Genomic DNA, 65,689 nt, shown 5'->3' with positions numbered 1-65,689 from the left:
ACAATTAAGAAATAGAAGGTGTGATGACATAAGGACATAAACAACTAAGTAATAACAGAAGGGGCATAACTGGAGGTTCAAAGGACAAAATAACGAGCTAAAAGGAATTTGTGTCTCTCTCTTTATTGAGGTGAAGTGGGGTAGCGTGGGGCAGAGGGCTTTTCTACATTTTTGAACTTGAACCAGACCTCAATGAAGGTTGCTTCAACTCCAAGAGAAGAATCACCATTTGGGCCTTTGGTTGGTCTTAAATTAAAGGTATGGTATCAGAACTCAAATGTCTATTGAATTCAGCAAGAAATAATCACAGAAATCAACTCCCAATCGACTGGTTATATCAGAAATCAGGAAATGAAAGTACTATAGCAACAACAATTGAAAAACCAGATTTCAATCTCTCAAGAGTGTTTTTGGATGCAGGTTGAAGCCCCCTCTGGTAGGTATATGCATGCCATAATATAAGGAGCAGCAGAAGAATATAAGGCAGAATTGAACCAGTTCGTGAGGTCCATCAGTAACGCCAGGCAAGGAATAGTAAGAAGAAGAGGGACAAGAGGAAAGAGAAACCACGGGATAATGGAAGAGCAACTGCTAGGAAGGGAACAGGATCAATAGGGATGGAAGAGGATGAAACAGAGGAGAATAAATGACCAGCAGAGCCGCAACACCCCCACAGCAGGATGGCACTCCATTAACACTATAAATTCATTATACCCTTTTTTCTTTAAGACTGCTAACTGGAATGTAAAAACCCGACTTAACTCCAATTTCCTATGTAACCTACTCAGAGCAAAATATGAACTAAAATTGCCTGAAGGAACAAAATTACCACAACAAGAAACTAAACCACTACTATCTTTCTTAGACCAAAAAGCCCAGGTTGGACCATTCCATCTAGGCATGGGTTTTCAAACCTGATGCCATTGTTGGCAATGTTAATGCCAAAGGTAACTTGAAATATGTTCAGTCTGAGCCTCCCCCGGCTCATTTAAATGACCTTCTAAGGTCAAGGCCATTGAAGATTGGACAAAGGAGAATAATACTGTTCTTAAATGGTTATGGAGCATCAAGGATCAATCTATTGCCATCAACTTATGTTCCATCCCACTGCCAAATAATATGAGATGACTCGAAGCATACCTTCTCTCATGAGAAGAAGATGTCATCTTTACACCTTATATCATTATATGATACGGTTTTCACAGTCAAGCTAGGAGCCTATTCATTACCTGAGTATTTGTGTTCTTTTATGGATATTCGTGAGGAACTCAACATTCATCAATCCCTCATCACTAATTTCGAAGAGTTGCAATTTCAGCAACAAGAGTCCCATGCAGTAAAGTTTATAACAGGAACAAACCCAACATGACAGTCAGTTAAGAGTTAGCCACTAATCAGTGAACAGGTATCCTTGCTTGATGAATCCTTTGCTTGTCTTCAGAGCCCTGATTCTACTTCATGGGCAGGCACCACTCCTGAATAGAGCTTTATTTTTTTTTTTGTTGGCAATGACAGAGGATCAAACCTCTCCGGGAAAGAACGAGGGTCATGGAACAGACATGTCCGTGGCAGCTGAGGTACACGTAATCAGCATGGTGATCTCCCATTTAATGTGTTCTGCGGCAGTTTCACCACACTATTGAAACATATTAGGCAAAACATAGCCAACCTAAGTGGCTTCCTCCTTTAGCTAATTCTGCTATCCCTATTATTAGTAATGCAAAGCAATAATATCACCTGGTGGCACCTACATACATCCTCATCTAGAGAAGCCTCCTCAAGGGTCATGTCTTGGGATGACCATGACCACTTATTGTGACACTGCTTGTCTAAGAGAGGTTCGGGCTTGTCCTTGCTAATAAGTCTGTTGTCACTCGCCTGTCTATCCATCTTGCTGATCTCTGTCACCAAGAAGCAGGTTTGCACCATAAAGTGGTACAGATCTAACTTCCCCTGGAAAAGGTCAGTGGTTTGAGGACGTTAAACACAAGCAGAAGACCAAGCAATCCGTAGAAAATTGATGATCGAGTTTACAGAGAATCTTCAGCCATCTGCCAACTCCTCTTCCACCATCACCCTCATGTATGTCAGCCTGAGTCAAATTGGGCTCCTCCACTCACGGACCATTAGTTCTAGTTAATCTACTCATAACTAGTTTGACATCCCCACCCCCCCTTTTTTTGGGGCAGGTTGTTCATGATCTTAAGCTTCTAACACTTCTCCTGTTATATTTGGCGATGGATCCTTTACCAATGTGACTGATCATGATACAATTTTCCTTACTGGATCTCCAGCCTAGTCATTTTTTTGTTCCCTATGTCCCTTAGTTACCATTAAATTTTCTAACCATTAGTCAATTGATTAAAAGCTCTTACTTGCTCAATCACCTTTTCCTTTCAATTGTAGCTTTCACAACCTTCAGATAAGGACAACGACTGATGGCTAATATAAGACAGTAAAACCCAAGTGGGAAAATTCAAGGATGAGGTCAACCTCCAGATAACTCCAACAGGCAATCCCAGTTAAGGTTTAGGCAACCAAATCTTGAGAATAGAATCAAAGTAGGGACTGGTGTTGTAGAGCAATTCAGCCACTTGAAATGGCTGAAACAGGAATGAAATGAAGATCCAAACAGCAGTGGGGAACCTCCGAATCTCAGTCCATTCCGACCATGGGTTGCTGAGATATGAGACTAGCATGAAACTAGACAGTCTGAAGGGGGAAAACCTGATGGTTCGAAGAGCATCTACGGTGGGGCTTAGTAGATAAAGGTCGATGAGGTAATTGAATAGCTGAACAGAGAAATGGATGAGTTGCAAGTAGGTGGTATGGGATGGCAGTTCTAATAATCATGGACCATTATGAATGAAGAGGAAGGAAGACTTTAGATCGTTCAGTTTATAGAGTAGCAGCAAACAGGGCGAGTAATGTCTCTTTACAGGTTCAAGATCAGCCTTCAGTTGGACCTTCTTCATAGCGGTTGTAGGACTTCAGAGATCAGAAATCAAAAGCACTTTGATGGCAGCATTGTTGGTTTCCAATTAGTCTTCTAGATGTAGTAACAGCCATCAGTAACAAAGGGGTTCCATTGCAAAGGAAGAAGATATAAAATAGAAGTAAAGGTGATGGGATCGGCTATGCTATCTCAGATCTGGGTCTCTCACTGCAGCGATCACAGTTGCTGAACATGGATTACTCCATAATAATGGCAATATGGTGTACAAATTTGATTTATTTAAGAGAATAATTTTCCATTGCAATGAAAGGGCCTATTTACTACTAAAGCTTTAAAAGTAACAGAACTTTCTTAAGTACAATTAAAAACCTAAGAAATATTAGTTTCTAAAAGTAACAGGAACTTCTACAAAATAGAAACATAACTATACTATGAGTTGGCTATAATAGAAATTAGCAACAGGAAAGCATAGTGCATGTTAGAATCTGGCATTAAAATATCCAAAACATTGAATCTAACTGAAGCACAAAAGAACCACCATATCACAAACACATTGAGATCATACATCAGGACTTTCTAACATTTAGCCAGGTAAGTTACATAACCCAGAAGATTACTTGGGACAACCTATTTAGCCCGGAAAGTTATGTAAATGAAATAAAGAATAGTATTTGGGACAAGCATATACTACGTATGTACATAACCATTACAAGAGAAACATGAAAACAATCCCTTATCTTGAGAAAATATCACAGCATAGATCTTCATAGACAGCTGAATCTAGGAAAGTTCCAGTGTCTTTGTAACATCATACAGGGGGTTGAGCTACTATGCTGCTACATTAGATAGGAAAATTTTAATTAAGTAGGTCATCCTGATCATATATCCCAAAAATGCCTAATTGTTGAAACAAACGATTGTGGTGAATGGCTTATTGATCAATGATCTCAAGCCCTCTATTTATAATTATGAGGAAAGTAGACTATTACAAGGAATAGAATTTTACATTAATACAAACTCTATTTTTAACTCCTATACAAACTCTAATTTAACTCCTAATAGAATCCAACACTCCCCCTCATGTTGAGGCATAGATATTAGTCATGCCCAACTTGCCTACAATAGGGAGGAAGTCTCTTTCTTTCAAACCCTTAGTGAAAACATCTGCTACTTGGTCTCCAGATCTTACAAAAGGCATGCAGATAAGCCATTGTTCCAACTTTCCTTTGACAAAAAACCTGTCAATTTCAATGTGCTTAGTTCGATCATGTTGCACCGGATTATTAGCAATACTAATAGCAGCCTGGTTGTCACAATATAACATCATAGGGTTTGGAACTTGGACTCCAATATCTTGCAGCAAGCTTTTCAACCATAGTAGCTCACAAACTCCACTAACCATAGCTCTATATTCAGCTTCGGTACTAGATAAAGCTACCACATTCTGTTTCTTACTTCTCCAAGTATCTAGATTATCTCCAACAAAGGTACAGTAACCTGAAATTGACTTCCTGTCGGGAGATCCAGCCCAGTTTGCATCAGTGTATACTTCTATTTTTAGATTATCAGTGGGTGAAAGCATTCCTTTTCCAAGAGTTCCCTTTAAATACTGTAGTATTCTAGTAATAGCCTTCATATGAGCTAAATATGGATCATGCATGAATTGGCTCACTATACCTACAGCATAAGCGATGTCTGGCTTGGTGTGGGACAAGTAAATAAGCTTCCCTACCAGCCTTTGGTATCTTCCTTTGTCCACTGGCTCTCCCTCTTCTTCTTTAAATTTAGCTCCAGCTTCAATAGGGGTATCAACTGCTTTACATCCCAACATTCCCACTTCTGATAATAGATCTAGGACATACTTTCTTTGGGATAGGAATATACCTTTATTTGATCGAGCTACCTCAATTCCTAAAAATTTGTAACTTCCCTAGATCTTTAATTTCAAACTCTTTGCCAAGAAAGTCCTTCAACTTTTGAATTTCTTCACCATCATTCCCTGTGATGACAATATCGTCTACATAGACAATGAGAAGTGTGATGTTAGTACCTGACTTCTTGACAAATAATGTATGATCAGCATTGCTTTGCTTGTACCCAATAGAAGTCATTGCCTTCAGGAGGCGTCCAAACCAGCATCTAGGAGACTGTTTTAACCCATAAATTAACCTCTTCAACCAACAAACTTTCCCTGCAGTATTGTCATCGGAGAAACCATGTGGGATTTCCATATAGACCTCTTTTGCTAACTCCCCATGTAAGAAGGCATTTTTTACGTCTAGTTGGTGCAAGTTCTAGTCTTTGTTCACAGCTACAGACAACAGAACTCTCAGTGTTTAGTTTCGCAACAGGGGCAAAGGTCTCCTGATAATCAATCCCATAGGTCTGGGTAAACCCCTTTACAACTAGTCTAGCTTTCAACTTGTTGACTTATCCATCCATATTTTGTTTAACCACAAATACCCATTTGCAGCCCACTGGTTTTTTTCCTGGAGGAAGTGTAACCAGCTCCCAAGTGTCATTTTTTTTCATTGTCTGCATTTCCTCTACCATAGCTGCATTCCATCTCTTATCAGCATAAGCTTCCTACCAACTTTTAGGAACAGATACAGATGACAGAGAGGATATAAAAGCACGGTAGGAATCAGACAAGGAGTTATAAGAAACATATTTAGCTATGGGATATTGAGTACAAGATCTGACCCCTTTTCTAATAGCAATAGAAAGATCAGAAGAAGATACCTTAAGGGGAACAGTAGAATCTGATTATGGAGCAGGAGACTGAAGTGGTAACATATCACCTTTCTCCACCTGCTTTAGCTGATTGTATTTCTTCCTCTGATAATTCTATACCTCCTTATTGTGGTCAATCGGGTTTTGAAAGACCTCAACAGTGTGTCTCATAGGAGTGGTCTCCCCCTGGCTAGGTTCTTCACATGGTTTAGAAATCAAAGGTGGAGGATTAGAGTCCTCAATTATACTGGCCGAAGTTTCCCCTTGGTCAGGAAACTCTTCTGGGACTCTTTAAGTTGTGTTGGTGTGTGATAGGAAGATCTATAGTTGGAAAGAACACCTCTCCTCTAGGACTCTCCCCCTGGAGAGGTGTATAGTAAGGGCAAAACTCATGAAAAATTACATCCATGGATATAATGATTTTCTTGGAAGGAGGATGATAACATTTGTACCCTTTTTGAGAAGCAGAATACCCCAAAAATATGTAGCGTAGGCCGCGGGGAGCCAGCTTACTCTGGTGGGCTGTGATTCGGGCATAACACACACATCCAAAAACCTTTGGGGGAATAACAAAAGAAGAGGCTCCCTGAAGACTCTTATTAGGGCATTTAAAACCAAGTATTCTACTGGGCATCCTATAAGGTAAGAAGCAGTGAGTATAGCATCACTCCAATATTGGTCAGGTACAATCATAGCAATCATAATGGAACGGGCTATCTCTAAGAGATGCGGATTCTTCTTTTCGGCAACCCCATTTTGGGCAGCCGTATCAACACATCTGGTCTGATGTATTATGCTAGAGTCAGAGAGATATCTTTGAAATTCACCATCAATATACTATGTGCCATTGTCACTGCGAAGAATCTTCACAGTGGCATTGAACTGAGTTTTAATCATATTATGAAAATCACGATAACATCGAAAAACCTCATTTTTTTTGTTTTAAAAGATAAATCCATGTAGAACGAAAGTGACAATCAATAAAAGTAACAAAGTACCTATGGCCAGTAATAGACACACGTCGACAGGGACCCCACACATCAGTATGAATTAGCATAAAAGGAATAGGTTTTCTATTATGAAGAGAAGGTAAATAAGTAGAACGAGTCTGCTTCGCAAAAATGCAGGCTTCACAAAAAAAATTATTCTTATTACAAGAAGAAACCAAATCAGGAAATATTTTCTTAAGAGTTCCTCGAGGGGGATGACCTAGTCTACGATGCCACTGATAAAGATTTGATATTACTGAATGAACCGGATTAGAAGATCTAGTCGAAGCAGAAGTAGATCCTCCAATCGACTCGAGCAAATAAAGTCCATTGTATAGTTTACCATGTCCAATCTCCTTCCCCGTGACCAGATCCTGAAAGACACAGGTAATATGGGGAAAAATCACTTTACAATTCAAGTAATGTATAAGACTACTGATAGAGAGCAATTTAGTGGAGAAAGAAGGAACATATAAAATTTTAGACAAAGAAAGTAATGGAGAATGCTAAATGGTCCCTTTTTCAGCAATGGAAGAATAGGAGCCATCAGCAATTCGAACTTTATCCTTTCTAGAAGTTGGAGAATATTGTAAGAAAGAGGTGGATAAACCTGTCATATGATCTGTGGCTCCTGTATCAATAATCCAAGGAGTAGAAACTGAAGAAGCTTTTCAGTCTGTAAAAGTTTTACCTGAAGTAGCAAGGTAGGAGTTGGTATGGGTAATAAAAGAAGCAGTGTTCGAAGTTGTACCGACAGTAGAAGATTGCATAATACGTCGCAGAGTAGCGAACTCCTCTTGTGAAAAAACGTCATCTGTAGAGGGTGTGTTGGAAACTGTTTCAGAGAGATTAGCCTTTGGTTTTTCCTTTCTTTGTGCACGTTTATGCTCAAAATCAGCAGGCTTCCCATGCAGTTTCCAACAATTTACCTTGGTATGATATGATTTGTGACAGTGCTCACACTTGACAATCTCCTTAGCTGGATCAAATTTAGTGTGAACAGACTGTAAGCCTGATTTCTCCATAATAGAAGTATGAAGCATGGCTAATCAACGACTTTCCTCACACTGAACAAGAGCATAAGACTGTTCTAGTGTAGGAAAGGGAAAACGACTTAAGACTTGCACTCTGATCTGATCATACTCCACATTCAAACCTGCTAAGAAGTCATATACCCAAATCTTATCAATGTGCTTCCTATAAGTAGTCACATCATTTGGGTTAGTGGGATGATAATCCCCATAATGATCCAACTCCTGCCAAAGAGAGCACAACTTAGCATAATAGTGGGCCACAGTCAGTTCCTTTTGGGTAGTCTCATGAAGCTTCTTTCGTAACTCATAAACCTGTGCATCATTCCCCAACTGTCCATAGGTTTCAGTAATAGCCTTCCAGATTTGGGCTGCAGTATCAAGTAATAGATAACCCCGGGCAATATTTGGATGCATGGAATTCTAAAGGAATGACATAATAAGGGAATCATTTGATATCCATTTATCCTGTAAAACACCTGCGGTAGTGGGTTTGATAGTGGTGCCCGTAATGTATCCAACTAGTCCTTTTCCAGCAATAGTCAAGTAAGCAGAGCGAGACCAGATCAAATAATTTGTTCCATCAAATCTCACAGAAAGAGAATGAAGAGTGGGGTAATGTTCGGCGCCAGTGGGAGCAGGAGTACCATCAATAGTTGTCATGTTGATAAAACAATTCACTTTTTTTTTTTTTTGGCTAATAGAACATAAAAATAAATATGGTCTAGTCTACTAGGTTTTTTTTTTGCTAATAGAACCAGAGACAAAAGGAAAAAAATATGGTTATGGTCTGGTCTATTTCATACGATGGGTTTTGGCTGAAAAGAATGTGTTGGACAATGAACCAAGAACTGAACCAAACAATGAACAAAAACCCGAACCAGAAGTTGAACCGGAAAACCAACCAACTAATTCAATAACCAATCGACTTATCTTCTTCCTCAAACCTGGAATGGGATGCAAGCAAACGATGGCGATGGGGATGCAAGCAGGCGACGGTAGAAGGCAACGGCGACGGCGACGGAATCAGACGATGATGGTGATGCTACCCTTGCTCTGCGATTCTATACAGAACTATTTGTGTTGCACACGATTGGAGCGATTGAGAAGATGATGTAGCAGCAGTAGTAGCAGGTCTTTGCGTCCGTTGTTTCGCCTCCTTTTTTTCTGTCGATTGTTGTTTTGCCTCCTTTTTTTTGTTCATTGCACAGGAAGCAGCGGCAATACCTCAAAGCGGTGGTGGTAACGGAAGCATTAGCAGCGAGCATTAGCAACGATGGCGTCGATAGCGACGATGGCAACAGAAGCAACGACCAAGGTAATATGAAGCGTGGCTCTTCTTCTCTTCTTTTTTTTTTTTCTTTTTTTTTTCTCTGGTCTTCGTTTGCAACAGAAAAGATAGTGCAGCGATAGTAACTGAAGAACGATGGTGACCCAATTGCAATGGGTTTGAAAGAAAGAAAAAAGAAAGAAGAGAGAAGAAGAAAAAAAATCCTAATCGAATTTAGGCTTTGATGCCATGTTGAAAGAAACGATTGTGGTGAATGGAATTTAGGCTCTGATGCCATGTTGAAAGAAACGATTGTGGTGAATGGCTTATTGATCAAAGATCTCAAGCCCTCTATTTATATTAAGAAGAAAGTATACTATACAAGGAATAGATTTTTACATGAATACAAACTCTATTTTTAACTCCTATACAAACTCTATTTTTAACTCCTATACAAACTCTAATTTAACTCCTAATAGAATCCAACACTAATTGACCTAGGTAATCTGAAGCAACATTCTAAATAACCACGTGAACCAGCAACACTACTATAATAATCCTTCAAATACAATGTACATAATTAAGAAGACTGAAGACTAGCAATAGAATTAGGCGTTTCACAACTCCAAATTCCTCCAACTACACGCTTCTATAGATAATATAGCACAATACTCTTTCCTAGCATCCCCACAACAGTCATGAGAGCTTATATAAGAATACCAAGTTGCTTCTACACATTGCAGACATTCAAACAGCTGAAGCACTACAGAGTTTAGAAGGTTGATCCATTCCATCCGAAGTCTGAACCCTGCAGCATACAAGAAGGTAGTGTGTCAGTCCTCAATAGCAGCACTGAATAGCACATAATAGTCGTTAATATCAGCACAAAGATTCAACAAAAGAATATTTAACAGAACCCTAGGAACTTGCAAGCTAGTAGGAATCTTCGGCATGATTTTAAACCAGAAAAGGATTATTTACATGATCTATTGCTGATGTAAAGCATGCAAACACTGTGTATAATCTTTGCTTTCACCCTAACAAAGAGGAAAAATGCAATGAGAAGAACAGATGAACAGCAAACTCGTTGGTGGGAGAACATGAAATGTTGAAATAGCTTACCTTTGAATCATAAAATTTGAGGAAGAAACGAGACTTAGGAACAGATAACTTTGTCTCAAGAATCGTCGCAATTGCAGCACTCAATTTCTTGTTGACATCAGGGTTGAGACCACCAATCGATACCAGCTCACCGTACGCTGCTGGTTGCTCAGTCCCACCAAACGACATTGGAACTGATCCTTTCAGTACAATCATCACGTACTGCAAAATTCAGAACGAATTTGTTAAAAGGGGGAAGATACGAACAAAATGAAGTATCCGTAGAATATTAAGGAGGAAAATGCGACTTCCACCTATAATGAAAATATCAAAGAGGGAAAGAGCGTATCTGTGAGAACATTACTGAATGAAAACCCAGGCAAATTAAGGTGAAATTTGCAATCGCAGCTTTTAGTTAGAAGGATTAATAAAATTTTAGGGGGTTTTATTTGATTAATTAAAGACTTATTATAATCGAAAATTTGAAACAAACTCTGCGAATTCTCAAAGATTACTCCCCCAAGTTCCAATACACACTTGAAAAGCAATCCCTATTCAGAGCGAGGAGAAACGAAATCCACCACAGTGGTAGAATTACAGAAAAAGGTGCATTGCCCATGATACGTTCAAAGCTGAACCCAAGGAGCGAAGAAGAGTAACAGCAGCTAAGGTTTTTCAAGTGGGGCAATAGTGTGAGTGATCATCACCTGAAGAAATTCGCTACAGCTAAAGAATGTTGACGCAAATTTGAGGGGTGAAATCGCATTAAGCAGAAACGGCGATCGGAATTTCAAGAAACGGAGGGCATTAAATGCAAAAATAAAGCGAAATGCAAACAGGAAGGAAGAAGAAATGAAGAGAGAGAGAGAGAGGAGAGAGTGAAACATACAGCCTCAGGCTTTCCGATGATCTTAGCGACGTTCTTGGTAGCTTCTGATAGGATGGAAGAGGTATCAACCCCATCCAAGTTCACGTTCGTCGACAGGTTCAAGCACGGCATCCTCACTCCTTCAGTTCTCAACCTCGATTTTCTCTCTCCTTCAGTTCTCAACCTCGATTTTCTCTTAGTCTCAACTCTCAAGTCTCAACTGTGACTCTCACGGGCCTCACGATGCTCAGCTTTAAAGCTCCCCTGTCGTATATCGTATTTATATACCAATCGACCATACAATCGATGATTCCAGAGAGATTTTTTTTTTTTAATTAATTATTATTATTATTTTTTTAGTAATAGATCTGAATCCATAACAAAAATCTAATGAGAACTGAGAACTGCATCATAACAAAAATCTAATGAGAACTGCATCATAACAAAAATCTACTGAAATGAACAACCTAGAGGTAAGAAATCCACCAGCCAAGGAAATAAAACTGGTCAAACAGTCAAACTTGGCACTGATAGGGCTCTCCTAACCAAGGTGTTTGCTAAAGCATTAAGGGATAATTACTATTGTCTCCCTGTACTATAGCTTAATTACTAATATATTCCCTGTACTTTTTGAAATTGCTAATTCAACCTTCAACTTTACTTGTAATTACCATTGTCTCCTTACTGTTAAACTCCGTTAGTTAAATGATGATATGGCATATTTTATTTATTTAAAAATCCCAAATTAACCTTATAATCTTATATTATTTATTTACACTTTATATTAAATTACATTACTATCCTGTGTAATTAGGGAAAACTTAAACCTAATTAAACAATCTTCTTTCCTAGTCTAAAGAAATAGAGAAAATCAAGGGATACTCATTTTCAAATTTGATAGGTACTTTTCAATTTAGAAATAAAAAAAATAGTAATTCCTAATTTTTGGTGTTATTTTTAATTTTTTTATTTACTTTCTAATTTAATGTTATCAGTTTAAGAAGTTTCTACTTCCAATAGATTATTATTTATTTATTGTCTAATTTGACGTTAGCTATTTTAAGAAGTCCTACTACCAATAGGGTGCCTTTTTTGTTTTTAATTCAAGATGATAAATATACTCATGTAAAATTATTTCATATGATTTTTTTTTAAATGAGGATAATATTTTATTTGGCATTCTTAATTATAAAATGGCAAAATAGACATTAAACATTCAACCTTAACGGTTGCTTAACATTGTTAGAATTAATGGGGGCAACAGTAATTTCATAAAAGAGTAGGATTCTTTTAGTAATAAAGCTATAATACAGGGGGCAACAGTAATTATCCCAAGCATTAAACATTCTTGATAATAAAAAAAAATTACAAACATCAATATCCTGACATAGCCTTAAAATATCTCCTAAAATAAGACTAGCATCCAGTGAGGCCCAGGCCCAGGTGCATTTTCTAGAAATATCACGTCTATTGAATCTAAAAAATATCATATGTTGTGATTTGAGAATCTCCGCAAAAAAACCCAAATTCATTGGCAAGTGTGGAAATCGAGTCAAGATCTACTTGGTCTGGTTGCTCCTCCAAGGTAAACCCCTCTTTGTAGGGTAATACAATGTTTAAGGGCCTGTTTGGTTACATGAATCTAGAGATTTCAAATCTCTAGATTCATGAATCTGAGAATTATACCCGTTTGGTTGTAAAAATCTCTAGATTCATGAAATCTAGAGATTCACATTTTTACACTAAAAACGTTAATCTGTAGATTTATGGGTAAGGGGTGAAATTCAGAGATTTCAAAAAAAACCTATACATTTGCACATTTACAAAAATCACGTCGATCAAATAGTTTTTTAAGATGAATCCACAGATTTAATTCCACAACCAAACATCTAATTTTATAAATTATAACTCCATAGATTTGAAATCTATAAATTTGAAATCTCTAAATATTTGAAATATCCAGACTCAGGTAACCAAACAGGCCCTAAAGTGCAAATTGATTGGTTCAATTTGACTTGAATCGGTTTAATCAGTTCTTTATTTTTATTTTTAAGGTGGGGGTCACAAAGCAAAACAACCAGGGATTGAAATTGGAACCAATCAGCCTAACTATTGAATGCCCTTGGCACATTTAAAACTACAAAACTCAAAACTATTGGCAAGTTGTTGAACATCCTCAAGAACGGACTATTCAGTATTGTTTGTTTGTTCTATTTTTGGTAAAGAGAGATAATTTTGTTACAGTCATACATGGAATCAATTGCATTGAGTATTGTTTGTTAATGGGTCAATTTTTGGGGGGCTTGAAGTTAATAGATCAGCTTAAAAGATATATCTTTTAGTTCAATGGTCAATTCAACACCAAAATGTTTAAGGAATTTTCCTTTTTGGTTTGATTTGGGTGTGGTCTAATCTCACCCTGATTTTGGTTCTAATTTATGAAAATTTGTGGGGTTTTTCAACTCTGGTTTCTATTGGTATATCATCTCTCTACTCTCGGTTTTCAATTAGGTTTGAAAGGAATGCATTTCAATCCCATAAACCCTTAATTACACCAAATAAAGTCTCAAGGCCTCAATTATATTTAAATGGATAGATTTATGGCTTTGAATTGTGGTGGTCTAGGCAAGACAGGGATAACGGTCTACATGATACCTTCAAAACTGGTGCACTTATGCCCTAGAGGTGCATGTTTGACCTTAAAGTTCTTAACTTTTCCTCGACCCGACCAAGGTCCAAGCTCAAATTTCTTGCCTTGAGGATAGATCACAGTTGGAATACTCTAACCTGAAAATTAGCACCATGGTCTACTCAGAGTCTAGTCAAGTCCAATATAACCTGGTTTATGATTGTGGGGTCAATATGGACCCACCAAATTATAGTCTCGCCCCATTATTTAGATATACCAAGAGAGATGTATGGTTTGATGAGATTATTATCTAATACTTTGCTCATGGATGGAGCAAGCTCTTCTATTCTACTTCGTGATTTCTCTTAGCTACATGTTTCACCTAAGAAATAGATTTAGTTTCACGAAATTGTGAATGGTGTTAACAACTAATCCCCCCTAGAATTTCGATTGTGTATATATCATGGATGGCCTGTAAAATCAATTGGAATCTATGGCTAACTTTTAAGGTTTTTGTTTTTTTTTTTTTTGGATGAATTAATAACTTCATTAGCAAAACCCTCCAAAAGATGACCTGATTTCTATTTCACTACTCAAAGTTTGCTTGGAAAAAGCATAAGAATTGATTGGAAGAGATACATATATAGAATTATAATTATAAGAATGACAGATTAGCTTAAATTATAAGAAAGAGATGCTTTGGTTACATCAATCGGCAATGAAGCAGGGAAGGTCAGAGTTTTGAGTCAAAACGCATTGCTGTAGTGTCAAAAACATTAAAGAAGAAACGTGACTTTGGGATGGAGAGCTTTGTCTCAAGGATGGTGCCGATTGTAGCAATCAATTTTCTTTTGACATCTGTGTTGATACCTCCCATTGATATTAGCTCTGCAAATGCTGCTGGTTCTTCATTTCCATTAAAAGTTATGGGTATTGAACCCTTCATCAGTATCATCACAAACTGCATATTCACATCAAGAGACATACTTGTTAGATGTATTACAAGGGTCAAGGTGATGATGCTATAGTAATGTATAATTAATTTATAAAAATTTAAAATGAGGGTAGAGTCTAGATTCAATATTAGGGGGTCACAATGACCTTTCTATTCATTGTCTTTATACTTAAAATGTTTCTTCCTAAGGAGGGGACAAAGTGCTTATATTTCTTACATGAAAAGAAGGCTAGACGACTAGAAAACAAAAGAAAGAAGATCAAAAGGGGGAATTTAAAACAAAATGAGGGGGCGGGGAGTGGGACAACCCCTGGTCGAGTCCAAATCACCTCCCTATTGGAGGATCACACACTCCTTCCTTAATGCTTCTCCACCACATAAAAAAAAGATAAGACCTATTAAGGTCCCACTTCAGATCACTTTATTAGTACTTCGACGTGGGTCACACACCTATTGTATGGTGAAGAAGCATTAAGAAGACGGTATATGTTTTCTCAACATGAGGGTGATCTAGACTCCCTTGGCTTAGGAAGCTGGCTTAGGAAGCCCATACCCTTGTTTAAAATTAAAATGGAAATTATTGCAACTCTATCAATACAATTGAGATTTCTTGCCTCGAACCTGACCGTGCTCCTCAATGCTTTTATACTCACATGAATATGGAGTCCGCACTTTAACAAGTTGGACTATATGAACTCACCTAACCGTGCCCTCATACTTCCATATTCACATGAGTATGGGGTCCACACTATATCAAGTTGGATAGTATTAATTTTTTTTTTTCTTCTGTTTATTTGGTAAAGACAATGTGAACTTGACACTTTTGTAAAGCACGATCAGTTGAGGTAGGCTATAAGTATTATGCAATCAAACCCTTCAACTGGAAAAAGTAAAATAGTGATAACCAGATTACGTCACAGATTCCAGAAGTTCTTTTTTAGAACTATTCCACCCCCAACTTCCCTTCTTTTAAGTTCTGTCAGATTGAATGAATGCAAGAAGATCTAGCTCCAAAGATGAATATGATTCAGATCTGTAATATTGAAGCTCAAGCAAATGCACGATCAGGGCTAGCAGCCTTAGAGGAAACTACAGTTCTTGAATTCCATTAAAACAAAAGAAAAAAAAGAGGAAAATAAAATAGAAAAGCTAGAGTTTTTCTGTATCGAATTAATAAACTGATAATGGGAAAAAGAAGAAGATGAGGTATGAAGTCCTATTCTTCTTCTGGCTCAAATCGTCTTTCTCCATAACAAAACCTTTCATCGGTATTCAAAGTTGGTAAAGCTAGCTTGTAACACTCCCTATTCATCAAGATGTTTGGATTATTGATGAAGGTTTCTGGAAATCTCAAGATTATAGCTAGGATTGTTGACTATATTGGTTGTTGATGAGGAAAAATGAGAACTAAGATAATTAACTTACAGATTCAGGTCTTCCAATGATGTTAGCGATGGCCTTGATGGCTTCTGAGACTACTGGAGCGGTATCGATTCCATCCAGGTTCACGTTGGTGGAGACGTTCAGGCAAGGCATCTTCTTTCTTTCTCTCTCGCTCTCTCTCTCTCTCTCTCTTCTTCTTCTTTTGATGAATGAGTGACTTCAAAGTTCAAAGACAAGTATAAATAAGGAAAGGATAGAATCATAGAACCCAGAAAAGTAATATTAATTTTCTTTGCCACTGGGGCCTCGTTGGTTGCCAGATTAGAATCAGATAGATTGAAAATTCGTCTGTTTGCTCTTTGATGGAATCCTTGCACTGTAGGGTATAATGTGCATCTTCCACCTGCTCCCAACTTCCAAATCTTATCTGGATTATTATGATCATTAAGGGAACTCAACCCTGACTAGGGCTTGAGTTTATTTTTATTTATAATTATTATTTTTTAAATAGAGATCTCCATTCTTTAGAGTCATTTGATAATCCACTCTCATTCTCTACACTCATTTGATAATTCAACAAGTGTTTCTAACATCTAGAGCAGCTCTTTGTATGTGTTTTTAGGTTTTTAGGTTGATATTCTTTTGAAATATCAAGGATGTGAGGTAGAGAGGCAAGGATCATGCTCTACAAATGAAATTTTTTATTCTTAATTTAATAAAATGACATTTTAGCAAAAAAACATTCAGAGAGAAGATGAAGAACAATGATCATTTAAGATTAAGACTATAGATTTACGAAGATAGAAAAGATGAAGAGGTACTTGAAACACTGAGAATAGAGAAGAAGAGAAACTTGGGTCATAAGAGATAGATAAATGAAGAACCTAGTGATTCCCATTATCAGGATCTATCTCAATATAAAAGGGTTTACTAGGGTTCCTAAGGCTTGATTCGAAATACGAAAAGCTAGTTGGGGTTTTCAAAAAGTGTAAATAATTACTATGAGAAAAAAATAAAAATTGAAAATGACAAGAGACTAATGGGTCCCACTAATAGTAATAACACTCCATTATAGTCTCGTAAAAGCCACGATATAATCATATAGAGGCGTCCACATCACATGTGCCTTCATACCTTAGAAACCGCATCAAACAAAACAATGACATGTATCAAGTAGATTAAAAAAACATTGCAAAATTTCGCCAGAAATTGTAAAATTAGAGATATATCACCGATAAATTGCAAATGTCGTGTTGGGCCCTTTGTTATTCCGCTAGCTACCGAACTGGCAAAATATCGCCGATATTTCTTTTCATGCATTAGAGATAGAGTATGAAGAGCCAAAGGATTCCCATCATCAGGGTTGAAGAAGCAACAACGAATGGAAGAGTTCTATTACATAATGAAAAGGTTTTACCAGGATTCATATGTTTCCATGAATATCCTTCTCTACAACTATTTCACTTGAACCTATTATTGGAAAATTCAATTTATGCTGCAAAAATTTCTCGTGCAAAACATAATAGTCTTATCTAACGGTTTTTTATCAACAAAAAACGCCATAAACTGTTTTTATGTGAGTTATCAAATGGTCTTGAGTTTAAAGTAAATGTACATACAAATCGATAATAAGAGCCAATAACTCAAGTCAACAGACTTCTAACAAATTTCAAATTCAAATGTCCTTTGAGTTATCTACCCTTATGAACCTTTTTTCTTATTACTTTTATTTTCATATTTTTTGGTGCCTAGATATTGTTATTTTCTAATGATTGATTATTTATTTATTTACTAAGGTTTGGTGAAGTGATATGTTAGCTTTCTTTTTCTTCAAATGAAATGATATTCTTATTTCAGTCTATGAATCCATGGTGTCACGTCTTATGACGTGCTCTTATTTTACTTAAGAAAAATAGGATTCCAAGTTGCTAGTATATGACATTTTTTCTTATATTAAAATATTACTGTATTTTATTTGCTAAGTAAATAATATTATTTTGATTCCCTTATAATCCTTTCTTTTAAAATTAATTTTCTGTCATACGTGAGTACTCTCATATTGTTTTACTATATAGAGAGAAATTGATGGCATGGACCATACTCTAGAGAGAGAGAGTTTTTCTTTATTCTTTCTACTGAAAAATTTAAGTAAAAATTTTTATAGACCAGTAAGTATATCTGACAAACATTAAATCGATTGAAATTTATATAGACTCTTTGCTCTTGCCTCTAGGAATTTAAAAAAAAAAAAAAAAAAAAATACTGTCAAGTTTAGATTCTTGTGTATTATTTTTGTTTTTCTTTGTTAGAATAGAATATCAATGTATATAGAATGATAATTGATAGAGGATAATGTAAATACTTGGTTTTTTCGAAAGTTATTAGATAGAGTTGAACCTAATAAACACTCTTGCCCCTTGTAGTAAGTTATTGGTAGAGGAAATTTTAAAATAGTTGGTTTTTCCGTAGAGGAAATGTAAACTCAAACGTTATAATTTTAAAAACATTCATTAGTCATATGTTGAGTACTATTATGGCTGCTAATTAAATTAATAATTTCGAGAATAAAGAACGATATTCACGGACACAAAATGGTTTGTCTAATATTCACAAAAAAAGAAGGTTTTCCTAATACCATCAAGGCTTTTTTTTTTTTTTTTTTATTTTTATTATCATTTTTATATGTTTTAGTAAAATAGCACAATTTTGAGACTTGAAAATAGAGATCTCGATTTTATACGCTTGTTTCATAACTCAATAATAAGCGTTTATGTTTCGAAAAACACCAAAAACAACTTTGTACACTAGAAGAAGGAACACTCATATAGATGCTTGATAAAACTTGTAGCAGCAGGCATTTTATTGTAATAATTGGAGATAGAAAAGATGAAGAACAATGACCCCTTTTATCAAGATAGGGGTTATGGTTTCACTGGAGTTAAAGAGGATGAAAAGGAACTTTGGTCACTAGAGAAAGAAAAGATGAAAATAAACTTGGATCATCGGAGATAAAGAAGATGAGGAATTAGTCTCCATCATTAGGGTTGAAGAAGCAACAAATGGAAGAGTAGTTTTACGAGATTTCTCATATTTAAGATGTCAAATTTCATGAATATCCCTCTCTAAATTTATTGCACTTAAACCCAATGTGACAAATGTTTTTCTTCAAGAAACAAACTCAACAAAAAATTGTTATTATGTCAAAAAATGTTTCTCAAAGCGGAAACTTTCATAAATTCCAGTTTACATAGCAAAAAGACCATAAGTGAAACAATACAATTTTATCAAAAGTATTTGGTCAATTTTTTAAAATTTTTTCTCTTTATAGAAGATGAAAAACACTGGAAATTGTTTTTCAATGAATTATCAAATGGGTCCTGAATTTACAATATGCAAATCAATAGTAGTTGTGTGTTTTTCCAAACAGATTGGAATGTTGAAGAGATGTGGGAGATTTTTTATTTTTATTTTTTCCTTTTTCATATTTTTTTCTAAAGGATTTTTTTTCTTCCTTTTTTGATAAAGGTTTGGTGAAGTAGGTTTATAGGCTTTCAAGTAAGTACATAAGTTTTCTTTCTCTTCGTATAAATGATCTTCTTATGTCAATCATGAAGCCATCGCCTCACGTCTTTATTGACTTGTTCTTCCGTTAAAAATTGAATTCCAAGTTGCTGGTATTTGACATCTTTTACATGTTTTACATGACAATATTATCGTATTTTTACTTGCAAAGTAAAGAATATCATTTCAATTCTCTTATCATACTTTTCCTTTTTTTGTATATTATAATCTAAAAAAAGTTATATATTGGGAAATAAGTTTTTTTGCCATATAAATACTCCCATGTTCCTTGCTTCAGTCATGGGCATTTAATGCACATGATGGTTAAGCAAAACATTTCAAGCCGTTCAAATTCAACGGTCAAAATTAAATTTCAACTGAGATTTCAAATTTGATGGTCCGAAATCTCGCTTGAATGCGCATGACCCAAGAAAAATTATTTATTTTCATATAGATTGTAATTGATGGCATAAACTGTACTCCTTCTACCCAAAAAAATATATATTTTTTTTTACCACAAAATAATATTCAAATAGAAGTTTTCATGGACCAGTATGCATATGTGACCAACATTAAATACAGTTAACTTTTAGGACTTTCATCTTAGAACTTAATATAAATTTTCTTTAACCTAAAATTATTTTTTATATAAACTTGCGTATATTTTTTTTTAAGAATAGAATATCAATGCATATGTTGTTTTTTGGGTAGATTCAATGCATATAAAAACATTAAATTCAGTCAAATTTTCAGTGAATATGCACGAGTTACATTAATTACAATCAAATAAAAAATAAAATTTTATTTTAGATGACATAAACAACCTTTGTAATTAGTTCAAGAATGTAAATATTTCTATTGGTATTGGGAGAATGTAAATACAAATACTATAGTTTGAAAAACGTTCACCACTCATATGTTAGATATTATCATGTGGCTGCTAATTAAATTAATAGTTTTGAGATTGAGATTGACTCATTCACCAATAAAAAGTGGTTTGCCTAAACAAATCATATATTAAATACCAACATGTATGTTAATGGATTTAATAATTTCAAAAAATCGTTCACACCAATCTATGTGTTTAAATACGTGTTAGTGGTCATTGGTCAATGCTAAGGAGTTATCTATACTAAGCTTTCAACCCCCCCAAAAAAAAAGAGCACCATCCTTTGAATTATCAATAACACCTCTTGTTTTAAGTATAAATATATCAATAACACTTCTTGTTGTTAGGAAATCACACTTAAATTTACATGTAAGCAAGTTAGGTTTTTCAAAAACACGAGTTTAGAATAATATGATTTATGAATAATATTTTTAACTTAGGATGTAGGGTTAATATTGAAAAATAGATAATTAAAAACTAATTGAGATGAACATCTTAGCTTTTGAAATTATAAATAAAAAATGTAAAATGAAAAGAAGAAGAAAAAAACGAACTTCTTGCTTCTCCCTAAAAACAAGGTGTGAGATACAGTTAGTCTTTCTCATATCTTAGAGGGTTTTCTTTTATTGATGAATGTAAGGCCCAGAAGTGGAGTAGGAGGAGAAGGAAGAGGAAGAGAGAATGATTTTACTATCACAAGGGTGCTCGGTTGATAATGACCAACACTTATCAGAAAAGAGGTCGTGGGTTCAACGACTCTACCCAATGGCGTGTGTAATATCCCCCTTCCCTGTATTTAAATAAGAGCCATTGTACCAAGAGGCAGGTTTTTTTTTCTTCTTTTCAATACAAAGATGAGGCTAAACAACTCAAAGGAAAAGTAGAAAACCTAACTTAAACAAGACTCTTTATCTAACATGATAATTCCTTCAACTCTAGTTAGCGGATCTGGAAAAAATGTCTACGGGTTCTAGGAACAAAGTTACACCCTAGACATCCAATTAGCAGTTTTTTTCGCTTCTCTCCTAACATGAACAAACATCACCCTTCTATTAACACTTAAAATGATTTTTATTTCTTCAACGAGACCAATAATGATAAGACACAAAACCATAGCTAATTATTTTCAAATTTTTTTAAGATAAAAATAACCTTTAGTATTAGTTACTCTTTAAGGGATGGAGCCATATAGGGTATTTAATATGAAAAGATAATGTCGTCATTTGTAGAAGGAAAAAATAAGTGAGAAAAAAAAAGGTGAAATTTCTAGTACATATAATTGAAACATCAAACTCAGTTTTCCTTAAAGTTATCCAAAATTTCCTCACGCCACCAACTCAATTTTGAAAACTCCTATCCTTATTATAAAAGTTATAAAAGAATCAGAGATAAAGATAAGTTAATATAAACCAATGAGAATAATTGCAAAAGCATAGACATAAGTAAGAATTTAATCTTTCATGAAAGGTCATTGATCATTCATTTTGCACATCTTATATTCAAGCATGGAAGTTATAATTCAAGACATTTTTTTTCTTCAAAATTATTAATTAAAATTGATGAGACTAGATGCGAAGTCCTATCTTATATTTAATATTAGGTATAAACAACTATCCCCTTGAGTATGTAGTCAAATACACATAAGTTGACCTGGATGAATTTCAATTTTGGAAAGAAGAAAAAAAACACAATTACCATAACAATAATCTACAGATTCTGTCTACCAAAAAAAATCTGCATATTCTTTTTTTTCGGGAGAAATGAGACTTTATATTAATAGAAATAAGTAGAATACAAACAATAATACATGATTAGGTTCTTTTAGGTTCTAAAGAGACATACGACCTGTCGCTATTCTACAACATATTGAGAGAGCTGAGCAGGCAAAGAGAGAGGATCCAACAAAATTTCTTGATCCGACGTTGCTAATCCGGCTAAAAAATCCGCGCACCTATTAGTCTCACTAACACCATGCACCAAAATATACTCATGAAACAAAGATCTCAAGTGAAGAATATCCTCAACAATGTGTAGTATCCCCCAATGTTATCGAGTGCGACCTATGCAAGCATTAGCCCTGTGCACTACCAGCGCAAGCACTGGCCCCGTCAGCGGAGCCCCACCAGAGGCCTAATATAGTCCACAGAAGCCGGTAGCACTCATGCCCTGGCCAAAGAGCACACAACCGTCCAATGCAAGAAACAGAGGGAGCAAAGGGGATTCGAACCGAGACATAATGTTTACCAAACCACTTGGGAGTGAGCTTGGGACCACTAGACCACCACCCCCATGGTTAATGCTCATCTAAACAAATCCATATCTTGGGTGCAAGTGCAACAATGGCTTCACTTGTAAAATAAATTTCTTCACTTGTAAACTAAATTTCTATATATTAATAATTCCCCCCAACCCAAAAAAATAAGAAACTAATTTTATATTAGGAGACAAGGACTATTAATAAATATTCTAACCACTCATCTTAAGGATTAGCTCAATCCACAAATATCAAAATTTTATAAATAATGGTTCAGAATCTCTAACCCATGAGGATTATTTGCTATAAATGACACATCAGAGAAGTATCCTTTATTATACATTACTAGAAGAGACTGTAGTGTTTGGGAAGAAGAGCAAATGCATCTGGTTTAACAGATATCTGGTAAGAAGTTTATAAGCAACTTCACAGGGATGAATGCTGTCCCAAAATAGGTATTCTGAAGCATTGGCACAGGATGGTGTGAGAAAATTACAAAGTGGTCCTACTTCCACCAACCCACTTCCACAGCAACCTTTCTTTGTTTCCAGGAATCCTGTCCAATTCACCAGTTCATCAAATACTGAAATCATACATCTAATAACTACTGAAAAACCAATCTTGTTCTTGCATTATTCTACTTACCATATGTTTCTGGTTTTTCGATCATGTCCATGAGAGGTTTATAGACCTCAATGTACACTAACTTGCTTCCTTTATATGATTCTTGTAGTTCTTTCACTATTCCCTTAAGCTTAAGATTGTAACCACTAGCATCTTTGTTCTCTTCTTCAACGCATGTCCTGGTGGGTATATTCTTAAACTTTGCAGTGATTTGGATAGGCACACAGCCGAATGGAGGAACACCTGCTACCATGAACTTACCACAGCCAAGATCAACTAGTTCCTGCCAAGAAACAATAGCAAGGGGTGTAGCCAGCGGGTTGGAAAACATGAGAGAGAGAGAGAGAGAGAGAGAGAGAGAGAGAGAGAGAGAGAGAGAGAGAGAGAGAGAGAGAGAGAGAGAGAGAGAGAGAGATCACCTTAATTAAGTCTTGTAGTTTCTGGAGAAGAAAGTTTTGGTACCCTTTAATATCAAACTGTACCCTTCTGGTTGGAAGATCATAGAAGTTGAAGATGAAGTCATTAGTGCCTGCACTAATAAGAACCAAGGCACTACTTAATATCTTCTGAGCCTCTTGTTCTCCTGCAACCCTCTTAAGCCTCTTGAGATACTCCTTGAAGTATTCTAGCTGCCGTGATACTGGAATTACTCCTGATGCAGCAGTGGTCAGATCATCAAGACCTGAACCAGCTGAAGCAAAACTGACTCCAGTCTTAAGTTCTTCATCTGCTAGAAATGGGTCTAAGAAGGGTGGCACCAGCTCTTTGATTCCCAATGCAGAAGCCAGTAGATCAGGAACAAGTTTTCCATCTGAAAACCTCCCTGTTGGGATACGACCTGGGAAATTTTGACCATAAGGGTAGTGATTGCCCTTGAAAGCTGTTCCAATGAAGTTGTTATTCCCAGTATCCATTGTTGAATCTCCCAGAACCAAAATAGCTGAGAATTTTGGAGGTGTTGATGGAGAAATGAATTCAGCAACAGTAATGGTGTCCAAGAGAACAAAAAAGAAGAACGACAGGAATGATGAAGCCATTGTTACTTAGAGCATTTCTTCAGGTGGTTCTTTCTTCTTTAATTTAAACGACTAATTAAGGAATTTATGTTCTCAGAAGATAATTGATCAATAATGTTGGAAAATTAAAAATTGGAAATACTGTTCAAATTTCGGTTTCTTTCCTTCCTTCTTAGGCATAAGAATGACTAATTCCAAATTTTGGTTTTTTTGAGAAAGACTAATAACAAATTTTGGGCATAAGAATGAGTGATTACAAATTTCATGTTCCTTCAACTTATTTATTACTTCTTCCCTTAACAACTCCTATGATGTTGATAACTAATCTAAGGCCAAATGAATTATGTTCCTTTTGTTTCTTGGAGTTGTGTGTGCACTACCTTAGTAAATATGCAAATCTAATGACAATTGGTAGCCTACTTGATATTTAATTTGAAATTCAACTTTTGATGTTAAAAATTAGAATTTAGGTTTCTCACTAGATCGGCATATTTGTTTAGATGGTACGGTCATAACAATAGGATCCAAGATGAGAGAAATGCATTTTTATTAAAGTTCAAGAACCTGAACCAAGCATTATAAGAATGGACTCACAATCAATCCACATCTAAAAGCACCTTGGTTCAATCTCCCGACTGAAACTAATATTTTCAACTCATATATTGAGGATTCAACGATCGTGAATAATATCCAACCCTGTACTTCTGGTACCAATTTGCATGAAAATAACCGCTTAATCAATATTTGATGACAAACTCTTACAGTCTTACTCCATTTCATATTGCATGCCCATAATTTGTTTACCTATTCATTTGACTCTGTAGGAGAAATGCAATTCTTCGAGTGTGTCTTTACATTTGTTGGTAAAACTATCACGTCCATTAACTTTTAGGCTAGAGTGATATGATCAATAAGTCTTTGTTCCACAAATCAAAAAAAACATGTGACCAAGCGTTTGGACATTGTTGATAGAGCCATAAATAATTAGGTCATCAAATACAATATGATCTTGTTTTGGTAGAACTACAATATATTTCACTTAAAGCAAATATAACAAAAATAGCAAAAATAGCTGGCATATTTGGAGGTGTTATATCATTGCATGTCCTTATATATATCTCTTAAAGGAAGACAAAGGAAGTGAATGAGGGGTACTCATGGTTAATTAAAATATTAACTTGATTTAGAATAAAATATAATATATGGTTTTACCTTCTTTTGAATGACTAATTATAATAACGGATTTAATTGTAGTCTTGGAAGCTAATTGATAATCTTTCAAGATTGGAAAAAGTGGATCATATATTTTGGTTTCTTTCCTTCCAAACCATAACCATTAATATGATAGACAACACATCTTGTGTTGCTTCAACTTATTTGTTACTCTTGGTCGTATAACAACTCTTTTGCAAAAAATAAAAAAATATATATAACAACTCTTAATTAACAAGTAAATTTGTCATGACTACCATGGTTCATAGATGGAGAGAATTTAAGCCAAAGCTCCATCTTCAAGATTTGAATTTTTTTTCATTATTTTGTGTTTGTGAACTTTAGGCCGCAACAAAACTCAATTCGACTGTATTTTGTAGCTTTGTTGTTGTCAATTATTATTTAGAAATGGATAATCACATCAAAATATGATAAAAGATGTAACAAAAAAATGTTTTTCTTCGAATAAGATGAAGAAAGAAAAAGGAACAATGCTGCATCTATAGATGTCAAAAAGAAAAATATATTCTAATATTGTACCAAAAATTTTTATTTATAAATGCATAAATATATAAATTAGTTAATTATTTATGATCTTTAAGTGATAGCTTTATATTAGGGGGTGGAAGTATTATATATACCATCGGGAAAGAGGTATTGCTGTGTTTGGTTATTTGCCGTTGCCACCTAAGCAACTTTTGATAATATTTAGTAATTTGATTTTGTATTTGAGGTTTCAGTTTAGTTGATAGACATTTCCACTACATTTTCAAAAGACTTTATATAATTAATATAGGTAAGGCTTCATTGGGGTGTCCATTTATAGCCCGAACCATTAAAATCAAACCGCACCGGCCCGTTATAGCCCGAATCGAACCTTAATGGGCCGTAATTGAGCTGAGGGTTGTGGAGCCCGCACCAACACGAAACTGAACCGCAACCCGTTTTGTAATTTTACATTAAATAGTATTTGAATCATTATATTACCATTAGGTAGTTGGTATAGACAATTAAAAAAAATCAACCATAAATTCAAAAATCAAATAGTCATTTTACTACTTAATATATATAGGTTCTTAATTTCTATAGAATGGGTGGGTTTTTTTAATGGAAATTAACCAATAACAATTTTGCTTTCTATATAATTATCCCTTTTGTTGTAGGACGTTGAATTGTTTCTTCTTGTTTTTGTTCTTACACACCATAAACCGTTAGTCAACCAAAATCTAAACCGTTAATCCAAACCGTTAATTAGCCCGAACCTAAACCGTACCAAATCGAAACCGGCCTGAAACCGTTATTTTGCTAATGGGCTGTGTTTGGGCTAGGTGTTTTTCAGCCCGAAACCGTTAGGCCCAGCCCGAAACCGTCCTAAACCGCACCGTTGACACCCCTAATTGGTGGTGTCTCGGAGGGAAGTCGAACTCTTTATGTGGATGCCCTAGTAATTTATAATGAAAGCTTGAGTAACACTAATTATGTAGCTCGGGTGTAGGGGGTGGCCGGGTCGGGTGGTTCACGGGTCGTCGTCACCCTACTCAACCGGCGTACAGTCCTCGACTGTACGCCCGTACTTTACAGATCCAGTGCGCGCCGGCGTACCGTAAGAATACGCTTTGGCTCTGGCGGAGAAACCTATGAAGAAGACGGAAGTATCGAAGTCCACACTCTAATCATACATAACTTCTTCCCAACCAATCTCGCCAGATTATCTTTCTCCACATTAATTCTGTATTCTCTTTGCAGTTGTTCTTTAGTTTCTGGCAATCGATCTCCCATGGAGTCTGTAGCATCTCTCAATTCCTGCTACGGTAAGTTTTTACAGTATGTTTCTGTCGCTTTTGCCAGTTTTCTGGATCATTCATGATCCTTAAACAAAAGTTTTTTTTTTTTTATGTTCTTTTCTTCGGCAATTTCATTGTTTTTACTAGTTCAATTCAAGTTCACCGAGGCTTTTTATTGTTTGAAATGATTCAAAATGGTGGCGAAATAGATCGTAGCGGTGAGATCTAGCGGATCTCTTCTACTTTCTCGATTTATTGAACTTTTCTGAATCTGTATAATAGAGAATAAATGCCTGAGCTCAGCTCAATTCACTGTTGTTGGAAGGCATTGGGAAACAGGTGTTTCTATTTCTTGTTTGCACGACGTCGAAGCAAAAGCCTCGCTTCTTACTCGAGAGAATGCGTATGTTGTTAGTTCTTCTGTCTGATTGCTTCGGCAGTCAGTACAAGTTACTTAGGTTGTTTGGTAATTGGCTTTTTTTAATGGATTGTCTCTTTGTTTAGCTCCCGGAAGGTTTAAGGAAACGTTTTCGCTTTCTTTTAACCAACAAACCTAAAAGAAATCGACTAAGTAGGTAATTTCTCTGCAAGAGGATTAGCGGTTGACTTCTATATAAAAACCAAATTAGGAAAAGTTAACTCAAACTAAAAAAGCTTTGCAGGGGTTAGATAACGTCCCAATTTGGTTTTAATACCTTGATTTTGATACATATTTAGTAAATAGGTGTTTGCCTTCGATGTTAATGACATATCTTAAACGATCCCTTCGGTTTGTCCACTTAATTTTCGTCATCTTTTTTATTTTGAACTTGTGAGAGACATGTTATTGGAAAGCTGGAGATACTATTTTATTTAAATAATTTCAGCTTGTAAATCACTTGTGGAGGTTATATTATTAGCTTTCAAATGCTTAAGTCCCAGTATTAGTTGACATAGGGCAGTTAAATGTGGGTTGTTTACCATTGCTTCTTTGGTCTACTTTGTCTTCGATGCAATCATATATTATCTGCTACGTTCCATCAACTTAGTGAAGATTTTCCCTTCAAAGGGCATTTGAAAATGCTAACTTTCTAGGCTTTAGGTCTTATAATAGCGTGTGAGTTTTGTCATCAAAATGCACATAGTTTACATTATTATCTCATCTCAACAGCTTCTTTTTCTCAATATGTTTAACTTTTATGGGTTTACACTTCAAGTACATTTTGATGAAAAAAGGTTTGCTCCATACTCAACTCTCCAATGTAAAATGTTGAATGCCAGGTTCCTTGGGTAACTTTGCCCATGCAAAATCCTTATTGGATAGGCCTTGTGGGCTTCCTATTTGTAATGCTAGCCCAAATAAATCAGCACTCAGCCAGGGTTGGACATTTGGTGGAAGACTCATTTCTTCAGTAAACAGAAAAGCTGCAGTTGTACCGTATGTTCAGGCCTCAGATACTCCAGTACTAGAAACATCTAAAGGTGAGATTCTTTCCATTCTCTGCCAGGGAATAAGGCTTTCCATTTATTAAGTAAAAGGTACTGAGGATTTGTAAATCACTTATAAAATGCGTGTTATACTCTCCTCATAATCTTCTTTATTGGGTTTATCCTTCAGTAAAATCAAGTGGTTCATCTGATAAGTGTTTAACAGCTTAAAATAAATTAAATTAAATTCCTGGTGTGCACTCTCATTATGATTACATACTACAGAAAGAACCCAAAGGTTCTTTTTCCTGTCACGAGAACTATATTGGCTGTTAAGCACAATCAAGCATTTGGTTTTCTTTTGTACTTCTTTATTCATGAGAGGGGGAGAATAAAACTTAAAACAGTGGAAGCTTGATCTACTTCTTTCGTAAATGTAAGTTACTTGTGTTTGAGCGAATACGGTTACTTAGACGTTGAAAATGGTAGTCATCTTGTGTGAATCAATTTTGACTACTTACTGTTTATCCTTTATGGGAGTGGGGTACTGACCTTCTTTCTCTAGTTTGCAAAGGTCAAGAACAACCTCGATTGTACTTCCAAAAACCTTTGGCCATCAAATAACTTGATGCTGAATGCTTTTCAAATCTTTATTTTGTTTATCATGAAAATTGCATATAATCACATTCTTTAATAATATTTAGTCTGGATAGGGTCAGTGCTATGCACATTATGACGCTCCCTAGACCCCACAGTAGCAGAACCCTTGTGCACCATTTATGCCCTTTCTTTTTTAGAGCGATACCTTACTCCAAAATCTAGAAAGTAGCTTACTCATGAAGCTTTTAAGCCTGAGACTGAATTGAGCTTTCCTGTTGCTATAGGTAACACAATAGACAGAATCATCCCCTAAAGATAACACAGAAAGACTTTGTCCCATGACTAGTAACTAGAACTTAATAGGAAAAAGAAGAAAAAAAGAAAGAAGGAAAGGAATAAAGAGGACTACAGAGTAGAAATTAAATCAGTTGCTGAGGGTCTCCACATCAATTCATCTCAGCTGTGGATCCATCTAGTCATTGAGGGGGACTTGGCTGTAGTCATTAAATGGTTGTCGAAGGGATGGTCCAGTCTCCAGGAGGATGACACAAGTGATTAGTTTATAGGTAGAAAAAATTAGTTTGCGACCATGGGAGTATTTATTTTTCGTGGGTCCGTAGATCGGTAAACTCCCTAGCTGGCTTTCGTGCTCCATGATATGGCAAATCATAGTTTGCTTTTTGAGTTTCCAGCTATTTTGCATGGAACCCCTAAATAGGGATAGATATGCCAGATTTGTTCATATTCCTAAGTGCCACACAAATTGTCTACCAGCTATGTGGCACAATAAATTATGTATTCTATAAAAAATAACTCCATAGCTATGATCCTGTTTTTTCTTCTCCATCATTTTGTTGGGCCATGCTACCTTAGTTGTCAAGGCACCACCTAGGCATCCAGGCTGTTCTCTTGGGTCTAAGGCAAAAATACACCTTGTTAACACTCCTTGATTTTGTGATTGTGTATGTTTATCACTTTGTCTGTTGATGAATTTGCTATATAATATGCTTTGTGCTTTGTTTATCATATGTTGATTTTCTTATATTAGGTGAATGCTAGCACAATAATATCATATTGCATTGGTATGACTTGTATGTTGCATATAAGCATAATTGTACAAAATTATTATTGCTATATTACATAGGGTCAAATACTGAACACCTGGGCAAGTGCCCTGTCGCATAAACACTGCTTCAACACCTTTGATCCCCTAGTCTGCCTCAACAGCTATATGCAGAACCCTAGTGTCACAGCTTCTAGGTGAATCATGGTGTTGGAGAGGCATAAATAAAGGGTGACAAGAATAAGACAAACAAGGCCCACCTAAGCGGCCACTGCTGGATCTGCTCAAAACATTGACAACTATGGAATTAAAGCTTGATCCAAGTAAAATGAGGAAAGAAATTTTAAAGAGTAATGCGAACCACCTAAAAGGGTTTAAGTAAAACATAGCAAGAAACTAAGTCCGTGTATGATTTAATTACCCTTAAATTCAATATTTCTGGTTAATTTAGTTTAGTGGGACCATATTTGGGGGCCTGTAGATATTGTTTGAACCCTGCTGATTAGGTCAAAATTATGTCCAACTTTAATGGATTGGTTTATCAAGACTGGGCAACCTGATCATTTTACTTGATGGCTGATAATACAGTGGATTCTTCAAATAGCAGTTCGCAAGGATCATCACAGAAGAATTTTCTGCAAGCTGCAACTTTTCCTGATGGATTTGAGGTGAGCTAACTCTTTAAAATCATGTAGCTGGCTCAATTTATATGGACTGATGCATAATTGAGTTGTATCTATATTGAGTTTATGTATGAATTATTTTTTGAGTCATGACTTTTTTATTTTTAGTAAATCCCAGTTTTTCTATCATATGTTTAAAGTGCGTAACGGTAGTAAGTTGATTTTTCTTCAGCAGGTTTATTATGTTAGTTCAAAGAATCTATTGAGTTGTGTAATTTACTAAATTGATTGTTCTTCAATCCTGATTACCATTGCTAGTATGTCCAAATTTGATTATTGTTAATAAATACATAAATGCACGACGACAACCAAGAGTCAGCAAGTCGGAAAATTCAGAACTGGCATCGATGGTGTTGGACAGATTTTATTACCATTTCAGATTAAGCTGATTAGCTTTTAAATTCTGAGGTGTATTGAGTATTAGATTGACTCCTGCTCCCTTATCAATAATAATGTGGACCGTAGTTGTGAAGGTGCTGCAGTGCCAGACATGTCCAAGGAAACTGGGGGCCTTATCCATCTAGGCTGCCACATCCCTTTTTTGCTCAATAATGGGGAACATAAGGATGGAAGAGGGTGCGGGGTGAACACCTTTGATACAAGAATCAATCCAAAGAATGGGGTACATTGTCCTCAACATAGGATGTTTGCCTTGGGGGCCTCAACTCACTCATGAACCAGCAAATTTGCTCGCATGTTGGCCTGTTGATTAGACAGCTTTTTGGTATTCATATCCTCCTGGTAGCATTCTCATTCTCTTCAGCAGTCTCAGACTCTCAATGGGCTTTAATTGTTGTGCCAGTGCATATGTTGTATTCTAGGCGGCTTAGAGGAGTGTGGTTCTCTTTAAAAGTCCTGCATTATGATTCACCCTATTCTCTTTGGTTCTGCATCTGAAACCTCGTCTTACCTTAGCAATATTTCTGAGTAAGGAGCAAAGCTTTTTCTGTCTAGCTGCAAAACCCTTGGATGTGTTTTAACTTTTGCTGATCTCATTTGGCATAAGTAGTTGGCAGATTAATGTTTCTAAGTTCTTTTGTGGCTTATCAGCTGACTCTCATTCTGCATCCTGCTTGAGTATTGGATAATTTACTAGCAATCTGATTGTAGGTGTTATTGGCTTGATTAAAAGCAGACTTCCTGGGGACTTTTTCCCCCCCTCCTTTCTGAATGTCTTGATAGGGGGATAAAGACAGTGATGTGAGGGAAGCCTTGAGTGTGAAACACATCTCAACTGAAACTTCTGTCTGGAAGTTTGGGACAACTGGCAGAGTGACCCTTGGTTAGGTTGTCCATGCATTAGAGATATATGATTTTTTTTTTTGGAATTTCCCACATAAAATTTTCATATAATATACAAATATGCAGAGCACACAAATGGTGCATCATACATATCATGTTGGCAAAAGTCGGGCTTCAATCAGGGGGACAACCCTCAGGCTAACCCTATTCACTTTTTCCCCTTTCTCTTTCCCTTTGACTAAAATGGCAAATCCAGTCAAATCTACACCTTTTCACCTTTCCAGATCCTTCTACTTACCTGCTCTTCACCTTCCTCTTCTGCATCTACAAACCAGTGAAAATACTGAAACAGTTCCACCAAAACAATCCTATATAGAAATGATATATAATACACCTCTGCAGCTGCCCTTCTGTCTTGCTGGGTCTCTATGTGGTCATTAATGACTACACTAACATTGTAATGGTGTGACCATCTCCCTCCTGCAACTACAAAACAGCGAAAATATTGAATTAGTTGGCGCAAATCAATCCTATATATTAAAGGACATACACCTCTGCCATAAGATCTTGCTGGCTTTCTCCATGTGGTGGTTGATGATTCCTGTAATGGGCCACTGGTTACATGAGTTTATACTTGTGGATCCAGGCGGGGGGGGGGGGGGGGCTGGTCGATAGGCCAGCAGTTGAAGTATTTCAATAAAAGAGAATAAATAATAAGAGGAATAAATGGGACATGTGGAGGGCAAGGAAAGGGGCAGTTATGAGTCTTCAGGAGGCTGATTTGGGTGGGGACTGGGGAGAGAAGACTTGAGCAGTCAAGGAAGAAGACAGTTTTTGGTGTGGCATCAGGGCTGCTACAAGGGAATGTTGGACTCTAGGTAATGCAGTTATGTTGCTATTTTTTCTCTTTTTTTTCTGCATTGGGAATTTCATTGTGCTGTTTGTGAGATCTTATCAGATGGCCATTGTAACATCATAGCCTCCAACTGTAATCTTTTCTATGTTTCTCCTTCAACCATTTATTTCTTCCTTTTCTGTTTCCTGTTCTTCTCTGAATTGTTGTTCGTGGAAATTAATAGAGGTGTCATATAAATTTAGAATGCTCTGAGAGCACATTGACACTAATGCAAGCGACGTGCCATTTTGGATGAACCATCAGAGAATCCTCTTGTTATAATTGGCTAAAATGGATGACAATAACTGTTGATCCTGGACTTCTTTTTTGGAATTCTCAACTTCCCCGGTTAAGTACCCCAAGAACTGTCAATCCTGGAAAATGCTCTATCTTGACAGAGATGCTTGGATTATCCAACCCTGCAAAGAACACAGATAGTCATTGACAAAAAGAGTACCTTTATATATGTATAATTTAAACATTGGTTTTTATATTCTCATCTCATTGGATTTGGAATTGATTCTTATGTTTGTTTCAGGCCTTGGTTTTGGAAGTCTGTGATGAAACTGATGTTGCTGAACTAAAGCTAAAGGTGAGTTTCTCATGTCTGTTTGCTAGCCAATTTGTTTTCTACCTGCAAAATGTTGCTGAACTGGATCTTGAATCTTACCATGCAAAATTTTGTATCATTTTGCAATGGGCTTCTGATTTACATGTATAGTATATTCTAGTTGTTCAACTTTATATATTAGTGGATTCAGCGGGCATTAACAACTATTCATGTATGAGTTGTCTGGTACGTTGGGAGTTGGCATTTCATTGTTGTGGCTCGATTCATTTCCATTTTGTACATAAAAAGATTGGTCTTGGATCCTGTATGCTCAGTACAGATTCGTGTGCAATGGCCCGGCATATTATAAAGCTTATAACAATTGGGTGGGTAAGTGATCTGGAGGCGAGAGTTGAATGGGTATGTTGTTTTTTTTTATTTGTGCTGCCATTATCTGGTGCGTCTGGTTGGAATAAAATATGGAGGCCTCTGTGGATGACTTCAAGGCAGACCCTGTTGGTAATGTATCAAATAGTTAGGGTCCCCTTATTGTGGAAAAAAACTCACTGGTATCAATGATGGCTTTAGGCATATCTCATTTTTTAAGTGCACATTAATTAACTGTTTTGTTTCCGTCTAGCTGGTAAACCTGTTATTTCTGTAGGCTTTGGTATCTGTTCTTGTTTGGATGGCACTTCGAAATTCTAATTGGTAAATATGATCAGTACCTCATATCAGATTAAATTTTGATTGTTTTCCCTAAGGTTTTGGGGGCCCTTCTATCAGTTTGATGCCATTCCAAAATTTTGAAAAATATGATTATCCCTTTCTAAACTCCTTATTTAAAAATGTTGATCTTCTTAGGAGGAATACTAAGTTTCAGCATGGCATCTTGAAGGTCTTCTATGAGTCAATGTTTCTTGCAAAGAATGCACTTACTTCCCATCCTCTGCGAACATTTCTTTCTCTTTGACTTGCTTCATCTTAATTCTGAGGATAGTAGCAATAAAGTTAAATCAGTCTTGGACCTCTACGAAATGTAAGACAGCTATCAAGTGAGCACCTTTTCATTCAAATAATCACAATCTTTTTGTGGAAAGAAAAACTAGGCTCAGAACAGTGGTCAAATGGTGATTGTCTGTTGGAAATGGAGTTTTAAGCGCCCTTAAGTTTCATGTGGTTCATACCCAAGTGCTACCTGAGGAAGAGTTGTTGTCCATGTCGTGGTTCCGTTGACTGAACACGTTGTTCCCCACTTGTCCTAGGATTATTTTGCCAATTTCTATTTGGAGGTAATTAAAGTGTTGAATAATTATTGGGTTAGTATAGTTTAAAGTTTAAACTCCATCTTTGTTTTAGTTGCATTTTCCTTCCCTTCCCTTCACTTCCAACGCTCGGCACATTAACTTCTCTCTTCCGGTGTGATTTGTATATGGAGGACTTGGTGAGGTATATTCTCTACTGCTAGTACTGGTGGTTACCCTTTTCCATCGAGTCTTGAATTGAAATGAATCATATTGGATCTAGTGGACAAAGAATCAAGTCCGTGGGGTCACTGAGCTATGTAGGATTGCCAAATCTTCACGCAGTAAAACAAGTAATGGAGATGAAGGGAGAAATGCTGACAACACACAAAAATTTATTGTGGTCTGACAGCCTGTCCTATGTCTACTCCCGAAGACCTTGCTGGTATGGAGTTCCACTATCAAATCTCTTACCACCTCAGGAGAAACACCCACCACAGGTTCAAGTCCACAATACTGTTCTCTCACTCAATCACTAGATTGTAATTTCACCAAGGGTGTGCTCTCAGGGGGAAAAAATCCAGAAAATTGATTGGAAATTTGATCATATAATTCCTTGAAAATAGTTTCCATGTGAAACAAAAAGAGCCTGATACTGCATTTGGTGCTTTCTCTCATATGTATATTTTTTTTCTGTTGGTTGCCTCAGTGCAAATAAATGACTAGTGAAGTAAACTTTGTAATTTCTTTCCTTTTTTACCAATTCTCTTTGTATCCCCCCCCCCCCCCAAAAAAAAAAAAAAAAAAAAACCATAGTAAACTCTGTAACATAACAAGCTGAGCATTATGCTGCATTTGGTGCTTTCTCTCAGATGTTTTGTGTTGGTTTCATTGGTGCAAGTAAGCTACTAGTGAAGTAAACTTCGTATTTTCTCTTTTTCCCTACCATGTCAGCTTATGCATTTATTTCATCAGCATAGATAGCTCCTTAGATTCTTGAGTCTCACATTTATATCATACATTTGAACAGGTAGGGGATTTTGAACTGCATCTGAAGCGAAACATTGAGGCAACAAAAGCTTCATCAGTTGTCACTTCACCTTCAGCCCCACCTCCAGTCCCCAGTGAACCAATGGTTGAATCAGCTTCCGTTGCTACATCATCTTCACCACCAAAATCATCTCCTGAAACTACTAGCCCATTTAAATATGTTTCCTTGGAGAAGTCATCAAAATTAGCAGCTTTGGAGGCTTCAGGATCAAATGGATATGTTTTGGTAGCATCTCCCACGGTATGATTTACTCATGGCGACTCTGTATTTTTCCTCGTCTGTTCTGAAATCACATTATTATTTTCTGAACCTTGTGAATTCCATCCACATTAGGTTGGCAAATTCCGAAGGGGAAGGACAGTGAAAGGAAAGAGGCAACCTCCTATTTGTAAAGAGGTGACTCAATATTTTAATTTATTTTCTTAAGTTATCATTTTTGTTTATTTCTTAAAATTTTTACTATTGAGTGTTAAGAAAAGTTCTATTTTGAACTGCTATTGCCTGCTGAGTCCATGGCCAGGATCAGATTGAGAGGGATATTCTTGTCCTGCCTGAGTAACCTACATCTTTTCTTCCTTCAAGGAGTTGCACCAAACCAGTTTTTTCCCCTGTAGAAGAGCAAACTGTTACTGAAAGTAGATATCACAGTCAGGCTTGGTGCTAAAATTTCAGGATGTTAAAACCAAATAGGGCATTGCAATGAGATAACTTGAATTAATAGTAAAGCAACACAGCCTGACATACCCCATTGATCAAATGTTGTAGTTTGGATTACTATGGAAGGCAGATCATTTGGAAAATGTCTGTAGAATGACAAGACTTGGCTAGAGCTCGTCTATGCCTTTATTTATCTTCACTTGCATTTCCTTAAATCAGATAGCTATGAACAAGTGGTAAAGCAACTTAACCAGAAATGTCCGGATGCAGTCACTTGATTTTATGGATTTGGGAGTTTTTTTTCTGTGTTATTATGTTAGGGAAGTTGGATATGCACAAGAGATTGTGGATATGTTTAGTTATATGGTTGTAAAAAAAATTATGTTCCAGTTTGAGTTTGATTAAGAAATTAATTTTCTTTTTCTGTATACATGTAACCCTTCATTTGCAGAATAAATTGTTTTGATCCTTGGTTCACCTCTTACTTCTGTAGAGTTGTGTTGGTTCTCTTCTTCCCTGGCTCTTATTAGGTCCTCCCTTTTGTCTACCAACTCATTCATTATTCTTCTCTTTGTTTTCTTTCCCTTGCCTTATTTTTTCTTCTCTTAATGTTGTTTTCCCTTGTTTGCTCTACTGGGGGTACTTGTTGATCTTTTTGTGGGTGAAGCTGTTGGAACTTGGAACTCGATCAGCTCACTTCAGCTTGGGCTGGGAGTTGGGAAGGCCTTCTCTGCTGAAAGTGCAGACCTCCAGTTTCAGATTGAAATACAATAAATGCCATGCAGATTAGATCTGCTAATTTATGTGATGCCAACCTGGTTTAACTCTTGACATCTGAGATCTCTTGAAAGCTGGCCCCATCCCTGAGCTGCTATTTGTTTGGTGATACAGTAGTATAGGCAGAGTATAGCATCCATCCAATTATTTCCCTGGACACCTAAGATTTATTAGTGATTTTACTGCTATTCTTTAGCTTTTTTGTGTAATTGGCAACTTGAACTGAGATTGTAATGGTTACAATTGGATCAAACAGGGTGATGTAATCAAAGAAGGGCAGACAATAGGTTTTCTGGATCAGTTTGGCACCGAACTCCCAGTGAAGGTTAGGCCACTTATTTCTTTTGTGCTTTAGTGGTAGTTCTATCAAGAGCTGTGTTTCTTACTATTTGGTCATAATTCTTGGTGCAGTCTGATGTTGCTGGAGAGGTTCTGAAGCTCCTATACGTTGATGGTGGTAAGATTTCTAGTGACATCTCAATTCTCATATACTTGTACCATGTTAATGCTTTGTCCTTCATCTACCCTGTTGTACAGGGTGGTTTGTGCCTGGTTCCTACTAGCCATAAATACAATCTCGATATGCATTACAATTGGGTAAAAAGAGAGTATTACTGGAGTAAGAGGGAACTGGATTGACCCACTCTGATCCCATATGGCACATATGGGATATATTCAAAAACTAAACGTCTTTAAGCTTGGTGAAAGTTGTCCCCAAAGCCCTATGGCATATGGGATATATTCCAAAACTAAACGTCTTTAAACTTGGTGGAAGTTGTCCCAAGCCCTTATGATAATCCAATCAGGTTTTTCCTTTTCTAATCCTTTGAACATGCCTTGCACATCTAGTTGCTTTAGCAACTTAAAATGCTAGGGCTCCTTCTGTTCGGAGGTGAAGGGAAGGGAAATGAATTAAAAATACTAATAAAATAGAAATTTTGTTTTCATTATCCGCACTTCGACACTGACCTTGTAACAGACCTTAATACATCGATTAAATCTTGGAAAAGGCTGGGGCATTCTGCTGGTTCTCTCTATATTCTTCTTTGAATTGCTACTTTTGCCCTCTCCTGCATGATACCCCATCTAGTGCCCTCATTATTCCCTCCTGGGTTAGACATATGGGTGACTCTTGCCTATTACCCTCCCTTAATTTATTTATTTATTTATTTTACCATTGTTATAACTTTGTATGTCTAATCCATGGTAGACGACAGGGCAACTACTAATTGTCTTCTTAAACTACAATTTGCAGAAGCAGTTGGTTATGGAGATCCTCTTGTTGCTGTTCTGCCTTCATTCCATGATATCAATATTAATTGAGCGGTTATCGTCCTGAATTCTTACTCCTCTTTTGCCCTTCTTGACAATTGCATTGGCTTCCATAGTGGTCTATTGTTGTAACTTTCTTCAATTCATTAGACAATCACCAAACAAAAATGTAGGTGATTGCTTTACGTGCTGTTGATCATGTGTCGGTGAAGTATTTTAGGGGGAGATGCTATATCATAATAGATGATGAGGACTAGTACCTTTTTACATTTTGTTGTTTAGCTTGGATGCAGTTGGATTATTCATATTGAAAATTTTAAAGAACGTCAAGGTAAAGAATTTTAGTTTTCCTTGAGAGAGCCCAAATATCCGGTGCTTGGTCTGAGTTGATAATTTGATAAATGTCAATGTTTAGCATCTCATTGTTTTTTTCGGTTGGTTTGTGGTTTTTTCCCCCCTTTTTTTTTGGTTGTTTTTTTTTGCCCCAAAGTTTTTTTTTTTTTGCGGCCTTCGTGGTGCCCGCGGCTCATGTTGTGCAGCCTTGAGATTGCACCAGGTAGCAATGATTCAATGTTTTAGTCGTTTAGATAAGCTAAAGTCGACTTGGATTGAGAACTGTTTTGAATAAAAAAAGCCAAACCAAACCGGTTCGCTAAATTTGACCCCAAAGTCTTGCATTCATTCGATTTCTTCATGTCCTATGAAGAAACCGAAGAGGTGAAAGAAGAATCATAATCTGGATTGTAGTGTCAGTAGTCTCGGTGAAGATCTTTATCTTTATGATCTCAGTGCTTGTTGTGGTGGGTCTCATCTCAGTGCTATCTTTTAAGGTTACCATTTAGGTTTTCCTTTATTGTTTTCTTATACACAACATTCAACAATATTAAAAAGAGAAAATTTGATTTCTTTTAACTTTCATCTTCCATTCCCTCCAAGAGGAAAGTGTTGTGCATTAAATAAAATAGAAAAAACAAAATAGATGGATCTTGACCACCCCTTGAGATCTGAACCGTAGGAAATTCAGTGTTGTACATTAACCGAAACAAAATCCAATTCACAAGTAAGTAATCACAGGTGGCATGTTGTCAATACGTGTACGATGGTATAGGGGACGGAAGGAAAGTTTATGAGAACCACGACAGCTTAAACTTCAATACTGCGGAACATGTGCTGCCGATGGTCGAGATCAAATCTCGACCTTCCATTTTGGTGTTGTAAAAAAACAAATGAACGTTCGAAATTTGATCTTGATCTTCGGCACCACAGTGCTACAGCTCAACGGAGTAGAGGAATTACATAATGATGATCACAGAATTCTCTGGAGACCGGACAAATAGTAGTTGTGAGTCTTGTGACAACGCCCATGCATGTTGTACACGTGTCAGCCACGTGTCACATCTCTCCACGATGATAATCCATTTCCATTTCTGAGAGCGGCTTATTACGCGAAGAGCTTCTGTTCTTCTTATTAAGACTCTGACGAGGTAAGGGTGAGTGACAAGCGCTTCAGTTCGGTTCAGTTCAGTTCTTCCTTCACTGTTAAAAACTAGAAGCTAGAAAGAAAGACAATTGATGGCGCAGGCGACGTTCACACCATATGGAGAGAAGATAGAGTCGTTCAGGCTGTTGAGCGGCCACACCATCCCAGCCCTGGGGCTGGGAACATGGAGGTCTGGTTCCCGGGTCCACGAATCTGTCTTCACCGCCATCGTTGAGGTAATAATTAATAATTCATCTACTTTCCCTTCACCCTTCAAAACTCTATGTAATTAATTGACACTTGATCATCGTTTTCTTCTTCTATATACGATAATCTCTATATACATATGTAATTTTTTCAGGATGGTTATAGGCTTGTAGATACGGCTTGGGAGTATGGAGTTCAACAAGATGTAAGTAATAATTATCTCACACAGATCGATGATCACCCAAATGAACCCACTAATTGAATTCCTTCCTTCCTTCCTTCCCTTGTTTATATATAACTTGTTTATAAGTTGAATTTGAAGGTCGGACAAGCTCTTAAGGCAGCCATGCATGCTGGCGTGGAAAGAAATAACCTCTTCATCACCTCTAAGCTTTGGTATTATTGCCTTCAATCTCACCCACTTTCTTCATTTTTTTTCCCAGTTCTTTTGTGTATATTCATAACATACACCCTGAGGAGCTGTTCTTACTTACAGGTGCACTGACTTATCACCTGAGAGAGTTAGACCTGCACTGATTAATACTCTAAAAGAATTGCAGCTTGATTATCTTGATCTTTATTTGGTAATTAACCTTTCTAATTATGAACCATGCAAAATCAGATGAAGCTGAGAAGTTTGATATGGTTTAATTTGGATACATCATACATATCTACATGTAATTTGTAGATTCATTGGCCATTTCATCTTAGAGATGGAGCACAGAGACCTCCAAGGCGAGAGGATATACTGGAGTTTGATATGGAGGGGGTTTGGACAGAAATGGAGAAACTGGTGAGTGATAATCTTGTCAGGGACATTGGCATTAGCAACTTCACACTGAAGAAGCTTCATAAGCTAGTTGGGTTAGCTTCAATAATGCCCTCCGTCTGCCAGGTAACTAATTATTAATCTATCCAAATAAGAATCATAAAGGGATTATATATCTTAGTTCAGAACTAACAAACATTGTTTAATTTCATTAGATGGAAATGCATCCTGGATGGAGGAACGATAAAATGCTGGACACTTGCAAAAACGAAGGGATTCATGTGACAGCTTATTCTCCATTGGGATCTTCAGAAGGAGGAAGAGATCTCATCCACCATCCAATTGTGGATAGAGTTGCAAAGAAGCTGAATAAGACTCCAGGTCAGGTGTTGGTCAGATGGGCTATTCAGAGAGGCACCAGTGTCATCCCCAGATCTACCAACCGTGAAAGGCTCAAGGAGAACACACAGGTTTTTGGGTGGGAAATCCCTGAAGAGGATTTCAAGCAATTAAGTAGCATTCGTGAACAGGAGCGAGTTTTGTCTGGGGAAGAGCTCTTTGTGAACAAGAACGAGGGACCATTCAAGAGCGTGGCTGACATTTGGGACCATGAAGATTAGTGTTACACTTATTGTATGTATTTTATGTTACGTAGCAAATGTGTGTGGTATATATAAGTTTCCTCTTGTACATGTACTTCGAGTAAGTAATACTTATGTATCTTGTGTATCTTTCTGGACTAAGTTGAAACAGATGATCTCCTTATATAGTTTGTTGTCTCTAATTGTTTCATAAGCTACATGCCTTTTATGAAGTGGGAATGAATAAGGAAATGAGATAGAGTGAAGTTTATAAGTTTAGACAATTTCAAGAGATGGTGGATTATTGTGGTCTCACTGATTTAGGTGTTCATGGAGCTACATACTGCAACAACTCCCAATAATTCTAACTTGGGATCCGTATTGCAGGTCCAAGTACCCGAAGTTTCAACCGGAAGAAGCTGTAGATTATCCGAATTAAAGTCCATGATCCATGTCGTAGACTATCCGAATTAAAGCTCATGATCCATACTCTGAGCCCATGAATTTGGATTCTACCAATGAATAACCTGCCATACTGGGAACCCAAAGGAGATCCAGTAGAAATCCTGATGGACTAGGAAAGAACAAGAGTCGATCATCTATGTTTTGGCCAACCGGAAAGTATGGTTCGGCAGTCCCATAAACCTAAGAACTTCACATCTCAATTGTACCACAATGGCAAATTGGATGAATTTATGGATAAATCTAAATAGAGGAGGGCGATGGGCACATCAGGAATTCTGGATTAACCAAAGGAAACCGATGGGTGAACAAGTGAGCTCAGCCCCTACAACTAACATCTCTGAAATTTGGTCTCCTCCCTCCCATCCATATGTTAAAATTAAGGGTAAATATCACTTACCTCCCATCTTAGCTGGACAAATAGCACTTACACCCCCTTTTAGTTGGATAATATCACTTACCTCCCTTCTTACCTAGCAAATATATCAAACACCTCCCTCTGTTAACTTTCTCAGTTAAATTTAATTTTACCTTGTTAAATATTTTTCTAAAACACTAAACTACCCTTCGCTTAAAATATTTTTTATTTTAAACCTTAAATTACCGTAATCACCCTAAAAATACTAAATTACCCTTAATTAAAACAATTATTAAAAACTAAAACACCATAATTAAAATTTAAATTATCTTTAATTATTAAAAGCCCAACATACTTTTTTTTTTTTTTTATCAAACAATTAAAACATCACGTACTACTATCAAATAAAATAAAAAAATGCAATTAAGAAAAAAAAGGGTATATTGATAAAATTAAACGTCTACTATTTTGGTTTTTTTATTTGTTTGATAATTTTAAAAAATATATATATGTTGTGCTTTTAATAATTAAAGATAATTTGGGTTTAAACTATGGTGTTTTGGTTTTTAATAATTATTTTAATTGAAGGTAATTTAGTATTTTAACAGCTAGGGTGATTATAGTAATTTAGGGTTTAAAATAAAAAACTTTTTAAGACAAGGATAGTATAGGGTTTTAGAAAAATATTTAACGGTAAAAGTTAAATTTAACCGAAAAAGTTAACAGAGGGGAGGTGTTTGATATATTTGCTAGATAAGAGGTGAGGCAAGTGATTATCCAACTAAGAGGGGGGTGTAAGTGCTATTTGTCCAGAGCTAAGAGGGGAGATAAATGATATTTACCTTAAAATTAATGTTAATACAGCTTGGAAGGAGAAAACTAAGGATGGAGCAGTGGGCATAATCATCTGAGATCATCTTGGTTCACCAATATTAGCAAAATCAATACCTATGCTCTTCAACTCAGTTTTGGAAGCTGAAGCAGTGACATTTCGTTAATGCCGAATCAGATTGTCAACAATTGGTTAAGTATTTTAAGGGCATGTTGTCCCCAATCCCATATCATGTCTTACCAATTGTTCAGGATATCACTGTAATAGCTTCAAAGTTCCTATGGTGTGGCAAATTTCTTAGCCCAGAGGGCTTTGTCGGTTTCGAGTGCGACAATTTGACCGTGTTCCTCTCAGTGGTTGATGGACTTATGTACATCTCTCCCCCTGCTTTGAATAAATGCTTGGTTACCCAAAAAAATAGTTTTCTTGAAGTAGAACTCTTGATGAATTCGAATTCGAATTCAAATTCAAATTATTGTTGAGCTCACAGAGAATAATGAAAGAAGAAGATCGAAGTTTTTTTATTATAGCTTGGATTGAATTTCAAGCCATGGAACAAACCTTGAATTAAATTTAGAAAAAGAGCTAAAGATGATGATCAGGATAGGATTAATTCATGAATTAAATTTCAAACCCAAATTAAATTAAGGGAAAGGGCGAAAGAAGATTACCAGGAAAATTTTCTTCCTAGGTTTTTGGTGGTGTTCTTTTGTCATCCTTCTTGTTAATGTAATTCGATAGAATAGAAAGCTTGAAGGATTCGATGGGATGAGGTTTAGTCTTCTGAGTATTGTCAGTATTTAGAGTCGACTGATTGTCACTTCAGTCTGCATTTTTCTTCTTTGTAAGTGAGTTTCTTGGTTCATCAAACTTATTCTCTGCATCTCCTCTGTAATGGTGAGATTCTCTACGGCAATACATTTTGGATGCAATTCTTTTCCCAAATTACTTTTTGTGGTTCTAAGAAATGTTCACATGATTGTGTTTTTTTTTTTTTTTCTTTCTCTTTTTTTTTTTTTTTTTTTTTTTTTTTTTGGGGTTTTTTTTGTTAAGGGGGTGTTTTTTTTTTTTGGGTTTTTTTGAATTTTTCAATAATTTTTTTTTTTATTATGGGGTTCTTTCTTTATTTGTGTTATAAATAATATTTATTATGGATGTCCATTACCCCAAAGAGATTGTACTTCCAATTGAAGATCTCAATTACCTCATGATGCAATATTGGTGAAGATCACAACCATCTCATTACACAATATTGGCAGTCAATATTTCCATTCTATGCACCTTCTATCTTGGGCGGCAATCTATCTTTCCATATCAAGAATATCTTATTGTGTGCAAGAATCATATATTGTATTTCCATATCAGAGTAGATGATCCTTCTACTATAAATATGTAATGCACTCAACTGAATGAATTAGTTCTGATTGAACTCATCTTGTCTTTCTTCTTTGTATCTAATATATTTTCTCTTTATTTTATAACACGTTATCAGCACGATTCCGCTCGAAGAACGAATCATCTCGAAGTATTGCGTTTTGAGAAGAAAGACAGCAGACTATGTATCATTATGTTTTCTATTCCAAAGTGAAAAGAATGATTGACCTCCTTGCACGTTTTTGTAAACAATGGAATTTACCTTGTCCATCTTGAAATGTAAGTGCATCATGATAAAAAGGTATGTGTTTTATTGAATCTAAGAATCAATCAAATAATAAGATATTATGTTGCTTTAACGATTGTGGTTTTATTTATTGTATATAGTGGTTGCTAGCTTTGCACCACAAATATTGTTAAATGCATCTGAAGTTGCAAGATTTGAAATTGTAAATGAATACAGTTTTACAGACGCACATGAAGTTGCAAGATTTGAAACTGTAAATAAGTACAGTTCTGCAGATGCACTTGAAGGTGCAAGATTTGAAACTGTAAATGAATACAGTTATGCAGATGCACATGAAGTTGCAAGATTTGAAACTGTAAATGAATACAGTTCTGCAGATGCATCCGAAGTTGCAAGATTTGAAACTGTAAATAAATACAGTTCTGCAGATGCACATAAAGTTGCAAGATTTGAAACTGTAAATAAATACAGTTATGTAGTTTTTGAAATTAATTCTCTTTTGAAAGTATAAAGAGAAAATATTATTCATGAAAATATCTCAGCAAATTTTCAAGTTTCAGATTTGTTGTTACAATAGTAATATTGTAAAAGGAGTTTTAAGAAATACTCTGAATGGTATCATACCTATTTGTGGCTGAGTAAAATAATGGACTATTAATGAAAAGTCATGAAGCTCGTCTTATTGGTTCTGTTCCATTCCCTGAAGTGAATGCAACAATTCATGATATGCCTAAAAGAAGGCAAAATTAAAATTATGGTCATGACCGTGGAAGAGGATGAGATAAATGACGGAATAATTACCGTCATTATTATGGAAATAAATAAGAGAATAATAAGGATTCTCAATATAACAATTCAAGGAGTGAAGATAATATTTGTTACCAATGTGGTATGAAAGCCATTAGACATGTATCTGTCATACTCCATAATATTTAATTAAGCTTTGTCAAGCCTTAATTAAATAAATAAAATAATGTGGAGATAAATTAGATTTTCCAAAATCATGATACTTGAGCAATTTTTTGCCTATAAAAAGAATGATTTTGATGGCCTCACAGATACTACATATCTAGATGCTATAAACTCTTTTGAAGATAATAGTTGAAGATTTGATTATGTAATTATTTTCTCTTCAAATCTCATCTCATATGTTAGTTTATCTTAAATTTAGTATTTTTCCTTTTATAATTTTTTTTTTTATTGACTTTCTATATATCTTTTAATATATTATGTTTCATTTTGATGAAGAATGTGAATGTTCTCTTATATGTTGTGACGCATATTATATTGAGAGAAAAATATATATATTTCTCTTATTTGATGATGTGGAAGTCAATGTTCATATAAAATCGATAGTACAACATTGATTGGAAGCTCTGGAAGAGCTAATCTATTATTATCTGGGAGATAAAATTGGCTATGAATAATTCATTATTTTGTAGTAAGTTTCAAAGCTATTTGCCAAAATGATTATCAGATTGAGACTACAAATAATGGTATAAGTAAATATCTATACAAAGGTATTAGATATTTCTCCCAATTTGTACTACGAGAATATCGCATGGTTGAAACACATGCTTGGGTAAATCAAATGAACATTGATTCCAATAATTTTATTATTTGGCATGACCGGTTGGACCATCCCGGATCAAGTATGATGCGAAAAATTATTGAAAATTCAATTGTCATCCATTGAAGAACCAGAAGATTCTTCAATTAAGTGAATTTTCTTGTATTGCTTGTTCTCAAGAAAAAATTATTATTAAATATTCACCAGCTAAAGTTGAGATTGAACATTCTACGTTTTTTAAACGTATAGAGGGTGAAATATATGGGCCCATTCACCTATCATGTGGACCATTCAGATAATATATGATTTTAATAGATGCATCTATAAAGTGGTCACATGTATGTTCATTATGAACTCGCAATTTGATGTTTGCGAGATTGTTTGCTCAAATAATGAGATTAAGAGCATAATTTATGAATTATAAGATAAAGACAGTTTATCTTGATAATGCTGGTGAATTTACATCTCAGGCTTTATGATTATTGTATAACAACTGAGATCACAGTTGAATAGCCTGTTACTCATGTTTATATCCAAAATGGTTTGGTAATTTTTTATTAATTGTCTCCAATTAATTGCTAAACCATTGTTTATGAGAACAAAGCATCATTTGTACGCATCAGGCCAAAATGTTGTCATAAATTCTCCCTATTACAATTGGCTTATGGTCAGAAGCCAAATATTTCTCATCTTAAAATCTTTGGATGTATGGCTTACGTTCCAATTGCTCCACCACAAACAAAGATGAGTCCCAAAATAAAGTTGGGAATATATGTTGGATATAAATCTCCTTATATAATTCAATATATTGCTAAGGATAGGAGATTTATTTAATGCAATACTTGCTGAGTATTATTTTGATGAATTAGTTTTTCCAACATGAGGGGGAGAGAATAAATAGTTGGAAAAAGAGATTGATTGTATGCATTATCATTATCTCATTAGATCCTCGCACTGAGCACTGTGAACTTGAAGTTCAAAGGATAATGCAATAAATATTATAAATCAACTGCCAGATTTGCTGACCTGCTAAGAGTTACTAAATCTCATATTCCAGCTGTAAATGCTCCAATTAGAATTGATGTCCCAAAGAGGACAATCTATCAGTGCAAATCAATCGGTTCCAAGGATAAAATCCTAGAAAAGGAAATGAGCAAATGATCAAGATGGTCATAATATGGAGACAATTGATTATGAAGATCCTGAAGACATAACTTTCTATAAAAACCCCAGAAGAGGTTCAGGTACCTGAAAATAATGAAGAGATCTCGATTAGTTATGTCATTGCAGGAAAAAGATGGAACCGAAAAGATAAAGTTGTCGACAACATTTTTTATTGTTGAAATAATACATCAAGACGAGGATCTTGAACATAAATTTGTTGATGAATATAAATCAAGAAACGATTGGCCAAAATGTAGAGACGCAATTCAAGCAGAATTGAATTCGCTTGAAAAATAAAGTTTTTGGACCTGTAGTCCAACATCTGAAGGTATAAAGCCAGTGGGGTACAATTGAGTTTTCTCGAAAAAAAAAAATGAAATGAGAAAAAGAATGAAATCGTGATAGATAAATCATGAATTATGGCACAAGAATTTTCGTAGATGCCTGGCATTGATTACATGGAAGCATGTTCTCTTGTGGTGGATGCAATCACCTTCAGATATCTTATTAATCTGGCAGTATATGAAAATTTTGACATGCGTCTAATGGATATTATTACAGCCTATTTATATGGCTCACTCGAGTGTGAAATATATATGAAAATCCCTGAAGGATTCAAAATGACTGAAGCATATAAAAATTCCTAGGAAGTTTGTTTAATAATGCTTCAAAGATTATCAAGGCATATATGGTAATCTCCTTAGTGGATATTTACTAAATGAAAAGCATAAAAATGATCCAATTTATTATTGTGCCTTTATTAAAGGATATGGATCTAATTTTAGTAAGTATATATGATGATGATTTAAATATCATCGAAACTCCTGAAGAGTTTCCAAAAGTAGTAGATTATTTTAAGAAAGTTGAAATGAAAATCTTGAAAAGACAATGTTTTGTCTTGATTTATAAATTGAGCATTTGACGAATGAAATATTCGTTCATCAATCAACTTATATAGAGAATATTTTGAAGAGATTTTATCTAGATAAAATACATCCATTGAGTACCCCAATGGTTTTGAGATCGCTCAATATAAAGAAAGATTCCTTTCGACCCCAAGAAAACAGTGGAGAATTTCTTGGTCCTGAAGTACCATATCTTAGTACAATTGGGGCATTAATGTATCTTGCTGATAATACACAATCGGATGTAGCATTTTCTATAAGTGTATTAACAAGATTTATTTATTTTCCAATACGAAGACACTGAAATGTTATAAAACATATATTTCAAAGATATTTGAGAAATTATTGACATGATATTATTTTATGAATGTGGATATCAACTTACTAGTTTTGCAGATGCAGGATATTTATCTGATCTACATAAAACTAGATCTCAAACATGCTATTTATTTTCAAGTGAATGTTAGCTATTTTATATTTGGTTAAGATCAATGCTACAACACATTCATGAAGCATGCAGTCTTCTACTAGAAGAAGGAATTTCAACAATATTATATGAAGATTATGATGCATGCAAAGCTCAATTGAAGGGATGATACATCAAAGAAGATAGAACGAAGCATATTTCACCGAAATTCTTCTTCACTCTTGATCTTCAATGAAATGGTGAAATATATGTTCATTGAATTCGTTCAAGTGATAACTTGACAGGTTTATTTATTGAGGCGTTGCCTACTTTAAATGTTGAGAAGTTGGTATATGATAATGGAATGTACGTATTCAAAGATACTCAATGATGTTATCATCAGGGGGAGTAAAATACGTGCTGCACTCTTTTTCCCTTAACCAAGGTTTTGTCCCACTGGGTTTTCCTGGTAAGGTTTTTAATGAGGCAGCTACCAATACGTATTATTTAGATATGTATACTCTTTTTCCTTCACTAAGATTTTTTTTCCCACAGGGTTTTTCTTAGTAAGGTTTTAACGAGGTACATTATCTATTGATGGACATCCAAGGGGGAGTGTTATAAATAATATTTATTATGGATGTCCATTACCCCAAAGAGATTGTACTTCCAATTGAAGATCTCAATTACCTCATGATGCAATATTGGTGAAGATCACAACCATCTCATTACACAATATTGGCAGTCAATATTTCCATTCTATGCACCTTCTATCTTGGGCGGCAATCTATCTTTCCATATCAAGAATATCTTATTGTGTGCAAGAATCATATATTGTATTTCCATATCAGAGTAGATGATCCTTCTACTATAAATATGTAATGCACTCAACTGAATGAATTAGTTCTGATTGAACTCATCTTGTCTTTCTTCTTTGTATCTAATATATTTTTTTTTTTTATATTAATTTTTTCTTTTTTTTTTTTTTTTTTTTTTTTTTTTTTTTTTTTCCCTACCCCCCCCCCACCCCCCCCCCCCCCCCCCCCCCCCCCCCCCCCCCCCCCCCCCCCCCCCCCCCCCTACCCCCCCCCCCCCCCACCCCTCTTTTTCTTACACCCCCCCCCACCCATCTCGGGAAATCCCACCCCACCCCCCCCCCCCCCAAAAATAAAAAAATTATTATATATAATTAAATTTGTAATAACAAAATCAAAAATTTTTCCTTCCCACCCCCCACCCCCCCCAACAAAAAACCCCCCACCCAACAAAACGGATGTAGGGGAAAAAAAAAAAAAAAAAGAAAAAAAAACAAAGAATGGTTAATGAGTTGAAAAATGCTAACTTAGACCATCAACGAGTTGGCCTCTTGGTAATAACCAAAGAGGTCATGAATTGATCCTCTAGTACTATATTTAAATTATAAACATAAAAAAAAAAATTATATATATAAAAAAGAATTACCTTGAGATTGTAATTTTATGGTGCTAGAAGAACTCTGTTGGTTTAAGCATGTAGTTGACAACTACAAGATCAGATGTTCAAACCTCATTCTAGCAATAGTTTATTCTATATCATCAGGGGATGTAGCTCACATGGTAGAGCGCTCGCTTTGCATGCGAGAGGTACGGGGTTCGATACCCTGCATCTCCACCACATGAGAAATGACTCATTGAGCGATGATTAGTTGCCCTTGTATGAGCTTTCTTCTTTTTGTCAATGCAGGGTTATAAAAAGGGATGAAGTATAAGTTCTAAGGAACGTCAGGACTTCTATAAGTTCTAAAAATAAGTTCTAAGTTCTAAGGAAATAATTGGCATTCAATATAGTTTCTATAAATGATGTTAACGTCATGACTTCTTAATTTTAATGAAGGGCAAAATAGACATTACATATTCAATGTTAACAGCCATGTAATACTGTTAGAAGGCAATAGCAATTTCATAAAGAAATAGGTTAAATTAGTTATAAAACCAAAGTACAAGGGGGCAATAGTAATTATCACTTAAATTAAAGATAATAACTCAAACATGTAGATATAGTGCGGGATTTGTAATATACATCAAATGATACAATAGTTCAAGTTAGCAGATATACTTGAAGGATTCTCACTTGTAATATAAAAATCAAATACACAATTGTTCAAATCAATAGATATACATGAAAGATTCTTACTTGCCTTTCTAATGGATTTATAATTAAAATATAAAAATCAACCGACACTTTGTCAGCCAAATAACAACTACTAAATTCTTTCTCTCTTTCACTCTCTTGAAATTCTCCCCCTCGTAAGATCAAGTCCGACCTCTATTTATACTAAAAAAAAATTGAGATATAACAAATGCATTAATAAATGAAACAATATTAATATTTAAGTTTTAGTAATATTGTTATGGGTGTTTGGCTTAGATATCTTGGCCCAGGTGAACCAACCAAACCAATGCTTTGGTTTGGTCATGGTTCACTAAATCCTGGTTCATTGGCCTCATAAGGCACTTTTTAGCGATGCACTTCTCGGCAGAGAAGTTTGCTAAGAAGAGTGACAGCCAGCTATCCCGAGAAGCTTCTCGGCTAACTTCCCAGCAAGCACCGACAAGCTACTTCTCAAATAAAGTAATGTTGCCAGATGACGCTATGCACATCTTTCAAATGTCAATCGACACATTAATTTCATCATTGAATGCACTGAAATTCATTAAATGTTCATTGACAGCCATGAAACTTCTCATTCGCCTACAGCTTGCTCAAGTATTGCACCCTACTGTTTTGTCTACCAAAGATTGGATTTGCTGGTCAAATCTATGTCGAGATAATCCGATCGCCTTATTCGGTGGTATTATGAATAGCTGTGTAAAAGCTTCCTGGAGAATATTGAAACTTGGCTTGCTAATCAAGCTACACTTCTTGGATCATCGCCACCCTCCATCTAGGATCTATGCATCCAATGGTCGCAAAGGGTTTCCATCACCTTAGAGGTATGGAAACAATATATATACTAATACTCTTTGCAAATGGGGTAAGATTCAAGAACATTAACTCCGGTTATAACTCTCTCGCAACTACCCAATAAGGCATTTTCTATTCATCTTCTGGGAGGATTTATATTCAACAGGATTTGATTTAATCATTGGAGGTGGGTTCTCATCCAAGAGAGGCGCCTACTCTCACTTTCCTTGTTTTTCTAAGGACCAAGAACCAGATTTGATCTTCGAACGAACTAGTTGGGTCACGAGTCAAACTTTGGAGCAACAAATACTAATATATATATATATATTATAGTATATTGATGATTTTTACCAAAAAAAAAAAAGAGAGTATATTAATGATGTTAGTATTGTAATAAGAATTTATCGTTTATTAATTTGATAGTAATGGATTAAAATTTGTTTTTGGTTTGCTTTCTTTCCATTTTTCTCTTCTTAAATGAAGTTTTATTTCTATTAAGAAAATCAATATAAATTATTAAAGGGTGTAAATTCATTTTATTAACATATTATAATTACTTAACAGATTTCATAATTATTAACTTAACATATTTAATTAAGTGTAAATATAGCGAGTAAATTATTTTGTTCATTTTTTTAAATTCTTCTTTTTTTAATTTAATTTATAAATTTTATTAGAAATAAACAATAATAATAATTTAAATCACATTATATTATATGAAACATAAAATAATACCATATAGTATAGTCAAAGACTCAAAGCTATAATATAAAGTAAATGACAAAAATATCCTTAATAAAAATCTAGGAATATTACAAAGTGCAACTAAATTGGCACGAAGGAAGTTCATATCTAAACAAGAAATGCTAACCTAGGAATATTATAATATGACAAATTCCATCATCTAACAATGCAATTGTGTGTCAAAACTTGAATTGACAAAAATTCAGAATTTTCACTACATTGTACATAAGGGTATACTATCTGTACAATTGTATAAATACCAAAACATCAAATGAACATACTGTTACGGTGAACCGAGACAAAGGTATAAATACCCTGGCCCAACCCAACTCATTGGTATCGGTTCAAGATGGGTTGAACCAAAGTACAGACCCACGGTTCACAGTAACACAGAAAAGGGGCAAATTACAGATTAGCCCTCTCAACTAACTATTCATGCTTTTCAAATATATATATATGTTGGGTAACAGCAATAAGGCTAAACCACTCACTTAAGTGGACTTAAGTGCTGCACATGTGATGAGAAGAAGGGTTGAAAATTTAATGAGCTTACGTGGCAGCCATCCGTGTGCTTAGAACAAAAGCAAAAATCGTGTCTAAACCTATTCTATTCTTTTCCAAAGAAAAGAAAGTAATCATGGTGAGGAAATCTTAGGTGAAATTACAAGTTTCCCCTCCCTCTCTCAGACCACTCTCGATCTTTGTAAATCTACATCAGTTTTGTCGGGGAAGTAAGATTGATATGACCAGTAAAGACTAAAGACTCTGAAATTCCACTTCAAATCCAAAAAGTGAAAGAGAAAAAAAACTATCCAGGCTGACTGGTTCTCCCTTCCTCCTTCAGAATTAAGCTTTCCTTTTCAGATATTATAATTTATTTGCATTTCTTCACACTCCACAGTTTCTTCTCTCCTCGACTCTTCTGATTTTCTTTGCGTTGATTCAGTCTTACGGTCTTACCAGCTTTTTCCTCATTTATTTTTATAAATCTTCCCACTTCAAAGCTGTGTTCACATTTTTGATGATTTACTAGGAAACTGCGTTCCCATCTCTGATCTCTCTCTCTCTCTCCCCTCTAAGCGTTCTCAAGGAGAAGAAGAAGAAACCCTTTATCTGGAAACCAATCCTATGGTATGCCAGTATGGCTGAAAACGGAGACGAAAAACTCATCGCTGTGGCTCGCCACATCGCCAAATCTCTAGGGCATAACGAGGCAACAGCAGATGACATCCTTCAGATGTTCTCCACCTTCGACGGCCGTTTCTCCAGAGAGAAATTTCCCGACAGCCTTCAAACGGATGATCCTCGAAGCTATGCTGCTTTAGAGCAGACCCTGAAATCTATCCACCGCCGGATTTCTAGGTATGTGATAGCTGACCACCCTCACTACCACCAGCCCATTTGGTCGGATTCAGCCGAGGCAGCCGCCTTCCTTGACCTCGTCGATGAGTTGCTTTCCACTATTAGGGATTGGGATTCCTTGGCCTTCGACAAACCTGTTGCCTCTTGTTTACATCGCCTTGATGGTCTTCTGCAGATGTCGATGGCTCGTCTTGAAGACGAGTTCCGATTGCTCATTGAACGGAGTGGTGAAGCTTTTGATCTTGCTCGTTCGACCGATGTTTCTGAGACTACTGCGACTAGGAACTTCTCCTATGGCTCCGAAGATGATGAAGATGAAGATGAGTACGGCGGCGTCAACGGAGACGGAGAGGATCTTATCCCCGTCGCACACCCTGTCTCCGATTTTGATATTTTGATCGATGCTCTTCCCTCGGGGACCATCAAAGATCTCCACGAAATCGCCAAGCGAATGGTAGCTGCTGGATATGGCAAGGAGTGCTCCCATTTGTACAGTAGATACCGAAGAGAGTTTTTGGAAGAAAGTATTTCTAGGTTAGGGTTGCAGAATCTGAGCATCGAAGAGGTTCAGAGAATGGAATGGACGGAACTCGAAGATGAGATTGACCGTTGGATCAAGGCTGCCAATGTTGTTCTTCGCATTCTTTTCCCCAGTGAACGGAGACTTTGTGATCGGGTCTTCTTTGGCCTCTCCTCTGCTGCTGATCTTTCTTTCTTGGAGGTTACCAGAGAATGCACCGTGTTCAACTCTTGAATTTCGTTAACGCCATTGCCATTGGGAGCAGATCCGTTGAACGTCTCTTCAAAGTTATCGATCTTTTTGATACCCTAAGGGACCTGATGCCCGAATTTGATGCCATGTTCTCCGATCAGTTCTGCTTGTTCTTACGAACTGAAGCGACGATGATTTGGAAAAGGCTCGGTGAATCAATCAGAGGGATATTCATGGAATTGGAAAATCTGATCAGACGAGATCCGGCAAAGTCAGCCGTGCCCCGTGGCGACCTCCATCCGATCACTAGATACGTGATGAACTACCTCCGTGCGGCCTGTGCATCTCGCCATACCCTCGAACAGGCTTTCGAAGAGAACTTCCCTTATGCTGGAGATTATAGAAACTTTGATGTCATTGATCAATCCACATCTTCGACTTTATCAGTTCAAATGGCTTGGATAATGGAGCTTCTAGAGAGCAATTTGGAGGCGAAATCGAAGATGTACTCAGACCCAGCTCTGAGCTCTGTTTTCTTGATGAACAATGGTAGGTATATCATCCAGAAGGCGAGAGATAGCGAATTGGGTTCTCTTCTGGGCGATGACTGGATTCGAAAACATACTGGGAAGGTTCGACAGTGCCAAGGGAACTACCATAAGAATTCATGGAGCAAGGTTTTGGCAGTGTTGAAGATGGATAGTGGCACCATTTCCAAGCTCAAGGTCTTCAATTCGCAGTTTGAGGACATGTGCAGAGTGCAATCGACATGGGTTGTCCCAGACGAGCAGCTTCGAACTGAGCTTAGGAAGTTTGTAGCCGAGAATCTGCTTACAGCGTATAAGAACTTCTTGGCAAGTTTGCAGAATCCTCCTGGGGTGAAGAGGCATAAGGAAAACTATATGAAGTTAACTCCTGAGGATATCGAAGCTTGGATTAACGAGTTATTCCAGGGAGGTGGCACCTTTTCCGGTGGCCGGAAATGAGGCAATAGACAGTTAAAACTTCTGTTGTTGTCGTTGTTGTTGTTGTATGTTAATTGTCAGTTTAATTTTCAGATTTTCTTTCTGTTTTTGGGCTAAGTTGCTTTTAGAATGCGAGTGATTGTCGATCTTGTATTCGACTGTGTTGCCAAATAGTTTGTGTATAACATCAGAATCAAAGGGTCTATAAAATGTCAATCTTTGATGAGCGAATTACAGGCTACTATATTGGGCTGATGATGTTTTTGGAGATCTGTGACGTTCTCATAGTCATATGGAATTCGCAAATGATTGGATTTTGCTTCGAATTCAGGATTCCTGACGTACCACGAAATCCAATGGGCCAAGCTCAGCTCCTGCATCATCTCTAAACTCCAGCAAGGGATTTCTAAATTCCCTTCAACTAAAAAGTTGACTCTGGTGCAGTCCACCTTATCAGTCTGTCCTGTTGTATTTCTAAATTCCTAAGTTGGATTTCTTGCATGCTTCATATATATATATCACCATTTCAGCTTCTTGGAGTTTTTTAGTCTCTGTTCAGAGCTTGGATCTCCTTCTTAAGGGGCTCCTTATTCATGCAGGCATGGCTGATCATTGTATTAACCAAATTGATTGGTCACTTAGTTACCAAATTATCCTCTCTGGCAGTCTTGATACAGCTTCCTCTTGAAAATGGAAGTCCCATATCATATAAACCCAGTGACCAGCCTGGAATTGCACAGGCTATATTACCAATTCCTCTATTCATATGTTACAACATGGTAGTAGTACATCAGTTTTTTCCCGTATGGGATGGGTCAGGTCCTACAAAATATCCTCCACAAGTTCTGTGCCTTAGAACCACCTCAATTTTCTCCTTCCACAGAACCCACCTCAAATTTCTCCTTCCACATTCATCTAAGAAGATTTGCCCCACAAACAAGGAATCCCCAAACTTATTTGCACAACAGAAGGGCTGAAAATGCATTTAAAAAACAACTGACGACAAAATAAATAACTGCTATAAGCTTTCCTCAAAAGTAAAATCTAACAAACTGTGAAGAATGACAAATAAATATCAATGGTTACTGCAAATGAAATACATTGGCATTTACCAGTCACCAGTTCACCACCACTGATGCACAAGAACCCCACTCCCTCTGAGGGAAGAAAATAGCTCCAGACATTGATCATAAGTCTTTTGGTATTTTGGTGTCCTCTCTCCAGGGCAACATCTCTGCCATCTGTTGTAGTGACACTCAAGGAAGATCTCATCAATCAAACAAATAGCTCCAGTCTCAAACAATCTTGGGATCAAATCAAACTCTGTCCCTTCAATATCCATCTTCATCACCACAAAATCCCTCGCCCTTACCGTGTTCTTCAACCAATTGGCAAAGTCGAAACCCTGAATTCTTACCAAATCGCTCACCAAACCGTTCGACGATTCAACAGGTTGAATCCTACCCATTCCTCTGCCTTGGGCTTTACTGTCCTCCCCAGGGTCTTCATTAATTTCAAATAACAACGTTTCATTCCTCACCCATGCAGCGTAAGGCAACAGGTTAACCCCTTTCTTTTTCCCATACTCTTCATGAAAAGTTTTATCAGCTTCGATGGCATAGATTTCAAACTTCTTATCCTGTTTAGGATATTGCTTCCTGAACCAGCTTCCAATGCTTGAACCGTAGCTTCGAGCGCCAACATCAATATACACATATCTTGGTTTGAAGCTTATATCTGCCATGGAAGGTAGATACTTGATGTTCTTTATGTTCTTCTTAAATGTAAGCCAAGGCTTACGTGGCTCTTCTGTTATCAGAGGCTCTGCTTTCCGGACAAGTTCCTGCTTATACCCAGGAACCGAACACTTACTGACTTCACGGCCATCGGAATCCTTCTCCCCATGACCAATAATCGATGTCTCTTTCTTCAGAACAATCTCAAGAATGGACGGCATTGTAGAATCCGGGCCGCCGATGTGACGCAAACGAACTATCCTACACGAATTAAACAAATCAGTAAAAGAATTGAAACTGTAAGAATCGTTGGCCGAAGCAGTGTGGAACACCAGAAACCCTTCGGGCTTAAGCGTCCTTTCAACCTCCGACGCAAACTCAAGAGGGTGTAGCGATCGGTCGAGGGCTGCTGAAAACTCAAAATCGAAGGTGTTATCGTCGAATGGCTGGCGAATGGCCTGACCGGAAACCACCAGCGGAGGAGACTTTTTCTTGGAAATTCCAATGGCGTCTTGAACACCGATCTCCTTCAGCGCGAAAACCTCTTCACCGATTGGTGTTTCGATGCATAGGGCTTTGGAATCTGGAGACAAGTATCCTTCAGAAATCAGATCTTGAAACACGGAAGAGTAGAAATCAACGGTCTTCCGCCGTTCTTTGCTGCTCCAGAGATCAGGAGATGACGAACCCGGAGGAGGAGATCCAATGGCATCGACATCGGGAGAGGCATCGAACCCCAGGAACCCGCTCGCAATATTGAGGTTTTCAGGAAGGAATCCACCAGCGATGTTGAGATTCTCAGGAAGGAACCCGCCGGCGATGTTGAAATTTTCAGGAAGGAACCCTTCGGCGATGTTGAGATTTTCAGGAAGGGAGAAAAAGCAGAAGTTGCCAGAGTCACAAGATTCACCTTTAACAGTTACTACGTAGGCAAATCGAAGAAGAAGAATAACTACTCCAAACAAAAGAATTCGTACCAGAATATTTCTCAGGAGGCTAGGTTTCCCGGTCGGCGGCTCCATAACTTCGAGATTCTCTCTTTCGTTATTTCAATTTTCTCAGAGTAACAAAAATTGACAAAACCAGACAAATCTAGCGAGAGCAGAAACGAGCAGAAGTGTGGTTGGCACCGATTAGGGTTCTTCGGGAGTGAGAGAATAAGAAGAAGCAAAGACGGAAATAGAAGGAAAATCGACCGGCAAAACGAAGACGCATGATGATTCCGATGTTGGTGTTGCCACCAATCTCTCTCTCTCTCTCTCACTCACTCTCTCTCACTCAGTAGATTCTCCTCTTTGTGTCCATGAGATTGCTTCTGTGACTCTGGTTCGCACTGATTCCACTACTTCTTCACACTCTGGTTTTGCTGGTTGCGTCTATCGGAGAAGACAAGGAGAAAAGAGGCAAAAGAAAAATAAAGGTAGTTTCTAATGACAATTATCATTTTACTTTTTTTTATTTCTTTGTGGGGTCATTATTTTTCGAAATTAACAATTTGGGTCCAACGGAACAATTTGTCTTTTTTCGATTTGCAGTTTAAATTGTGGTTTTACATTTTTACCATGCTCCTATCATCTTAAGAACAATCCTCTTGTTTTTCCAATAAAACCGTAAATAAAACTTCGAGGTGGCTCAATTGATAAAAGACCAACGCTTTCCACATAGGAAGTCAGAGTTTGAATCTCCTCGAGGCTAGGAGCAAAGTCAGTTCCTCTGAGGATGTAATCGTGGTGTACCCAAACTAGCTCGAATGAACCTTAGATCCAAAAAACAAAAGGATAATCCGAATCCAAGACATTTAATAAGTTAACAAAGTAAGGAAGGAGAACCAGTAGTCTGGGATCATGACAGCATATTCATTGCAGCAAAGGCGACAACTTCTTTTAATCTTAGTGATTTGTCCTTAGAATTTGAGGCTATTAGAGAAGCCTTTTTGTTTGTGTATGACCTTAACATCATACAGGTTGTGTTATTTTTTATAGTTTGGTAGTTGTGTTAGTTCTTAATGGCCTAGAAAAGTCGCTGGATTGGCTCAATTTTAGCTTGTTAAATGCGATCCACAAGATCTCTTCTAGATTCCAATTGGTTGTTGTTCAGTTTGTTTCTAGGTCAAACAATGCTCAAACCAATTATATTACAAAAAAACCAAGAAATTCAGGTTAAATAGAGTTTGGTGGCAATTTCAACCTTGTACAAAACCGGTTTTTTGCCTCTAGTATTTCTTTAGAGAACTTATTGTAAATTACTATGTAATCAATAAAAGCAAAAGAAATTTGTGCCCTTTTCTTTTTCCTTTTTTTTTTTTTTTTTTTCTCTTGGGTAGAAACAACTACTTGATTCCCACGAAAGGAAGAACCTACATATCTTGATTACATTTGAACCCTCTCAACTTTGAATAGTGAATGAATCATCTATTTTTACATCAGCATCTACCAAAAAGATAGAAATCACCTTCTGTTTTTTTTTCTTTTCTAAGAAAATGGATCTAGGTGCAAATGTGCAATGATAAGTTGTTGCACTGACATCTATTATATGGATGTGTTTTGGGCATAATGGTGGCAGTATTAAGTTTAAGAAGGTCTTTCGGGCCTCTCAATTCTTGTGACTAGTCAAGGCCTCATAGTATGAACATATGAAGTCAAGAACTTGAATTCCCTTAAAATTATTATCAATGCTTCATAGTGTAAGGTCAAGACTCAAGAGTTTCTTGAGGTCAACAATGAAATCTCATTATATATTTAAATAATTATATAAAACTAATCTTTCAAGAATGTAGCTGAGGTGAATGCAAATGGACCCAAAATAACTTCAATTCCAAAAATAAAGACAAATTTATTGAGATGTCGTCCAGTATTAGTGTCATAATGTAATTCAATAGGGATTGTCATATAACAAAATCAAAACCAAATATTTAACGATTTTGATTGTTTTTGGATGATGTGGTCAGCTCAGACGAGCAACTAAACCAGACCGACCAGATCCTGATCGAACCAAGATACGTGTCGTTCAAACATCCCTAGTTGAGCCGTAACCAACCTTTCCTAGCATTCCAGAAAGGATTTGGCCAAGCAGGGAAGGCATGTTTAGTCACAGAGACCAGTAAAAACTCTACCACTACTTACCAAAAGAACGCCTTAAATTGGACAACTAGGAAGCATTTTGGGAAGGTCAATCTTATGGCCAAGATAATATTCAAGCCCTTATATAATCTAGTACATTGCCATTATGAGGTGCGCACACTTTGAACTACTACACACTGGTGTTCAAGCTGTGCAACTTAGTTTTCATCTTATAGTTGTGAATATTCACTGACTTAATCGTCTGAGGCGTTTCTCGACTACCTCGGCCAAGCACGTTGTTTTGCAAATTAGTTCGACTTGCACTAATGAATAGGTTTTTGGAGCAACATTAGGATAATGCTTTCTCGATTTTGAATTTTCTTTACCATCATGCACCACACAACTTTAGGCATACACACATCCACTTATGTACTGATCGAATAGTTAACTATCAACATCCAATTTTTATTTATTTTTTCTTTTCTTTTAAGAACTACCAACTTCTTATTCAATGCATTAAAAATTTGAATTTTGAATTCAAGATCGATTATCAACCAAATATAATTGTTGATTAAGTCACTTGTAAATGTGCTATAGAAAAATTCCAAACCCACATGATTAGATTTATAACTCTTATATATATATAATCTAAAAATAAAATTTACTCTTCTTAAGATAGAAGATCCAAACTCTACGATAGAGTGCATGATGGATTTGAAAATTACAAAATAAAGGTTGTCAATTTATAAGACGAAGGATCCAACATCTCTATGAATAGCAAATATAGATTTTGATGTGAAGAAATCAATAATTGTCATTCTTCCCAAAAGAGTTTTTGTAGAGTATAAAGTTAAGATTAAATGATTAGATTTTGGACTTTTGTGATAATTCCACATAAATTTCTAAACCATAATGACTAGAAAATGTGATCATTTAAGATCGCCTAAGTGGTTGTCCAATAATAAGATCCTTCCTACTTTAATAATTTCTTTCCTTTTTCTTTTTTAGAGAAAATCTTTTCAGTTTAGTGGAAGTGAAGAAAGGAATGGCTCCAATTCCGTACAATTGTTTTTTTTTTGGGGTAGATAGAATATCATATTGAACCACATCCACCAACCAAAAGCACATCCCCCTAGACTCGCCCCAACTCTCGGATATGCTACTTTACAACTTACTTTTGCATTCGCTTTTGTTGCATTCCTAGGTCATGCTGTAATTGCTCTGCGGGGGGTTTGTTTTTGGGTCGGCCCCTCCCCCTCTTTCCTCTCCTTGGTTGTATCTCTCATCCTTGGCTCAGCCTCCTTTGAATTTGTTACAAAAAAAAATATATATATATATATATATATAATATATATATATATATATATAATATATATAATATATATATATATATATATATATATATATCATATTGAATTATAGCCTAAAACAGTGGAGGTGAAATATCTTTCTTTTTCTTTTTGGTATAAAGCTTATTCATTCAAAGAATAGAGACCGAGACAAGCTCATGGGCACAACAAAAGAGTTGTCCAACCATAGAGTGGTTACCGGCCATAATGTCGTGCTCGGAATCAACAAGGCCACCGTTGCTAGTTTATCGGCCAGAACATTGGTTATTCTAAGAACATAGAGAAAACTACAACTCTCAAACTGAAAAGCTAGAAAATTAACATATAAAGCTATAGGCTGGGCACTTAAAGGAATTGGTTTGTTGTTGTCATTTAGGATTGAGATAAGTTTCTTATTGTCTGCTTCAACCACTAATGCCAAGATGCCTAGCTCTAAAACTTCTCGTAGTTCTTCATGAAGTGCCATTACTCACCATCTAAAATATCCACGAACTCCAAAGGGACCGATTTTGCAAGCAAATAATGACTCTCCTCAATTCCTATTATAACACCTAGCCCAGGTTTGGTTGTGGACTTGCTATGAGCAACATCTGTATTTACCTTAAAGGTACCTTGTGGAGGAGGTGTCCATGAGACTGATTTGTTGTTGACTTATTATACAACCCAATATTGAATGAATTGTTGTTCATAAATTCTTTTGCATATCAACAAAGCCTCTGTTATCACGCAAGTTGGATATTACGACCCTAAAGACTTTTCATTCCAAGTTAGCCACAGCTACCACATTATAAATGTTGCTAAGCATTTGGATTGCTATCCCTGCTCCTTCCCATTTGTTGAAAAGAATTCCCATTGTGTAACCCATTTAACTATTGTCATGTGTGAATCTATACCCAGATTTATACTGAATGAACTACAAAACCAAGTGTCTCTAGCCAAGGACGAGTAAAGTAGAACATGATTCACGATCTGCAAAGACTCCCCTCAACAATTACATGAGGGGTCAATATTTAGATTCCTCTTCAAAAAAACCCTCACCACATGTAGCCCCATTAGCAACCACCCTCCATATAAAGTTTCTAATTTTGCGCAATGTGTAACAACTCCAGATTTTCTTCCACACCTCCTATGATACATCAACCCAAGCTCTCTTGTTGAAAGTAAAAGGTTGTTGGTTCTCCTTTACTTCACTTTCATTTTTGAATAGATGATATGCTGATTTGACAAAGAACAAACCTCTTCTATCTGCACCCTATATCAGTTTATCCTCATATGGATAGAAATATATATACATTCTTAAGATGGCTACAACTACTTCAGGTTCAAAATTTTGTTTAATTAGCTCCCTTCTTCATATTCTCTCAGTTGGTTGAATCAGCTCTTCCACTGTGTGAATGGTATTGCCAATCGGATGAATAGGAATCAAAACCTTGTTCCTGTCAATGCCCTAGATCCATCTAGAACTCCATACATCCACTTTGCCTCCTTTGCCAATCTTCCATTGTGAGCCTTTTATAAGTACTTTCCTTCCTTCGAGAATGCTTCTCTAGCCCCATGATGGATCACTACGTAACCTAGCCTCCGGGAAGGATGTATTCGGATAATAGATTGCTTTCATTACCCTTCCAAACAACGAATGTGGTTCCTGTTGCAGCCTCTAGGTAGCTTTAGAGAGCAAAGCCTGATTATGAAGAGCTAAATCCCAAAGCCCTAGACCCCCATTTTCCTTTGATTGTGTTAACTCCTTCCATGATATCTAATGAACCACCTTTTTCTTATCCTTGTCACCCCCAAAAAATTATGTTGCCAATCTCTTTGTTCTTTTATGGTGAGCTTGTGGTAACTTAAAGTGTTGAGTTGCATAGTTAGAATTGGGAGAGCTGTCGCCTTTAGTGGTACCTCCTTCCCTATATATGAGAGTAAGTTCTTGGCCCATCCTTTAACCTTGGTTGTTGTCCTATCATTTAAGTCATGGAAAATCTCCACCTTCTTGCCCCCTATAACAGTTGGAAGACATCGTACTTGGATGGACCATCTCCATATGAAGTTATAGAATTCTTGAAAACCACCTCTTTAGCCTGATGGGGGTGTTAGGACTAAAGCAAATGGAAGACTTTTTGGAGTTAATGATGTGCCCAGATGCCTTTAAATACTTTTCTAATAAACTCTTAACATTATGCACTTCTTGCAACTTCACCTCTAAGAAGACCAAGCAATCATCTGCAAATAATAAGTGGGATAGTGCCTCGCTTCTATTTTTAATATTGATCCCTCTAATATGCCTATCCATCTCCCCTTACTTCAGTAAAGCACTTAGAGCTTGCGCACAAATGACAAATAATGCCAACGAGAGGGGGTCACCTTGTCATAACCCCCTAGTTGGTTTCACTGCAAATCTTATAGAACCACTTATGATAAAAGAATAATTAACTGAGGTTACTGAGGCCATGAAAAAATTTACCAACTTACCATCAAAACCATCTTCAATAATATCTTCTCCAAAATGACCACTCCACCCTATCATATGCCCTTCTCAATTCAATTTTCAGTGCGATCAACTTCCTCTTGCTTTTACCTCATGTGGAAGTCCGAGATCAATCTATCTGGTACAAATGTTGATTGCTCTTCTTCAATGAGTGAGGATAGAAACTTCTTGAGACGTGTGGCCGCCACCTTGGAAAGAATTTTGCTTACCACACCACACAAGCTGATAAGTCTATAATGATTGATCTCCTCTGGATTAGGCTATTTGGGAATCAAACACACCAATGTATTATTCACGTCTAGCGGAAATGTACCTGTCAAAAAAACATTAGTTACAAAACGAAAAACATTGTCTTTAAGCAATTCCTAGAACCTCTGAAAGAATAGAGGAGGGAAACCATCTTCTCCTGGGGTCTTTAGAAGTACCATCACAAAGATGGTAGCTTTGATTTCCTTGTCACCAGGGCAAGCACAAAGATCAATATTATCCCTCTCAGTCAACAGTGGGGAGATACATTCTAAGGTCTGACCAACGACATCCTCCTCCACACCTTGGAATGAAAATAAATCTTGGTAATGAGCTGCAATCCTATTATCAAACATATATTCCTCCAAACACCATTCTCCATTATCCAACTTAATTTTCAAGATTATATTGTAAGTTCTCCTATATATGGTAGATGTTTAGAAGAAAGCAGTATTCTAGTCCCCTTCCTGGAGCCACTGGATCCTCGATTTCTACATCCAAAATTCCTCCTCACATGCAAGCAGCTCATCCAGCTTCCTGGAGATGAAATATCTAACTGTCATAGAGTAGAACATGATCAAACAGTCATGCACGATACAGACTAGATAGCAGATCCATACATAAAAAAGCTTAAATTCAACCGCACACTTCATAATCACACTAGACCACAATGTGGGATGAGGAAAGCCCATATGCCCAATGGAAGACATCAAGTGTAAATTAGCATGAAAAACTATTCAAAATTTTACACTCAACCTTGTTCACATGATCCACCTAGCATTCCTTCCATTGTTTCAATGATTCTCCCAGTGGTTTGGAATTTATCAATGAAACTCTTATTAAGCAAATACCTAATCTTATCATGATGCATTTAGAGGTTGATTAGTGTATGAAACTTGAGACCAAAGGAAGAAGTAGTTGAACTTATTAATGAGCAATACTTGAGTTGTGAGGACTAATGAATGCTATAAGGGAAAGGAAGTAGAAATAGAAAAAGGTGAGGTTTCCACATACCTACCCACACACACCAAAAAAAA

General features: G+C 36.4%; 6 protein-coding genes, 1 non-coding gene and 1 pseudogene across 9 annotated transcripts; 4 read left to right on the top strand and 4 right to left on the bottom strand.

Moving 5' to 3' along the window:
• Window positions 1-9,511: 9,511 nt before the first annotated feature.
• LOC149021400 (uncharacterized) lies at window positions 9,512-11,212 on the bottom strand. Of its 2 annotated transcripts, none has more exons than XM_089149635.1 (3): window positions 10,970-11,212; window positions 10,102-10,302; window positions 9,512-9,787 (listed from the first exon to the last, which is right to left on the bottom strand). In XM_089149635.1, exons 1-3 carry the CDS (start codon window positions 11,078-11,080, stop codon window positions 9,752-9,754), a joined length of 348 nt encoding a protein of 115 aa, XP_089005761.1. In that variant the 5' UTR covers window positions 11,081-11,212; the 3' UTR covers window positions 9,512-9,751. The 2 variants fall into 2 exon arrangements, with proteins under 2 accessions (XP_089005761.1, XP_089005760.1); XM_089149634.1 differs by lacking the exon at window positions 9,512-9,787 and adding an exon at window positions 9,837-10,016.
• Window positions 11,213-14,021: 2,809 nt separating this feature from the next.
• Window positions 14,022-16,291, bottom strand: LOC149021399 (uncharacterized). The gene is made up of 2 exons (XM_089147113.1): window positions 15,958-16,291; window positions 14,022-14,538 (listed from the first exon to the last, which is right to left on the bottom strand). The coding sequence occupies exons 1-2, from the start codon at window positions 16,066-16,068 to the stop codon at window positions 14,311-14,313; spliced, it is 339 nt and encodes a 112-aa protein (XP_089003239.1). The 5' UTR covers window positions 16,069-16,291; the 3' UTR covers window positions 14,022-14,310.
• Window positions 16,292-22,912: 6,621 nt separating this feature from the next.
• Window positions 22,913-24,300, bottom strand: LOC149021398 (GDSL esterase/lipase At2g30310-like). Its single transcript, XM_089147112.1, has 3 exons — window positions 23,663-24,300; window positions 23,265-23,526; window positions 22,913-23,175 (listed from the first exon to the last, which is right to left on the bottom strand). Exons 1-3 carry the CDS (start codon window positions 24,278-24,280, stop codon window positions 22,955-22,957), a joined length of 1,101 nt encoding a protein of 366 aa, XP_089003238.1. The 5' UTR covers window positions 24,281-24,300; the 3' UTR covers window positions 22,913-22,954.
• Window positions 24,301-27,075: 2,775 nt separating this feature from the next.
• On the top strand, window positions 27,076-39,082 carry LOC149021397 (biotin/lipoyl attachment domain-containing protein). The gene is made up of 9 exons (XM_089149633.1): window positions 27,076-27,282; window positions 28,516-28,716; window positions 30,914-30,993; window positions 33,684-33,737; window positions 35,970-36,230; window positions 36,324-36,386; window positions 37,681-37,749; window positions 37,836-37,881; window positions 38,680-39,082. Exons 1-9 carry the CDS (start codon window positions 27,249-27,251, stop codon window positions 38,745-38,747), a joined length of 876 nt encoding a protein of 291 aa, XP_089005759.1. The 5' UTR covers window positions 27,076-27,248; the 3' UTR covers window positions 38,748-39,082.
• Window positions 39,083-40,051: 969 nt separating this feature from the next.
• On the top strand, window positions 40,052-41,772 carry LOC149021396 (NAD(P)-linked oxidoreductase superfamily protein). Of its 2 annotated transcripts, none has more exons than XM_089147111.1 (6): window positions 40,052-40,412; window positions 40,538-40,588; window positions 40,706-40,779; window positions 40,880-40,967; window positions 41,072-41,278; window positions 41,368-41,772. In XM_089147111.1, exons 1-6 carry the CDS (start codon window positions 40,269-40,271, stop codon window positions 41,770-41,772), a joined length of 969 nt encoding a protein of 322 aa, XP_089003237.1. In that variant the 5' UTR covers window positions 40,052-40,268. The 2 variants fall into 2 exon arrangements, with proteins under 2 accessions (XP_089003237.1, XP_089003236.1); XM_089147110.1 differs by having other exon boundaries at window positions 40,706-40,821; window positions 40,859-40,967.
• Window positions 41,773-50,628: 8,856 nt separating this feature from the next.
• TRNAA-UGC (transfer RNA alanine (anticodon UGC)) lies at window positions 50,629-50,701 on the top strand. The gene has a single exon. It is a non-coding gene; the product is annotated as a tRNA-Ala (tRNA).
• A 2,782-nt stretch (window positions 50,702-53,483) lies between these two features.
• Window positions 53,484-56,043, top strand: LOC149021394 (exocyst complex component EXO70B1 pseudogene; annotated as a pseudogene).
• Window positions 56,044-56,428: 385 nt separating this feature from the next.
• Window positions 56,429-58,919, bottom strand: LOC149021393 (uncharacterized). Its single transcript, XM_089149632.1, has one exon. The coding sequence runs from the start codon at window positions 58,533-58,535 to the stop codon at window positions 56,901-56,903; it is 1,635 nt and encodes a 544-aa protein (XP_089005758.1). The 5' UTR covers window positions 58,536-58,919; the 3' UTR covers window positions 56,429-56,900.
• Between the last annotated feature and the right edge of the window lie 6,770 nt (window positions 58,920-65,689).

Source organism: Hakea prostrata, chromosome 3 (genome assembly GCF_041222555.1).
Source record: "Hakea prostrata isolate BN-2017 chromosome 3, UWA_Hpros_2, whole genome shotgun sequence".
Lineage (NCBI taxonomy): Eukaryota > Viridiplantae > Streptophyta > Magnoliopsida > Proteales > Proteaceae > Hakea > Hakea prostrata.
This window is presented reverse-complemented; position numbering and strand designations above follow the sequence as displayed.

Excerpts from the sequence above, each read along its gene's own strand:
- LOC149021399 (XM_089147113.1), bottom strand. The coding sequence starts at position 16,068 with ATGCCTTGCCTGAACGTCTCCACCAACGTGAACCTGGATGGAATCGAT. Across the intron at positions 14,539-15,957 it reads TCATTGGAAGACCTGAATCT|TTTGTGATGATACTGATGAA; the intron begins GTAAGTTAATTA and ends GTGAATATGCAG.
- LOC149021393 (XM_089149632.1), bottom strand. The coding sequence starts at position 58,535 with ATGGAGCCGCCGACCGGGAAACCTAGCCTCCTGAGAAATATTCTGGTA.
- LOC149021396 (XM_089147110.1), top strand. The coding sequence starts at position 40,269 with ATGGCGCAGGCGACGTTCACACCATATGGAGAGAAGATAGAGTCGTTC. Across the intron at positions 40,413-40,537 it reads TCTTCACCGCCATCGTTGAG|GATGGTTATAGGCTTGTAGA; the intron begins GTAATAATTAAT and ends TAATTTTTTCAG. Across the intron at positions 40,968-41,071 it reads ATTATCTTGATCTTTATTTG|ATTCATTGGCCATTTCATCT; the intron begins GTAATTAACCTT and ends TGTAATTTGTAG.
- LOC149021400 (XM_089149634.1), bottom strand. The coding sequence starts at position 11,080 with ATGCCGTGCTTGAACCTGTCGACGAACGTGAACTTGGATGGGGTTGAT. Across the intron at positions 10,303-10,969 it reads TCATCGGAAAGCCTGAGGCT|TACGTGATGATTGTACTGAA; the intron begins GTATGTTTCACT and ends TGAATTTTGCAG. Across the intron at positions 10,017-10,101 it reads TCAAATTTTATGATTCAAAG|GGTGAAAGCAAAGATTATAC; the intron begins GTAAGCTATTTC and ends CCTCTTTGTTAG.
- LOC149021397 (XM_089149633.1), top strand. The coding sequence starts at position 27,249 with ATGGAGTCTGTAGCATCTCTCAATTCCTGCTACG. Across the intron at positions 30,994-33,683 it reads CTTTTCCTGATGGATTTGAG|GCCTTGGTTTTGGAAGTCTG; the intron begins GTGAGCTAACTC and ends TGTTTGTTTCAG. Across the intron at positions 33,738-35,969 it reads TTGCTGAACTAAAGCTAAAG|GTAGGGGATTTTGAACTGCA; the intron begins GTGAGTTTCTCA and ends ACATTTGAACAG.
- LOC149021398 (XM_089147112.1), bottom strand. The coding sequence starts at position 24,280 with ATGGCTTCATCATTCCTGTCGTTCTTCTTTTTTGTTCTCTTGGACACC. Across the intron at positions 23,527-23,662 it reads AACTACAAGACTTAATTAAG|GAACTAGTTGATCTTGGCTG; the intron begins GTGATCTCTCTC and ends GTTTCTTGGCAG. Across the intron at positions 23,176-23,264 it reads CGAAAAACCAGAAACATATG|GATTCCTGGAAACAAAGAAA; the intron begins GTAAGTAGAATA and ends TGAATTGGACAG.